At 41.8% G+C, this 62,277-nt stretch overlaps 1 protein-coding gene and 1 long non-coding RNA gene across 2 annotated transcripts; both read right to left on the bottom strand.

The window, feature by feature from the left end:
• Window positions 1-12,550: 12,550 nt before the first annotated feature.
• LOC124749167 (dipeptidyl peptidase 1-like) lies at window positions 12,551-47,401 on the bottom strand. The gene is made up of 7 exons (XM_047248966.1): window positions 47,396-47,401; window positions 35,513-35,655; window positions 33,050-33,175; window positions 27,558-27,744; window positions 20,966-21,077; window positions 15,589-15,743; window positions 12,551-12,733 (listed from the first exon to the last, which is right to left on the bottom strand). Exons 1-7 carry the CDS (start codon window positions 47,399-47,401, stop codon window positions 12,551-12,553), a joined length of 912 nt encoding a protein of 303 aa, XP_047104922.1.
• Window positions 47,402-49,487: 2,086 nt separating this feature from the next.
• LOC124711293 lies at window positions 49,488-52,422 on the bottom strand. Its single transcript, XR_007005453.1, has 3 exons — window positions 52,320-52,422; window positions 49,705-49,856; window positions 49,488-49,623 (listed from the first exon to the last, which is right to left on the bottom strand). It is a non-coding gene; the product is annotated as an uncharacterized LOC124711293 (long non-coding RNA).
• Window positions 52,423-62,277: the final 9,855 nt, after the last annotated feature.

Below are 62,277 nucleotides of genomic sequence, written 5' to 3'. Positions count from 1 at the left end.
CCAAGGTAGAGTTTAGCAAGCACAAAAGACAAGCAGTAGAAACTTTCGCGATGTGTGGGAGAGCATTACCTTGCTGAAATGTAAGTTCAGAATGACTTGCCATTAAGGGCAACAAAATGGAACACAGAATATCTTCGATGTACCGCTGTGCTCTTTCAAATTCTGAAGGTGCCAGGGGTAAAATACAGGGAGCGAAAGGCTATTTACAATTTGTACAGAAACCAGAGTGCGGTTATAAGAGTCGAGGGACATGAAAGGGAAGCAGCGGTTGGGAAGGGAGTGAGACAGGGCTGTAGCCTCTCCCCGATGCTATTCAATCTGTATATTGAGCAAGCAGTAAAGGAAACAAAAGAAAAGTTCGGAATAGGTATTAAAATCCATGGAGAAGAATTAAAAACTTTGAGGTTCGCCGATGACATTGTAATTCTGTCAGAAACAGCAAAGGACTTGGAAGAGCACTTGAACGGAATGGACAGTGTCTTGAAAGGAGGGTGTAAGATGAACATCAACAAAAGCAAAACGAGGATAATGCAATGTACTCGAATGAAGTCGGGTGATGCTGACTGAATTAGATTAGGAAATGAGACACTTAAAGTAGTAAAGGAGTTTTGCTATTTGGGGAGCAAAATAACTGATGATGGTCGAAGTAGAGAGGATATAAAATGTAGACTGGCAAAGGGAAGGAAAGCGTTTCTGAAGAAGAGAAATTTGTTAACATCGAGTATTGATTTAAGTGTCAGGAAGTCGTTTCTGAAAGTATTTGTATGGAGTGTAGCCATGTATGGAAGCGAAACATGGACGATAAATAGTTTAGACAAGAAGAGAATAGAAGCTTTCGAAATGTGGTTCTACAGAAGAGTGCAGAAGATTAGATGGGTAGATCACATAACTAAAGAGGAGGTATTGAACAGAATTGCAGAGAAGAGAAGTTTGTGGCACAACTTGACTAGAAGAAGGGATCGGTTGGTAGGACATGTTCTGAGGCATCAAGGGATCACCAGTTTAGTATTGGAGGGCAGCGTGGAGGGTAAAAATCGTAGAGGGAGACCAAGAGATGAATACACTAAGCAGATTCATAAGGATGTAGGTTGCAGTAGGTACTGGGAGATGAAGAAGCTTGCACAGGATAGAGTAGCATGGAGAGCTGCATCAAATCAGTCTCAGGACTGAAGACCACAACAACACCACCGCTGTGCTGTAAGGGTGCAGCAGATGAATAGCCGGCTGCAGTGACCGAACGGTTCTAGGCGCTTCAGTCTGGAACCGCGGGATTTCTACGTTCGCAGGTTCGAATCCTGCCTCGGGCATGGATGTGTGTGATGTCCTTAGGTTAGTTAGGTTTAAGTAGTTCTAAGTTATAGGGGACTGATGACCTCAGATGTTGAGTCCCATAGTGCTCAGAGCAAGTAAGAGCAGATGAATACCAAAGGGATCCTGCTATGGTAATAAGAGGTATCGCACACCATCACTCCTGGTTTGCGGGCTTCAGTCAAGTCGGCATCCCACGCATCTACAGACGCGTCTTCGCTGGTCGTCGGAGCTAAGTTTGAAGCGGCACTCATCAATGAAGATATTTCTACTCCACTCAATGAGATAGCAGGCCGAATATGACAGACACCAATGGAAACATGCTTGTTGGTGTACAGAGGTCAATGATAGTAGGCGATCGGCCCTGGTAGCTGAGTGGTCAGCGTGGCGGAATGTCATACCTAACTGCCTGGGTTCGATTCCCGGCTGGGTCGGAGATTTTCTCCGCTCAGGGACTGGGTGTTATGTTGTCCTTATCACCCTAATTTCATCCCATCGACACGCAAGTCGCCGAAGTGGCGTCAACTCTAAAGACTTGCATCAGGCGAACGGTCTACCCGACGGGAGGCACTAGCTACATGGCATTTACGTTTCCAGTGATAACTGACGCAAGGGACGCCATGAACTCAGCTCTGTCGTGTGAGCCGCTTATTGAGGGTCCCTGTGGTCACTGAAGCACCAGCTGCATGTTGGATTGATGATCATTATAAATGTGGGGCTGTGACTGCCCCTCTGACGACTGTTCGTCGTCACGTTCTGTCGTCTCTCTGGATCGACCGTTTCCTTCTCGACGCTGCGTTCGGCCGTGGTTCACTCAATTCTCTCAACATTGTCGACTAGTGGCATCGCCCCTACTCAAACGTCGAGCGATTAGTCGATTACTCCAACTAGCTGCTTTGAGCCCAACTTCACGTCCTATCACAAATGCTCACATCTGCGTACATTGTTCAGTTGCCTGTCTGCGAGGCCTCGTTACTTACCGACCGAATACACGGAATAAATTTGTCCAAGGCCTTATGCCCCGGTATGGTATACTATCCGTGCCAGTTACGGGGTGCAATGGTGCTGGAGCGTGACACATTGATCCATCAGCCGCTAAAGTTTACAATTTTGCATTTTTCGTCTGTACCTGTATAGATATCAATTTGTGACCGATTTGCATAACTCCTTCGTGCGCGTCGATTTTTTTTTTGTCTTAGCGTGTACTTAAAGCGCTCAGCATATGAAGCAATTATCCAAAACACACACAACACCGGTGTAGTACGAGAATTTTTAGAGTATTTATTATTTACCTCACAAACCGGTTTCCGACTGTTACGCTATTCTGTTCATCACATTAAATGCAGACTCATCAGCAATAGAAACTGGCACACTTCTCATATGACGTAGTACCTCCTTAGTATTGATGAGATATCGAATTTTCCTTGTACAGAATGCACAAGACACCGAAAGTATTCGGAAGCCGTCCTGATCTGTGTAACTCAAGCCAAAACTCATGGAGATCGGGCAGAGCTTTTTGGCATCCCAGATATAATCGACAGCATTGAGGTCGGGTGATTTTCTGGGGGCAAGATGGGTGGAGGAGGGACACATAAGAACGGTAATACTCTTGGAGGGTAAGTCAAATTATTCTGCCAGTGTCACAGCTCTGGGGCAATGGGGTGATCGTCGTTTCGTCTGAAGTGAGAGGTTGAGAGGAGCGGTGTGCCTGCCAGTCACTAGCTATGATTTACAAGAGATTATAAACGAATGTACAGAGACATCAGCTAACTATTATCATAAGAGGAACTAATATTATTGAATTAATTTTTGAGAAACTCAAGGCTACTCAAGGTATGTTTGCGCATTGCTAGTTGTAAGATTATTGTAAAAAGTAAGTCCCATTTTAAAGTTTGTAAAATCATTTCATTCAGAATATAATTAATTTTTGCCAGCAATATTGCATTACTGATTATAATCCATCTCAGAAACCATCAACGTAAAACTTTGCAAAATTTTATTGTTGTCAAGAAAAAGTTTAACTATGAATTACCAAACTTCAATCAAATTAATTAAAGAATAACCTCAGCTTTGCTATTAAAGAATAACGTCAGCTTTGGTAATAAATACAGCCACTTATTATGACAGCCCACCAGCAGCTAATAGAGTATAGTAAAACAGAGTAAGTACATTCATGTCGCAGTTCGATGTAGCAGTCAGATGGCGATCCAGTAACAGTAAGAAAGGTAAGGAACAGTTTTGGGTTATTGCAGGTAACGCCTGAGGGCCACGACGACGACACATTCTGTTTCGTCGAAATAATCAGAAAATAACTTTTAATAAGCAGCATTTAAATTTGTATGTGAAGATTGAGAAAGAGAATTAATTGCAAAGCGAAGATTTCATGTGCTATTATTAAGCAAGAGGTAGAAATCCTAAGGGAAGGTTTCATAGGTTATTGTAGAAGGGAAGGTTGCGTAACACAAAAGAGATATAGAGGAGACGGGAAGGTTTCAAAGTTTGCGTAGGAAATCCTACCTCAATCGCTTGTCCCCTCTCCTACCGAGTCATTTACCAAGTCGTCTGCGTAAGCCAACTTATTTCGCGCGCACTCTATATGTGGTTTTTTTTCACATATGGGTCGTATGGTAACTCACTAGAATCAGGCAAAGGGAGATTGTAAGGGGTGACCAGAAAGTATCCGTTTGACGGCGCTGGTGCAGCGTATAAGCAACGTAGCGCGAGTCCGATGCCGTTGTACACGCACTGTCATGTAGGCAAGGTATTAGTGTGGCACTCATCTTTCCGACGGGCATGCGGTAAATGCGGAAATGTGAACTCTGGCGACGTTACAGCCAAAATATCAACATTGAACTGGCGGTTGGTTTCTTGCACTGTGTGCAGTCTGCCCGCTGTTATTGCTGGCTATACTCGACAATCTACATCTACGTTTACATGGATACTCTGAAAATCACAATTAAGTCCCTCGCAGGGGATTCATCAAACCACCTTCACAATTCTCTATTATTCCAATTTCGTATAGTGCGCGGAAAGAAAGAACACCTATATCTTCCCGTGCGAGCTCTGATTTCACTTATTTTATCGGGTGATCGTTTCTCCCAATGTAGGTCGGCGTCAACAAAATATTTTTGCATTCGGAGGAGAAAGATGGTGATTGGAATTTCGTGAGAAGATTCCGTCGCAACGAAAAACGCCTTTCTTCTAACGATTTCCAACCCAAATCCTGTATAATTTCTGTGACACTCTCCCATATTTCGCGATAATACAAAACGTGCGGCCTTTCTTTGAACTTTTTCAATGTACTATCTGGTAAGGATCCAACACCGCGCAGCAGTATTCTAAAAGAGGACGGACAAGCATAGTGTAGGCAGTCTCCTTAGTAGGTCTGTTACATTTTCCAAGTGTCCTGCCAAAAAAAACGCAGTCTTTGGTTAGCCTTCACCACAACATTCTCTGCGTGTACCTTCCAACTTAAGTTGCTCGTAATCGTAATTCATAGGTATTTAGTTGAATTTACGGACTTTACATTTGACTGAATTATAGCTTAACCGAAGTTTAACGTGTTTCTTTTAGCACTCATGTTGATGACCTCACACTTTTCGTTATTAAGGGTCAACTGCCTATTTTCGTACCATTGAGATATCTTTTCTAAATCGTTTTGAAATTTGTTTTGATCTTCTGATGACTTTATTAGTCGATAAATGACGGCGTCCTCTGCAAACAACCTAAGACGGCTGCTCAGATTGTCTCCCAAATCGTTTATATAGATAAGAAACAGCAAAGGGCCTATAACAATAACTTGAGGAGTGTCAGAAATCACTTCTGTTTTACTCGATGACTTTCCGTCAGTTATTACGACAGGAAATCACAATTCCAGTCACATACCTGAGACGATATTCCGTCAGCACGCAATTTCACTACAAACCGCTTATGTGGTACAGTGTCAAAAGCCTGCCGGAAATCGAGAAATATGGAATCGATCTGAAATCCCTTGTCAATAGCATTCCACACTTCATGCAAGTAAAGAGTTAATTATGTTTCACAAGAACGATGTTTTCTAAACCCATGTTGACTGTGTGTCAATAGACTTTTGTCTTCGTGGCAATTCATAATGTTCGAACGCAATGTATGTTCCAAAATCCTACTGCATATTGACGTTAATGATATGGGCATATAATGAAATGGAATATTGGTGTGACCTGTGCAACTTTCCAGTCTTTGGATACGGATCTTTCGTCGAGCGAACGGTTGTATATGATTAAGTATGGAGCTAAAGCATCAGCATACTCTGAAAGGAATCCCCACAATCATCCCGTTGTTACTAGAGCCAGTTAACTACAGCAGCGGCAGTTACACTTGTCTAATATCGTGTAAGGCCCCCGCGAGCACGCACAAGTGCCGCAACATGACGTGGCATACTCGACTAATGTCTGAAGAAGTGCTGGAGGGAACTGACACTATGAATCACGAAGGGTTGTCCATGAATGCGTAAGAGTACGAGAGTGTGGAGATCTCTTCTGAGCCGGCCGGTGTGGTCGAGCGGTTCTAGGCGCTTCACTCTGGAACCGCGCGGCCGCTACGGTCGCAGGTTCGAATCCTGCCTCGGGCATGGATGTGTGTGATGTCCTTAGGTTAGTTAGGTTTAAGAAGTTCTAAGTTCTAGGGGACCGATGACCTCAGATGTTAAGTGCTCAGAGCCATTTGAACCATTTTTGATCCCTTCTGAACAGCACCTTGCAAGGCATCCCAGTTATGCTGAATAACGTTCATGTCTGTGGAGTTTGATGGCCAGCGGGAAGGTTTAAACTCAGAAGAGTGCTCCTAGAGCCACTCTGTAACGATTCTGGACGTGTGAGAGTCGTGTCCATACGTATCAGGGGTCCCATATGATTCCATCTGCACACGCGCCCCTCCACTACAGAGCCTCAACCAGCTTGAACAGTCCGCTGCTGACATACAGGGTCCATGGGTTCATGAGGTTGTCTCCATATCCATCCGCTCGATAAAATTTGAAACGAGACTCATCCGACCAGGCAACATGTTTCCAGTCTTCAACAGCCTAATGTCGGTGTTGACGGTCCCAGGCCAGGCGTAAAGCTTTGTGTCGTGCAGTCATCAAGGGTACATGAGTGGGACTTCGGCTCCGAAAGTATATATCAACGATGTTTCGTTGAACAGTTCGGACGCTGACAATTGTTGATGGCATAGCATCGAAATTTGCAGAAATTTGCGTTAGGACTGCACTTTTGTCACGTTGAACGATTCTCTTCAGTTGTTGTTCCCGTGCAGGATCCTTCCCGGCTGCAGCGATGTCGATTTGATGTCTTACCGGATTTGTGGTATTCACAGTACACTCGTGAAATCGATGAAACGGAAATATGGCCACTTCATCGTTACCTCGAAGATGCAGTGTCCGATCACTCGTGAGCCGACCACAACACCACGTTCAAACTCACTTAAATCTGGTTTTATAGATTAGATTAGATTTACTTTCATTGCAATAGATCCGTAGTGAGGAGGTCCTCCAGGATGTAAAACATCTCCAGTAATACATGACAAATATTTACAACTAAAACAAAGAAGCTAACGTACCTTCCACACGTCCTATGTTGATTGATCGTCATTTTTAGATGAACACTATATGAAAGGATCATTTTTTCACTAAGATCGTATTAATTCACTGAATTTAAAATAAAAAATGTTTTCATAATTTGTAAGGTAATGAACATATAAAAGAACTACTACAATATATACTTACAATGAACACATTACTGCACTGAAATGGTGCAGAAGTTAGATTGTACTTTATATACACACATCAAAAAAAGTTTTGCATTACTTCGGTTCCGAGAGTTCCGGATCCTGTACAGAAAATTGGAATAGAGGTCAACATAAACATCATTTCCGCCCATTTTATTGCTCATGAAAACTACACATTGCCTGTTGTACCACCACACAGCGAGACTTTCAGTGGTGGTGGTACAGATTTCTGTACACACCCGTAGGTCTAACATCCAGCAGCACGTCCTCTTGCATTGATGCATGCCTGTATTCGTCGTGGCATACTATCCACAAGTTCATCAAGGCACTGTTGGTGCAGATTGTCCCACTCCTCAACGGCGATTCGGCGTAGATCTCTGAGTGGTTGGGGGGTCACGTCGTCTATAAACAGCCCTTTACGATCTATTCCAGGCATGTTCGATAGGGTTCATGTCTGGAGAACATGCTGGCCACTCTAGTCGAGTGATGTCGTTATCCTGAAGGAAGTCATTCACAAGATGTGGACGATAGGGGCGCGGATTGTCGCCCATGAAGACGAAAGCCTCGTCAATATGCTGCCGATATGGTTGCACTGTCGGTCAGAGTATGTCATTCACGCATCGTACAGCCGTTACGGCGCCTTCCATGACCACCAGCGGCGTACTTCGGCTCCACACAATGCCACCCCAAAACAGCAGGGAACCTCCAACTTGCTGCAGTCGCTGGACGGTGTGTCTAAGGCCGTGTCCTAAGTGAGAGACAGAAGCGAGCGACAGCTTCAGGCGACAAAACACAACCGCAGGTGTATTTACAGAGGTGTCCTACGTGAGCGACATCTGTGTCGCTGCCTGTCTCCGGCTGCAACTGGCGACGTTTGAATTCAAACGTGTTTGAATCTTGTCACTGCAGCACGCGCGACACAGAGCAACAGCCACGTGTCTTCTTGGCAAAGCAGTGAAGCGGACGCGACGGCAGCTATGAATTACTTAACACCCGATTTTAAGAAAACTATGCAATGAAAAAATTTGATTCTTCCGCAACCTATAGCTTGATAGCCTTAAATGATAAAGGTCAGAATTTATTTTCGTTATTCGTCATAGTTACTGTGCTGCATGAAATTAAGTACATGACTGCACGAAACTTTTAAGAATTTGCAGAGGTAAAATCATATTGGGTAGACTTTTCGTATAGTTCATTTAAGGTCAATACATTATTGTGTATGAAATGTAACCAATATATCTAAATTGTATTTAAAGTTGAGACCGGAATGATATCTCTTTTCATTCTTGAGATATTGGTTGTTATATCCGCGGACGGGTCGCTCGTGGTACGTCCGAATCTGTCCTGCGTTGCAGGAATCAAGTGGTCGTAAAAATCGTATCTCATAAAAGGTTCAAGATATCGAAACGACGAATTTTGAAAATGACAGCACGCAGAAAGGACTATATTATCATATGATTAACAGTCGATACGTTTTTGAAAACGCGTGAGCAGACCGAAAATAAGACTCCCTGTAACTTACACCATGAGGTTTTGCCCAAATTTTCGTAGCCAAACAAAGGGAGAGAAACAGGTAAACGGGGTATCAAAGTGACCAGCATGAGGTCTAGTTTGGCATGAAAATATCGAACTGTTTGAAAGTAATCAGGGTAATGAACGAAAACTTAATAAATACGCTGCGGAAAAATTGAAATATTTCACGAAAAGCTGTTGTAAATGAAGTGTCAAAAATGTCATCTGTTCAAGACCTAGCTATTTTACACATAAAAAGATACATTGGTGAGGTATTTAAATGTCAAAAAGGCTTCCTTAGAATCAAGTACGTTAGTAAGGCAACCGAGGAGTCAGAAAAATCATGCTTTCTGAAAAAAACTTGAAATTCAAAAATGGAAGAAATCAATCAAATATTATATAAAATGATTTGTATAAAAGAAATAAGGTGATCAGAGAAACGTTCTACTTGCCTTTGAATGATACTCGAAATCATGAACAGAAAATGAGCTGCATCAAACGTTTCCCTAAAATTTTTTATTTCATACTTCTAGACAGATCATTACACAAAACGTTTGACTTTCTTTTCAAAAAATTTTAAGCTTTACTTTTAGAGAATATATAGAGCAATCAAAACGCTTGGCCTTAACACTGACTGCTGATGAATTACGTTTGCAACATCAACTATCTGTAAAATTTCATGGTTCATTGTAATTTATTAGTAATTAAATATGTGTGATATACTGGGATAGGTGTGAAGATCGAGGTCTTTGGCAAGACCTTAAAAATTTATTTAGCGATGCAGTGTAAACAGTATACACAAAACTTAGTATAAAGGAACGTAACTGAGTCAGTAAAAATATATGAACTGTCGGGAATCGAACACAGGAACTTTTCTTCACACAAAATTGTAAATCGAATCGATACCCCTGCACCACACGTAGCCCTTAATCATTTATAACAAATTGTGTGCTTATATTTCTATTTAGCATAGTTAGTCGTGTAATAGTCATTCTTCCGCATTTATTGGCTGTTATAAGTTCTTGATCACGTAAAAAAAAAAAAAAAACCATTCGTATTTAATTTATTGATGAGATAGTCGAATGCTCTTCCGATCATTCACTTGTTTTCGAAGAATTTTTCTGGTAAGCTTCTTAGTTGACAATACTTATGAAATTCTCAATGGAGAAAAATTAATTTCATGCACAGCATTCCTTTTCACTTTATTTTCTTAAGTAAACCCAATTCTGTAGCCTTACTCTCCAGCTACAGTATTCTACAGGTTAAAAGAGTCTGTTTTATAGAAACAGCTGGTTGGCTCTAAGCAGCAATCTTCTAGCGCGACATGGTCGCTAACACGCAGGACACCCAAGGTTGTCGCCCGATGCTGCTGCTTGTCTCTGGAGTGTCGCGTGTCCAGAAGTCGCTAGCTGTTGCTCGCTTCTGTCGCTCACGTAGGACACGGCCTAAGGCGTTCAGCCTGACCAGGTTTTGTATATGAATGCGTGGTGACATGTCCAAGGGAACAAACATCAAACATTCATGTATAGTTGATTCGTCTCGATGGCCAATGAACCCACAACCTTGAGTGTGGATGCACATTTACATTCGGCCTCCAGCGGGAATCTAAAATTAGCGAGCGTGGAGGACTAGTTAGAGACTGCAGATAGATGGACCTGAGTCAGTTGGGGGAATGGGTTGAGGCAGTCTGCGCATTTGCGATAAACTCTGTGTCGGGGTGGCGCAGTGATTAACGCAACTGCCCAGTAGGCAGGAGATCCCGGGTTCGAGTCCAGGTCCACAACACATATTCACTCGTGACCGTTGATTCCACATGAAGTACCCTTCCTTTCCTTTCTTCCCCCTGAACCTTCAATGTTTTTTTATTGACGCCAGCGTTGCTTTTACCCTCTGCTTTGACTGACTGTCCGATACCAAAGCCGCTGCTTGTCGCAGTACCTCCAGTGAATTTCGTTATCATCGCTGCAGACTCAGGGGGCCACCATTCGTTAGGTATTTGCCCCGCCCAGGTATGCATTAGTGTGGCACGTCACGCACCATCAATCGTCGCTTCATAATGCCCAAACCCACTCTTCCACAAATAAAGGACGCCGTTATTTGCACCATTGTAAACGACGATACTCATTCGTTACTGTGGTCACTGGTCTTTCGGTGACAGCGCGACTGTGAATGATTCTGTCGGTCGTGATGCATCGTTCTGTCACTGCGAGTTGCAGCTGAAGTTCAATAAATACGAGAATGTCAGGTGTTGGTTTTGCACATCTCTTTCAGAGTTATACGGTTCCCGTCAGTTAATTTCTATGATCTACCAGAATGATGATTTTTGCTTAAAGCTTTCTTATCGAATCCACTTAGAGTAATTTCAGGAATAATGGAAACGGCAACATATATACCTGAGGAATATCTCGCCAGAAAGCCCAAGCTTGTGGACCCCTCAAGACACGTATTGTCCATCACTCAGTTTTCACCGTCTAGTCATACCGATAGAAACACCTATCTGACGTAGAATGTGGGATGACCCGTAGCTGCATAGTGTATGGTGATTCCATTGGTCCATAGTTTCTTTTCTGCAAATATCTTAAGAGAGAAAATAGCCTATGATTGACACAAAAAGCGAGATAAGGTTACAAAATTGATAAGAACACATATATATTTGAATAAATGATGGAAATTGTTAATATATTTTTGACAGGTCTGATTTCAGATTTCTTTGTGTTTTCATGATGATTATGAAATAATTATTGATGGAGCAGTCTACATGTGTAGACAATCATTCATGAACTCCTTTAAGGAACCAGTTCAGCGTCTTCTTAGATATTGTGAGAAAATCACTGAAACCGTTATTCTGAGAGCATGATTTGTTACTCCGAAAGATTGATTGTCACGTTGTGCGTTTGATTGTGATGCCGCTTTGTAGACTGAGTTCAGTCTGGTGTATTGCACTCCTGGCCACTAAAGTTACAACACCCTGAAGGCAGCATGCAACAAGCATCAAATCGGCGTGAAGTGTAGTACATTATTGAGTGTGCAAATAACTAGTATTCCAGCCCAACCGCACGAAATATGTAGTAACAACTCCATCTGCATTCTATATTCAAGGAAAGAAAACGCAGCGTGTTTCTCATTCAAAAATCTCATTTGAATGTCGTTTGTTTGTGAGAATATTGTGTGTTCTCGCATGAGGGAGAACAGTGTCTGGCAGCGGATGTCGGACAGTAGTAGCGGAATACCCTATCGTAACAGCGGTTTATCGTTGCACAGTATTGGTGCTCCTGTTGGTCATAATACGACGACTGAAAATATGGGATTGATGGGTTGAGGATGTTCATGCTCAACGCCATGCAGGATTTCATCGCAGTTGCCCCGTCCAAGTACGTGCGACTAGCGCCCGAGTGGACAGACGCAACGTTTGCTCGGCTGTGCAGGATCGTTTAGCTCCGTCAATGTCTTTAGTCAGGAAATGGGCCTCAGCTCACCAGTCACTGAGACTGATAGCCTGCGACGCAGTAATAAGTAGCAAGGAAGAAAATAAGCAGCAAGCTCAGTGCCCAGCCATTGTTTCTACCAGGGCTGCAGCTATTTGCACGTTTCATACACTGTATATTCCCAAATCAGCTACAAATTTTGTCATGTGACCATCCTGCTGATCTGTACACACACGATAAGTAAAATTTCTACATTTTATCCTTCCTGGTGCTGCTGTTTAATAGATAGAAGTACAGATTATAGGTCGGACTTGTAAATGTTTTTCACCAGTTAGCGGTTACGAAAGTTAGACTAAGCAATATTACTGATGGTGGAACCAAATTTATTTCAGTTTTAGATTTGACAGGTACACCAACACTTCATCAGGTGACAGCTTTCACGGTACGACAGTGTGAGGTACGGCGCAGTCGTCACCGTACGCCCCTGGAGGTATGCAGCCCGCGCCGCACTGCTCCGCTAGCGCTAACTGATGTTCTGGGCACTTCTAGGGGATGGGCGTGGCCTCGACGGTGTTGCTCTCGATGCCGCACTCGTTGACGCCGCGCAGCATCAGGAAGTAGCCGCTGTCGCCCCACTCGGCGCCCCAGCTGTTCTTCACGATCCAGTACTTCTCGCCAGAAGCGTCGTCTACTCCGTAGCCCACAATCAGAACAGCGTGGCTGGTTGGCTGGAGAACAGGAGTTAGGCGTTATACACCAGCCCTCTAAGAATTACTTATATATCGAAGATATTACTACCATATTCCAATTCCTGCAATCTTTATTATTCAATACTGAGTGTTTCCGGTCCTCGAAGTAAAAAATAACTAAATTAATTTATGACTTCCAGTCACACACCTGATTAGCAGAAAGTTGGATTTGAATCGGACAGCAGCTGTTTCTAAATAGCGCTAGTAGATCCACCTAAAGTGTCACTGTATTGTAAACTATGGAGGAACAAAGCAACTCAGGCGTCAGAACGGCGACAACTTACCTGTTTCTTGAGTTTTTTGGTCCACGAACTGAACATTGTAGTGTTGTGTTTTTTTTTTTTTTTTTTGCAAGTAAGTAATATTTTATTTTTATATGGTACAACTGCTATTATTCTCTGTATTGTAGGCTCCGCCAAAGTTATGCAGTAATAAAATAGGGAATGTAAACTACTACAGCAATTTCAGATTGTAGCGGACAAAACAGGCACTATAAAACTTAATTTTTTTTTTTTTTTGCTTTAACAGACAAGTATGGGGAAATCACGACTTAAATGGAAGATTAGGATATAACGTCCTGTCGACATAGAGATCTTCAGAGGAGGAGCACAAGCTAGGGATGTTGCAAAGAACAAGGAAACCGGCCACACCCTTTCACAGGAACAGTCCTGGCATTTGTCTGGAGCGATTAAGGGAAGTAATGGAAAATTGAAATCTGGCTGGCTGGACGCGGGTTTGAGCCGTCTTCTTCCAGAATGCTAGCTCAGTGTGCTTACCACTGCGTCATTCTTATGGGTATGACAGAAATGAAATTAAAAAATAAAATAAAAGAAAAAGCATGAAGCCATAGAAAAAACTAGTGAGATATATTCATTTGTAAGAAGAACAGTAGGTGATAGAATGCTCGTGGGGAAAGAAAGGTGTTTCCATGGAAACAGTTTTAGGAAATAACTTGCTTTTGCGAGAACGTTTAGTGATGAATAAGGAACGGTGTTGTAAGGTCAATAAATTCTTTGATCAAGACTGGATTGAACACCACATTTGTGAGCGTTCAGCCCATGTTAGCTGTACCTGCATAAATCTGAACAGGCGTTATAATACGTATCATAAACGTTTCAGTACCGTTAAACTACTATCTGGACTTTTCTGCTCAAAATTTAATAACTTTATAATGTATTTATGCTTGTTTGAATCAGCTTCTGGTAACTTAGTACAAAGATGTATAACTTTTACTCATTATAGTTTAATGGTTATAATTATCTAATTAAAACTTATTTCCACCAAAATTACTTTTTGTGTATTACAATTTCATGTCCGATACAATACTCAAGTTTAAACAACGAAAATGGAAAGGATGGGAAAAAATACAAAACATCGACGGACGTATGTTCTTTTGACATTAAGTTATATAAATTTACGAGGATAATCCCAAAAGTAAGGTCTCCTATTATTTTATAAGTACAGTACTCTGTTTGTGTGGCAGTTGGTCACACTGTTATGAAGAGTGCTTCACGCGCTGTCTGTAAATATGCGCAAGCCGCGCTGAGGCGCTCAGTCTTTGGCTAGGCAGCCGTTGAGAGTGGAGCTCCCGTTGGATGTTATCGCCAAGTGCGAATTGCGCGCAGTTATTCTGTTTTTGAATGCAAAGGGCACAGCGCTGATTGAAATCCATCGCTAATTGACGGAAGTGTATGGTTAGTCGTGCATGGATGTCAAAAATGTTCGTAAGTGGTGTAAAGAGTTTGCAGCTGGTCGGACCGAAATTCACGACGAACAAAGGAGCGGGAGATCGCATGGTGGTGAGTTGGTATGACAGGGGCATACAAAAACTGCCACAAAAATGCATCGACAGAAATGCTGATCATGTCGAAAAATAGCTAAATGTTCAAGCTGTAAACTGATGTAAACCATTGTAGAAATAATCAGGTCTATGTACTTATAAAAAAATAGGAGACCTTACTTTTGGTATTACCCTCGTATTACGTAGCGTATTATAGTACTGTTTTGTGTAAAGAATGTACCTATACAACCCTGAGAAAAAATTATAATTTCAACCATTCCGTACTTTTTGTCGACAAGCATTTATGTTAACGTTCATGAAGACAAGAGTGACTAACGACACAGATTAACGTTTTTTTGAGAGAAAGCACAAATAAGTTTACAACTGATGCCCACTCTGACGCGAAACTCATTACTTGCCTGACCGGCGTGCAGTTTCCTCGCGCTGCATTTATTTACTGTCAGCCCCAGCTGGTGGACGAGTTAACTCGGGTTCCAAAGTCTGTTGTGAGCTACGTTTTTAATAACGTCATGTTTATGTGATTGGTACACCATCATCCGGTTTTGAACAGGTCTTGAGGAAAGTTAGTGGACCATCGAATAAAATGTATGGGGCTCCATTTAAAAAAAGACGAACTGATGTTCATATCTTTGTAACGAACAAAGTTATAAGAAAGGCGCCTAGGCAAGATAAGTGAGTCAGTTCGTATATAATGAGGTGACGCAGCGGGTAAGACGCTGGGCTCACATGGGGAGGAATAGAGTTCGCGTCTGTCTCCATCGTGCAGATACAGGTTTCCAGTGGTTTGAAATCGATTCCACGGCTCCCGTGGAAAGGACATGGCCAATTTCCTTCACTTTCCTCGTCCTACCCCAGCGTATGCTTAATGTATGATGACCTTGCAGTCGACGGTACGACGACTCTTAATCTTGCTTCGTTATTGTAACATCATGGGGTTGACGCAGTGGATCAATGTAGGAAGACACGGCGCCTGCCAAAACAGAGAACTCACAGAGTGCAGCTGCGCAGTGTAGGCCTACAGCGGGCTACGTACCACGCGGGGGTTGAAGTCGACCCTGGTCTCGACGTGCTTGTACACGCCACCCGCGTACTGCCGGAAGTCGTCGTACACCATGAAGCCGGCCGCCACGGGCCCGTTCTGCACCAGCGCCTCCTGGATCAGCACCTCGTTGCCGCCGCCGTAGTAGCCTGTGAAGCACAATAAATCGTATACCACAACAACTCTCGAACCTGTTACCGTTAGCGGGCAGTGGCCTCTGTGTGTGCCAGGTCGATTGTTATTTGTAGTTCACAGTTGCTGTTTGAGTTTACACATTGTCATTATGTCATTTGGAGATAGCGAGTGGAGGTGCGGACGCCAGAAAATGAAGTGCCAAGTGGAGAAATCGGAACATTTCCGGCATATTCTTCTGTTGATTTCAATAGAGGGGTGACAACAGTGAATGCAGAGTTAAACATTTGCGCCGTGTATGGAGATAATGCCATTGGACAGAGCACGCCAAGAAAATGGTTTTCTCGTTTTGAGGAAGATCGTTTTGACATCAGTATCAGTGACTCTCCACGTTCATGAAGACCTAAGCGGTTTGATGGAGATCATTTAAAAGCATTAACCCCACATCTGCGTACTCGAGAACTGAGAAAGGTGATGGACTGTGATCAGTCCACCATCGTGAATTCTTGCATGCAATGGGGAAGGTTCAAGAATCGGCAGTGTGGGTACTGCATGCTCTAAGCCAAAACCACAAAAACGGGTGGGTGGTCATAGATGCATATCTGTTTGCTGGTCATCAATTGGATCGTGAATAACACCGACCGTACATATCCCGCATCGTTGCGGGTGATGAGAAATGGCGTCTTTATGCTGACATAAGGAAACGAAAGGAATGGTTAAGCCCAAACAAAACAGCAGCTCCCCGTACAACGACCTGCGCGCGTCCACATAAGATAGTATTACGCATCTGGTGGAACAGCGGCGGTGTGCTGTACTACGAATTGCTTGCTCGAGGAGTAACCATCACTGCTGACGTTTGTTGTCAAAAACTGAGACATCTTGCAGACGCAGTCCAAGAACAACGACCAGAAAGACTGCGTGAAGTGACGCTACTCCACGATAACGCCCGCCCGAGTTCTGCTAGACAAACAAAAAACACTATACAGGAGTTGGGATAGAAAGTCATTCCGCACCCACCTTAGTCACCTTGTGTTGTGCTGTCAGATTTTCACACTTTCCGCTCTCTCTCGAACAACCTTAAACAAACGTCCTTTCCGGATGAAAACGCGGTCCGAACATGGCTCGACAAGTTCTTCGCCTCAAAACCACTTGGTTTCTATTTCTGCGGAATGGAAAAGTTGCCGCAGCATTGGTGGGAAAGTGTTGTGAAGGAGAACATTTTACTTCCAACTTAAGTCTCTGTTATGCATATATGTTGTATTTATTAAACCTATGGGAAAACGCTACGAACTTATGCACCAACCCAAAATATACATAATATATTCAACCTTTTGAATATAGTTAGACAACCTGGAAATAGTGGACAAAATCGGGAAAGTATAAGATTAGATATCATAGAAGAAATGGATATATTCGTGCATAATACAAAAAATGAAGATAATATTCTAAAGGAGATTCGTGTTTGGGGATGACATACCACCAGGCTTCTGAGTGGTTTGATGCGGCCTGCCGCGAATTTCTCTCCACTATTAAACTCTTCATGTCATAGTGGCACTCATATCCAACGTCCTCATTTATTTGTCTGCCATATTCCAATGTCTGTCTTCGCCTGCAGTTTTTTACCCCCCCCCCCCCCCCCACAACACTCTCCGTTATCATTGAATTTATTCCTTGATATCTTCACTCATTTGCATTTACAAGACTACCCTACAATTTACACTCAAGTGTTCACCGACTTCAGATTATTCCTCCACCGTACCACTCGTGAACAGCGTGTGGGAGAAACGCACTCTTAAATCTTTCCGTGCGAAGTCTGATTTTTCTTATTAAGATGATGTAGGTGAGAGCCAACCAAATATTTTAGTATTCAGAGAGAAAATTTCTGATTGAAATTTCCTGTTTTAATGATAGCCATCCCGATTCGCATATCATATCCGTGGCACTCTCTCTCCAACTCCCTTCTTCGAACTTTTTCGACGTTCTCCGTCAGTCCTATCTGTTAAAGATCCCATAGCACACAGCAGTACTCGAGAGGAGGACAGATATGCGTAATGTAAGCAGACTCTTTATTAAACCTGTTGCATTTTCAATCTCCTATCATCCTGTCCCTTTCTCTTTTTTCCCCATATGTTTCTCTGCTCACCGATACTGCAAAGAACCCCTGATGTCTTACCTTATCTGTTCACCTATTTTTCAACATGCTCGCGTAACACCACATCTCAAAGACTTCGATTCTCTTCTTTTCCGGTTTTCCCATAGTGCATGCTCGAAAAGCATATACTTGGAAATTTATTTCTCAGATTATGCCCTGTTTTTGACAGTAGCATGCTTCTTTCGCCTAGGAAGCCCTCATTGCCTGTGCGAGTCTGCTTCTTACATCCTCGTTGCTTCATCCGCCTTGCACATTTTGCTTCTAACGCAGCAGAATCAATTCACTTAATCTATTTCGTGGGCCCCAATTTCGATGTTAAGCTTCTCGCTAATCTATTTCCATCTTTTTCTCATCACTTTCGTCCTGTTTCAGTTTATTCTCGGTCCTGAGTATGTGCTCATGAGGCTGCACATTCCGTTCCATAGCACCTGTAAATCTTCCTCAGTTTCAGTAAGAATAGCAATATCATCAGTGGATCTTATCATCGATATCCTTTCACCATGAACTTTAATCGCAGTCCTGAACTCTTCTTTTGTGTCCATCAGTGTCTCTTCGAAGTACACGTGGAACAAGCGGAGCGAAATACAACATGCCTGTTTCACCTTGTTTCATTGAGGTATTTCGTTCTTGATATTCCATTATTATTTTTCCCTCTTTGTTCCTGTACATATTGCATATTATGCGTCTTTCCTTATGGTTTACACCTATTTCCCTGATAATTTCCAACATTTTGCATAATTTTACATCGTCGAATGGTTTTTATAGGTTAACAAACCCTATGAACGCATCTTGATTTTTCTTAAATCTTACTTCCGTCTTCAAGCGCAACGTCGAAATATCCTTTCTGTTGTCTTAAGCTTTCTTAAAGTGAAACTAATCTTCTAACTAATCCTGAATTTTGTTAATGAGATGATTGATTTAAAAAAGAGACCTATAATTCTTTAATATGCTTAAGGTAGTTCTAAAGCAGTACTTAGGACGCGCTAGTGTGAAACTAATGACTGCCTAACTGTTAGTATCGCAAAAAAAAGGGAACGCGTTGTGCAGTGAAATACATCCAGTGCAAGTGTCAGCACTATAGCGTAACGTTAGTAGTACTCCTAAGACACCAGAAGGAAATACAATCCGAATAAAGCTCTGCAACAACGAAATCGTAAGTGAACAGATGGCATGTTAGTGTATCACACCAGTCTTGCACCATAGTAAGTGAAGCATAACTATCTGAATGCATCACAAACAAGCTGTGTTTCATAACTCAACAGTCGACAGATATCTTGCTTGCTGCTGAGCTTCACACAGCAAAATAATGAAAACAGGTACGACCGCCCCCCCCCCCCCCCCCCCGCCCGTCCCACCACTCCCCTCCCCCAACCCCGACTTTCGGGATATTTTAAGACAACGTTTAAAATGGGAATGCATGAAAATAAGCGACAGCATTCTGATGCCAACTACGATATGAACTATAGCTATGTGATTTTGTTAAGAACTATAGTCATGGGATTTTGTTAACAGTGTATAAACCGCTGAGTGAGAGTTGTGTGTTTCAATTCCCTTAACAGCCAATTATAGCCATCAAGTTACAGACAATTTATAAGGGTAGTCAAATGAAAACCGAACGCTTTCAACGATGGGATCATGGAATGTTTCCATTCAAAAGTAATTACAATGTGAAACTTCCTGGCAGATTAAAACTGTGTGCCGGACCGAGACTCGAACTCGGAGCCTTTGCCTTTCGCGGGCAAGTGCTCTATCAGGTTCGCAGGAGAGCTTCTGTGAAGTTTGGAAAGTAGGAGACGAGGTACTGGCGGAATTAGAGCTGTGAGGACGGGGCGTGAGTCGTTCTTGGGTAGTTCAGTTGGTAGAGCACTTGCCCGCGAAAGGCAAAGGTCCCGAGTTCGAGTCTCGGTCCGGCACACAGTTTTAATCTGCCAAGAAGTTTCATATCAACGCACACTCCGCTGTAGAGTGAAAATTTCATTCTAATTACAATGTGCGTTAAGACATTTATCCCTCTGGGAAACAAGACAATCAGTTCCTGTTTCTTAGAACGCGGCCAGCCGGTGACGGATCCACAATCGCACTCACTCTTGCACTTTCTCGTCCGCCTGAAACCAATGTCCACACAGGTCTCCAAAGATGTGAAAATTCACAGAATGCCACGTGAGTAGCGCAGTGCATACACGACCTCAGTAAGTCGGACAATCTGCCCGATACGAAAGCGCTGGTATCGCACGCTTCTTACGCGTTGTGAGCTATACTACCGTGCCTACGTCCAGTAGAGCGTTTGGTTATTCCCAGCCACATGAGACACGTTACTGGTCCATTCAATCTGTCGGTAGCAGCGCTCTGCTTCCAACACAGCACTCTTGACAACTTGAAGTCTGCTGGGGACACTTTCAACGAGGTACCTGAATGACTGTGGAAGAATAGCTGCCCATTCTTTCCCGAGAACAAAGACTAGAGAAGGTATTTTTGTTAGTCGTTCTAACTCATATCAAAGGTATCTCATTGGGTTCAGGTCGAGCTCTGGGCAGGCAAGTCACTTTCAGGAATATTATTGTCAACAAACCATTCTGTCACAGGAGCTGTTTTATGAGAGAGTAAACAAACAATCGTCTTCCCTGGCTGTCATTTAGCATTCAGTACGGAAATATGTGCATTATGAGGTGCCACTCGACCATTGCACCCTATTCTTTTTAACTGCCTGTGTGCTGTTGCTGTGCTAGCTGAACCGCTGGTAGCACTTTGGAACACAGGAGTGGTTCCTTCCGCTGATTTCATGCAATTTCTTACAACCACCGACCACAGTGCTTAATGGTTCCTGTCCGCCAGTACATGAGGTCTGCTTGGTCCTAGTTTAGCTGTAGTTGTTTCTTCGGGCTTCCACTTCACAATCACGTCATGAACAGTCGACCTGGGCAGATTTTGATGGGCTGAAATGTCCCGGTTGGATTACATTGCCCAATGACGGGTACTTTTGATCAGCTAATGTAATCAGGAGTGTGAATGCTGAAGCTCGTCAAAATGGAGAGCTCAAGACACGTGACAGAGTTGATAGTATCGTCGGCAGTCAGAATTGAGACTCACCGCCCACGTAGCTGTAGTCAGACACGAAGTACCGCTTGCAGGTCTGGTTGGTGGTGCACGCCCCGTCCACGCCCAGGTACGGGTTGCATTCCTCCTCCACGAAGCCGTAGTCCTGCACCAACAATACAACAATCATGTCGAGAACAAGCCTTCTTTTTATGTGACATGAAAGCAACCTATAGTAAACTGCGATATGATATGCTATAGAACGACTAGCTACTGAAGAATATTTCTGTATAACAGACACACATCATTTCTCTTTGTCGATGGCACAAGTGATATTGAGAAAGGCTGGCAACGTGATATGAGTAATGTAGCCGAAAGGGTAGTCAGCAACATCAACACGTGACTTTCAGAGAACAGAATAACATTTAACAGCATCAAAACAGAGTGCATTCTATTTCTAGCACACTCTCCTTGTGTGGTGACGGAATGGGTCTGAGATGGAAGAGCGTCGGGCTGCAGATGCACTTTTAATACTGTTAGTGGTAGAGAAAAAACATAAACGAATGTGTTCGCGTTGCATGCAAGCATCTCACTGTAGAGCTTGTGGTGGAAAATCGACAGCAATACCGAAATTTTACGTGGATGACAGCAATGGAGATGGAAGAAGTACTGTTTATAATGGGACTCAAAATGGCCAGTCTAGATACTGTTGTACGCAAATCCAATAGTGTTAAAGACAGACCGTTTGTGCATGAAACGCCTTAGCTACTGTTATTCACTTTAGTATCTGGTATAGTAACAATAACGATGAAGTAATATTACACCAATTGCATCTTGACAACCATAGATGTTCAAAAGCCACATGAGGTGGATACCTGATAACTGAAGCATTTCCGGGCATACTTTTATTTAAACTTTATTTTTACTTATACTGACTTAAGGAAATATTCGTAAATTCCATAAGGTCTGTTTTTCAACACTCGATATGATAATATAATCGATGCATACCATGTAAAATTATAGATGCATCTTTAATACCTGAAGTTAACTAGGAATTTTCCGAGTTCCAAAACAATTACTTTTAAACATAACTTCACTTGTTTTTCTGTCTTGATTAATCTAAGTTACAAAACTACTTTGCCTGATTCCTTGAATTGTGGATATTTTGGTAAACTTCTTCTGTGGAAGAGTTGGAAATTTGTGCCATTTCAGGCAGCAAACTTTGCTTCTTATCTCAGTTCCTGGAGCCCAGTAACTACACATTCCATAACGCTGGACTCTCCTCTTACAAACTAGCTAAATGCGCAAATTCGTCCTGAGTCCACTTCCTGGCAGCCTTCTTCAGTGGTTCTTTTTTTTTGCCGAAACATCGCTGGCACTCACTATCAGTGCGTATCCATCGCGACAGTAGTCTCAACATTTCCGATAACGTCAGGAAATGTTTAGAGGAGAATGTGTTGCGTCGTTGATGTGGCGTAGTGTACGGTGCAATGGATTACTAGTCTTCTTTTTCATGTTAACATCGGATAGAGTCTCTCCAGTCCCAATACTTTCTACTTTCATTTGTTAATTCTATACAATATCTCCAAGTCGTTTTTATATGTTATTGCTGCGTTGAAAAGTCTAGAAATTTCGAAACTGGCTAACTGCTCGTGCTGTTACTTTATGTGGTAAAACGGACGATTTCTTACCATGGCCACATATTACGGCTCAAAACAAGCCATTTTATGGGTAGTTTTATTTAATGTGTGCATGAGTAGGGCAAAATATATTAGCAAGATGTGGTCGCGTACAACCTGCGAAATACAGCGTTAATCTGGGACACAGTATGGCGGCACACTACTCGTTGGCTGCTGTCAGCCCTCCCGACAATGCCGGTATAGTTTTGCTTGACTGAGAGCTATGGCGAGCAGGTCTCTGCAGATGGAGATTGCCGTCTACTCGCAGTGCGCGACTATCTGAGATCTTTCCCCACACTCCCCCCTTTGGTTTTTACCTGCTCCGCAAATTTTCGGCTCGCCTGTTTTTAGGAATGGGGGACTGATGACCTTAGCTGTTTAGTCCCCCTTACACATCCCAACAACCACCACCACCACTGCTACCTGGCTGACTCTCGGCACTGTTTACACGACATGTATTACTGGCAAAAGCTCTCTGACAGTGAAAAACCTTCACGTCTATACTTCACTTTGGTGGTGTCGTGCCGACAGCTCTGCAACTTACAGTTTGTAGGGTCTCTGCAGCCATCGCTTACTCTTGGCCATCCAGCAACTGATCACCACGCCGTCCACAACTGTTCCCTGTGGCTCCCTTTCTGACGAGCCCAAGACTCCCATGCCGCTGTCCACTTCCGAGCACAGCCTGAGCTGGCAACCTCGGTCGCCACTTCGAGATCTTCACACCCCGCGCTGAATGTTGACGTCACTCACCGGCGATCCGAACGCGCACACGGTGCTGTGTCCCGGAACATGTACCGCGTTCCAAGCGGAGCGGTTGACTGCTGCACCCTCGTCTCACGCTGTTCCACCGCGGATAGTAGTGGCGCCAGGAGCGCCTAAACGCCGCTGACTGTGCCTCTGTCCCAGCGCAATCACGATAACGGCACTAACGTGAGCGGCTGTATGGGGCAGGAGACTAGACGTGTCGCGAATTACAAGTCATGGTACACAATACTGACTCATCCATCATTCGTTCAGACCATGAGGTGGAGAGAGATATGCTCTTGGACCAGACTTCCTTAAAGGTTCTACAGGAAGGTGTGCAGTATTCCGCAGGTCCCACTTGCAGCAGGCTGTCAGCAACACTGAGAAAACCAATGGTATATCCCAGCACTTACACCGTTGTTCGACAGCTGGCGTTCTCGTATCATATTCAAAAGACTCGTCAATCTTTGAACCTCGATTTGTCGACAACAGTTGAGAAATGTATTGCTATGGAGCAGCATTTGTTACATTTGAAATGGTGAGCAATTGGGTTAATGCTTCCCTTGTCACAGTTTGAGCCAGTGGTATGGATGTAGCAGATGAAGAAAATTATTACAAAAGTCTTCAGTTAACCGCTTCTGGGTATGTGATGGCATCGTCATATTGTTTTACAGACCAGCGTTTCGACCACGCTTGCAAATGCTCTTCTCAGGGTGGTGTATTCACTTGGTCGTGTACTAGCAAGGCAGCCACTTACCGTGAAGAGGAGGGTACGGGCAGGTGGTTGAAATTATTCCGAAGCAGTCTGCCGACATGAATCACGATGGTGGATATAGGCTCCTAACATTTCGGGTATCTTGCTACACACCACACATCCCTCCTCTTGCACGTTTCCCTCTACAGCCTCATGAATCTGATAGTCGAATGGTGCGACACGTGGAAACGTCAAGTAGATTCGCAGGACAGCCAAGCCACAGCCACGTGGGGTAGCCGTGCGGTCTCAGGCGTCTTGTCACGGTTCGCGCGGCTCCCCCGTCGGAGGTTTGACTCCTCCCTCGAGCATGGGTGTGTGTGTTGTCCTTAGCGTAAGTTAGTTTAAGTTAGATGAAGTAGTGCGTAAGCCTAGGGGCGATGACCTCAGTAGTCTGGTTCCATAGTACTTAACATAAATTTCCGAATTTCCCAGACACTACACGTCGCCGTACTGCTCACCATTTCTGTCGTCTAAATTTCCACCTGTTCATCTACAGCCAGCCCATCCTTCTCAGTAAAACAGTAATGTATTCAGGTCTAGCCCTAGGCAGCAAACTAACATGGAAGGCACACCTCTCAATCCGGCACTAGGCATAAAATCGTCTAAAATTTCTAACAGGTCGCACCTGGTGTCTACATCCTTCTCCCATTATCCTCATCTATAAATCCCTCATCCACGTCATCCAAACATATTCCAATACTGCCTAGTCTCAGAGTCCCTTAAATTCTACAAATCCCTCGCAATCCTGTGAAAATATGCACTCTGCCTCGCTTCCTGCAGCCGCCTATCTTTCCAATACACATTCTGTACCAACTCATGCACTTGCCACACGTTCATCTCTTCTTGGAGCACCTCCATACCAAATGAATTAACCACAATTTTCAGCTCCTCACCCAGTACAATATTAACAAATAATAAATTGTGGTGTGATGCTGGTAGCCCTCCATGTGCTTTCCCTTATCCATTCTATCCCGTCGGAACTTCAACCAGCTTCCACTATCTTACAATTAAATCCGTCCTGAAATATACTCTTCCGTCCAGCCCTTTTCATAATGCTCCATCCCACATGATCCATCTACTTTCCCCCCACCCGTTACATTCCCCTCAGTGGCACTTGTCTCTACCTGTGGTCCCAATATGCTCCATAATCATACTCATTGTTGCACTTCCTTCAACAAAATGATCATTTTCATGCGCCACCAGCACCATTATATTCCAATAGCATTACACCGTCATCAGTTGTTTATAGTGAAACTGAAATGAGAAATCATCTAAAAGTTTTAAAAGTGACAAAAATTGTCAAACATAGTGTATTTTATCAACATAATTCCCTTCACACGCACAATATATATACTATGCTTGACAATTTTTCTCACTTTTAAAACTTTATATATGTATATAAGTTTTTTTTTGCATCACCTCGGTTCCGAGACTTCCGTAACCTGTACAGAAAATTGGAATAGAGATCAACATAAACATAATTTCCGCCCTTTCTATTGCTCATGAAAACCACACATTGCATGTTGTACCATCATACAGTCAGACTTTCAGAGGTGGTGGTTCAGACTGCTGTGCACACCGGAACCTCTAATATCCAGTAGCACGTCCTCTTGGATTTCTGTATGCCTGTATTTGTCGCGGCATACTATCCGCAAGTTCATCAGGGAACGATTGGTCTAGAGTGTCTCACTCCTCAACAGAGATTCGGCGAAGATCCCTCAGAGTGGTTGGTGGGTCACGTCGTCCATAAACAGTCCTTTTCAATGTATCCCAGACATGTTCGATTGGGTTTATGTCTAGAGAACACGCTCGGCACTCTAGTCGAGCGATGTCATTGTCCTGAAGGAAGTCATTCACAAGATGTGCACGATGTGGCCGCGAATTGTCGTCCATGAAGACGAATGTCTCGCCAATATGCTGCTGATATGGTTGCACTCTAGATTGGAGGATGGCATTCATGTATCGTTCAGCCGTTATGACGCCTTCCATGACCACCAGCGGCTTACGTCGGCCCCTCCTTATGCCATCCCAAAGCAATAGGTAACCTCCGCCTTGCTGCACTCGCTGTACAGTGTGTTCAAGGCGTTGAGCCTGACCGGGTTGCCTCCAAACACGTCTACGACGATTGGTTGTAGGCATATGCGACACTCATCGGTGAAGAGAACATGATGACAATCCTGAACGGTCCATTCAGCATGTTGTTGCGCCCATCTATACCGCGTTGCGTGGTGTCGTGGTTGCAAAGATGGACCTCGACATGGACGTCGGGAGTGAAGTTGCGTATCATGCAGCCTATTGCCCACAGTTTGAGTCTTAACACGACGTCCTGTGGCTGCACGAAAAGCATTGTTCAACATGGTAGCGTTGCTGTCAGGGTTCCTCCGAGCCATAATCCGTAGGTAGCGGTCATCCACTGCAGTAGTAGTCCTTGGGCGGCCTGAGCGAGATATGTCATCGACAGTTCCTGTCTTTCTGTATCTTCTCTATGTCCGAACAACATCGATTTGGTTTACTCCGAGATGCCAACACATCCCTAATTGAGAGCCCTTCCTGGCACAAAGCACCAATGCGGACGCGATCGAATCGCGGTATTAACCGTCTAAGCAGGGTTGAACTCGAGCCGTGTACCTCGTTCCTGTGGAATGACTGGAACTGATCGGCTGTCGGACCACCTCCGTCTAATAGGCGCTGCTCATGCATGATTGTTTACATCTTTGGGCTGGTTTAGTGACATCTCTAAACAGTCAAAGGGACTGTGTCTGTTATACAACATCCACAGTCAACGTCTATATACACACATTTTGTTAAATGTGTATGGCCTTGGTTTTCTAGATGGTAGAGCGTGGTTTAATCATGGGTGGAGGTGGGATTTCTCTTCGTTTCACTCCCTCTATGATAGACCCATGTCCATGGAGCCTGTTATCAAATGTTTCCTAGAGGTAACAGCCGGCTAGGGCCCGCCATCCCTCCCTCACTTGTGCCGCGACAAAGAGAGGCTGCACTCTACTTGCACTAAGGGCGGTAGACCGGTCACTGGCTTGTGTCACAGGCTTTTCCATCTTTGCAGTATTTATTAAATGCATAAAACCTGTGGCTGAAGAGTGATTTTATCCTCTGGGGAACTGAATTCGCGACAAAGAAAACTATCACAACCAGGAAAATTTTTCCTGAAGTTGACAATGACCACGCAGGCCTGTGCTCGTTTATTACAATAATGTATTTCCTTGTAACTTTTATTCTCGTCAGCAGACTATTGTCAAAATTATACTTTTCTGATTTTTTGGTTACACCACCAGTGTTCCTGGTAATAAATTCATAGATTTGCTCTTTCCCACAGTTCATGAAGGTCTGTAACGGCTATGCGGAAACAAACAGTAGACGAAACGAAATGTGTGTTTCACATGTGACGCCACTACTTGTTCAAAGGTAAGAATGCAGCGTTGAGTGGCGTCGCCAGGTCGCACAGTACCTTTCCGTAGCGGCCTCCAGCGAGGTATGCGAAGCCCCCGGAGCAGCCCTGGTCGAGCACGCTGCAGCCCATCAGGTCCTGCACCGACAGCACCGGCTGCAGCGTGTTGTTGGTCTTGATACGCAGCCGAGATTCCAGCATGGCGGCTGACGCGAACGCGAAGCAGCTCCCGCAGTTCGCCTGGTCCCTAGACACACGGTACACCCGCTGTACAAAGTGCGTTACTTAGCTTTAATACGTTAATAGACTGAAACCACTATTACACATGAAAATCTTCGTGTATCAAGCGCCAGAACCTTGCTATCAACACGTGAAATGACGGTCTGTACTTGCCATCGTCCCTTTACAAGACAAGAACAAAAAAGTATTCAAAATATTATTAAATTATCATGTAGAGGAATGAAAGGTTATTGCGTGATAGTGGGAATGCTATGCGTGTTCTGGACCACTTTTCGTGAATCATCATTCTTATAATTGATGTCATCGTTATTACCATTAATGTATCATCATTAGCAATGACATCATCAGTGGCATCATCATCCTTATCAGCAGGAAGCTACGCCCCCTTCCCTTCCCCATATCTCTAGCCAGCTAGAGTGCAATATTGAAACGAAACAACCAATGAAACATGCAAGATGGTACATTACCAAGTACCACTGAGTTATGTACCAGCCTCACAGTTATACGTTGTGAACCGAATTAATATTAATGGCGTTATTGCGCGATTCAGTTGACTAAATCCACACATGTTGGAGATTCAGAAGTCCCACGCAAGCCCAGAAGCACGTAAACGCATGTGGATAACGGCATACCAATTTAGTTGTCCATAAAATACTCACGTGGCATCCGAGCCTACTCTTCCCATTTTATGTTATAAGATTTTGTGGTGTGGGTCCCTTGGCTCCAACCTGTTGCTAGCAGATGCGGCTCTGGTTTGTAACGCCTCATACGCGATCAAATTTGTCTGACAGATTCGCTCTTTGCTATCTAAGGTTTGTCAAACAAGTCCGTTTACATGCCAACAGAGTTTGTCAGTTAAACCTCACTTATGAAGCAGACGCTGTTCGTGTCGTGAAGCACTTTAATACTAGTTGCAATGGCTGCCAATGCAGACAAAGCATTTTCTGCGTTAATTTTAGCGCTGTGTGTAGAGAAGAAAAAGAGGCTAATAAAGGAAATGGTTGAAGGAAAAATACACCCACGGAAATCTGTTGAAAGAAATGTTACACTCAGAACCTGATGATTGCATAAACTTTCTCCAAACGGACAATCCGACTTTTAATAACCCAGTTACTTCGCCTTTACATTGAAAACGAAGATACAAGTATGTGAATGATTATTCTCTCCCACTCGATCCTCTAATCAAAGTTCATTAAAATACCTACCATGGGAACATATACATCGTCGTGGAAGAACCGGAGGGTGGCAAGTACCACTTTCGTACTTGCCAGCGCTGTTTTGTGTTTAGCCCCGATTTGTTTCAATTCTTGTGGAAAGTGAAAATATATTAAGATGAATTGTAGTAAAACTCATTTTCATTAAACACACAAGGCTAAACGTGAACACAAACAAAGTCCACCATTTTTATCAAAATTATCGATAGTTAAAATTTCTCTCAGACGTGTCAAACACGCTGCGTAACAAACAAGCAAAACAGTGTCGTATAGCGTCAAATATTTGACAAACATTGTAAAATTTGACAGATTGTTTCATCGTGTAGGGGCCTGTAGGTGTGAGAATACTGAGTCTGCGGACAGCCTGGCACTTGGGACACAGTAAGCTGCCTGTGTACAAGGCGTTCGCTCCTTTTTGCACTGTGTGAGGCGCTTACTCCCGGCTTGTGTTAAGGCTGCTTTAAACAACTAACTTTGTTTGTCAAATTCGCTGTTCGCTGGCCACGGCTTTGTCAAACAAGCGGTACCAATACAGTTTGTCAAATTTAACATCACTTTTGAAACAGCTGTCATAAAGTATTTTGACAGTGGTCGGAATGGCTGTTGCATTGATTTTGGCACTGTGAGTGAAAAAGAAAAAGGAGACAAGACGCTGGTCCAGAAAATGATTGAAACGGAGAGATAAATGTGCCCAGGATAATCTAGGTTCCTTAAGATACCATAACATGGGAAAATACACATCGTCTGTGGAGGAACCAGAGAGCTTCGATTTTTATTTTATTGAATTTGCGCTTGTATGGTGAACGTAGAATATTGATTTTTTTCGCAAAGTATTCCTGTATAATACGTGGCTGAGGAAGACACAACACTGCAACCATTTCGGTAACAGCCAGTGCTCTTTTGTTTATAGCCACATACTCTTTTGATCGTAGTTTCTACAATTGGGGCAACATACGATATAATAAGAAGAACTCTTTCTCGCTAAACATGTACGGCGAAATATCAACACAAACAGCGTCCGCCGTCAAGTCGGCTGTCAATCAAAACACGTCGAACACGCTCTATGTTTGACAGAAACTCTAAATTCAGATATGTACGACAAATACTCATACCAACAATTTATGTAGTACATGAAATGAAATGATCGTGTGGCATTGTTGGGCCGGAGGCCCTATCCGGGAAGTTCGGCCGCCGAGTGCAAGTCTTATTTCAGTTGACGCCGCATTGGGTGAATTTCGTGCTGGTGATGAGGATGAAATGATGATGAGGACAACACAACACCCATTCCAAGAGTGGAGAAAATCTCCAACCCGGCCGAGAATCGAATCCGGGCCCACTGCATAGGAGGCGAGCACGTTACTACTCAGTAAAGTAGGCGGACTATATAGTGCATGGATAAGAGTCATTAAAGTGTCGAATTCTCCAAAGCCGCATACTGCCAACCTCAATAACTAGTGAAGTTCAACACATTGTTTGATCATTTATAGGAGCCTTAAATGTGACCATCTGAGGTGGGATCCTCACCCTCCTCCCTCCCCACCTGAGCAGCTGGCGAGATGAGCCTGCCTCATCATTCCTGTCCTTGTCTCAGTTCCCGTTAGGTCATTGATGGATTACTCTGTTGGTGACTACCGTTTTAAAGACAGTTCTTTTTCTGTGTATTCCTAAAAATGTATTTGTGTGCATGTTGCCACGTACTGTTTTGTCTAAATTTAATAGACCCTTTTCCCATGACTATATGCCATTGTTAATCTAGATTACACAGTTCTGTCCATTCCAACGATCTTTGCTCTCGCTACCAAAGGCGATAATAAATTCCGTTCTTCTGCTTTACGTCGCGGTCACTGACAGCCATTGTCATCAGTGCTACAGGATATGCCCCTCTGAAGCAGATAACGCCATTTTGTAAAGACAAATTACTCGCGTCGCTTGTAAATTAATTTCATACACATAAAAGACTAATAATTCTGAGAAAACGCACTAAAATCAGTTGTGTGCAACAAATAGTCATAAGAATAATGTGTGCAGCACATGAACAGCAGTCGTTAGAGAGCAGATGCTCCAAATTTTTGGATGTACGAAATAATGAAAACTTGAATTGGAAGAAATATATTAGTGAGCTGTTCAAATAATTTAGTTCAGATACTTTTGTTCTTCTTTTAATTGCTAGTCTTGGAAACAGACAGGGCGAAGTCCTAACATGTTTTGTATATTTGCACCCAACAGAGAATCACGGAATAATTTTCTGACGCAACTCATTACTTAAAATGAATATACTGCTTGGACAAAACCGAGCAGTAAGAAAGACATGTAGCGGACACCCGCAATCATCTTGTAGGTACTGCTCTGACATTTCAAATGCATCTTCAGAACGAAATTCATCATAAATGATCCATCGCAATTTGAGAAAAATAATGATGTCCATACCTACAACACTAGAACAAAAGTTAAGCAGGATTACTAATTTTAAAGTTGTCAGTTGTTCAGAAAGGAGTTCAGTATGTATCAACAAAAAATGTTAATCATTCCTCCAAAAACACGAAATGTGTGATAGGTAATAAAGGAAGTTTCCAATACAACCTAAACTCATTTCTTCTGTAGAATTCCTTCTATTCCACAGACGAATTTTTATTTAAAAATTGGTTGTCTATAAAAAAAGAAGTACTTTTATATGTAGTTACAATGTTATATACAGGTCAGTGTGCCATTTAGAAAACTGCTCATGGCTAATATGTAGACATCCACTGAAACTAATCACGTATTAATTACTTGAAAACTTACTCTTTCCACAAGATTTCGATAAAACGTCATTAAAATAATCTGTGGAACATGTAAGTAAGTAATACCTCCCAGAAGCCGCCCTCTTTTGTTTCCTCACAAAACCTTACTCTGAGAAGAAGCGCCAAAGTTGCGAATACCACATCTTGAAGTCCCTTCGACGGAACATGAAAAGAACAATCAAGTGGAATGAAAAAAATAACGTTCATTGTCGTTTCCAACGACACGGGTGTGGTTCACAAGGAATTCACGACGGAAAAACAGTTATTCAGCTCTTATAAACTATGTGCATATGCTTTAGAGACGATGAATAGAATCAGCTACATCATCTTTCGCGTCTGGGAGTCCTTGGACAACCACAACTTGGCATTGTTATTCGAAACCTCCTACAGTCAAAATGTGGTTCCGGCAGATCTTCTTCATCTTGAGAATCAAGTCCCGCGTGGGAGAACACCGTTTTGGAAGCATCGAAACTATCTAAAACGACGTGACAGATAAACGGTCTAATCGCTGTCCCTGTCAACGTCTTCCAGAATATATTTATGGCAGAGCTGCTGAAAAAAAAAAAACATACGTAGATACCATGGGGATTTATATGAAGAATTTAAACGTTTGTAACAATATTGTGAATGGAAATATGTTTACTGATGTAACTGGATCACTGTCCGCCTCCGTAGCTGAGAGATCTGACTACCATTTGTCTGAATTCATTTCCTGGTACTGTTATAAGGGTTTCGTTAGTGGGATAAGGCGGCTGAAGTGGCCGTGCGGTTAAAGGCGCTGCAGTCTGGAACCGCAAGACCGCTACGGTCGCAGGTTCGAATCCTGCCTCGGGCATGGTTGTTTGTGATGTCCTTAGGTTAGTTAGGTTTAACTAGTTCTAAGTTCTAGGGGACTAATGACCTCAGCAGTTGAGTCCCATAGTGCTCAGAGCCATTTGAACCATTTTTTTAGTGGGATAACTGGACGCACTCATACTCGTGATGTCAACTGAGCAGCTGCTTGAGTGAGAAGCAGAAGGTCTGGCAAGCCGACAACGGTAAAACTGCAAGGAGAGCAATATGCTGAGCGCACACCTTTCACATCACATCCGAGTGAGCCAATGTCAGAGGATGACACGACTGCCGGTCGACATCGAGAGACGCGTGAGGACCGAAGCGCAGAGCTGGTGCTCACGCAAGTTCAGTACTTCCTCGACACACCTTGAACTTCGGGCTACTGTAACTAAACGACTCTAGATGGTGTCAGTGGCATTTATTATGGGATTTAGGTACCATGCGTGCGATAGTGTAGAGTGCTGCTACTTGCAACTTAAGTTACCTCACAGGAGACACGTAGTTGACGCCATCGACGTTCCTCCAGTCCCACTGCTTGGGCAGGTACGAGGCTCGCTGCTTCAGTTCCATCGTCAGTGGAGCGGCTTGTGGCCACTCCGTCACCACCGATCTGCAAACAAGAAAGCCATCATTCATTAAACTGTGGAAACACAAAGAAAAATATAGCGGTAATACGGAAAAATGTAACACAACTGACACTGAAGTTACGTTTCTTGTAATTATAGTTGTGTTGCACAAAACCACACTCCAGTTCACTTACTTTGGCTGCACTTGACAATATGGGCAAGGTGAAAAGACAGGTGGCATTGATACCAACCAATCTTTTTGTTTCCTCTATATAGTAAACCAAGTGTCATTCCTTTACTAATTTTTTGTTTAACTTCTCACTCATCCCTTGGTACTGAATTATGATCAGACAAAATTTTATACGTAAAATCATCCAAAAACTATCATTTGCACTGAAAATAGTTTTCAGCTGAAGGAATAAAATAAAAACAAAATTGTAGACTAGAAAATAAATATTGTAAAATCATAGAAGAAGTAAAAAGAAAGAGACATAGTAGAAGAAACCTTCACCAATACAATTTTAGTGTGATACTTTCTACTCTTCAGCCATTGTTAAATATATTTTCTCAAACAAACTTATTTCATATATGGATGTTCTTGGGTGAAACCGTAATTTGGCGGCGTAATGAAAATTTCCTCTTTCACGTACAAGTAACGGAATGGTCCCATCCTGTGCTGACGCTGCTTACGTAGCTAACATAAATACTGACGATAAAGGGGGAGAAGCTGTTGCAGGTAGACTATGAATGTTGCAGAAGATGAGAGGACAAAAGGTATCTACAAATATATGGCACATGGAGGTCTGGATAGATAGGTGTGAGAATATGGGACATAGATTAAGTTAAAACCAATGGTTATGAACAGGCAGTGTGGGTTTCGGAGTATAATGTTAGTCGGACAGTGTAGATGGGTAAAACGCTGTTTGTAGCAAGTTTCTAGATGATTGTAAGAATTTGGCTGGCAGAATAGATACTGAAATATACTTAGAATAGTATAAGAGGCGTATGAGAGGAAAAAGAAAACGTTCTCAACAGTACAGAAAAGGAAAAACGTTAAGAATGTTTGCAAAGATTATCTCAGCACCTTTCTAGAACGTTGTAGCGCATGTGTATGAAACATACACTGCGCCTTCATCAGTATTACCTTTAGCAGGCATTATTCCCACAAATACAACCACTGAGAACATTCGTTGTTCCTACAGCTCGCTACAATAATGCCGCATACTATAGTTCATAACATTTGAGTGGCCTCAAATTAATTTATACTCCAGTGGGATAGCGAAATCGTGAAAGGAAAGATGTATCTAAACATGAAATAGACTTATTTTCAGTCTGTCGTTTGCTGAACTTTTAGCTTACAACTGAAGAGTTTTGGACAGTGTCATCCTTCTTCAGATCACCTCTCAATGTTGAAGAGTAACCAATCCTAGTTCCACTGTCACTGAAATTGATAGTTTCTTAAGAATGGCTACTCTGTAACAAGTGATCTGAAGATCGAAGACACTGTCCGAAACCGATCAGTTTGAAACATAAAAACAGCGACTGACCAATTGAAAATGTCTTTTTCTTATAAAAATAAGTATCGCGAATAACTCCCTGCCGAGAAGTATGTCCAGTCGTGATATATAATCTTCGTTTAATGAGGACTGCAAAATTTAGAATAATGCGTGACCGTCACTTTCCAACCACAAAAATGAAAATAAAACGTGTCTACTTAGTACCCTATACTTTCAAACACTATCTCTTGTTAAATGATGCCGTTCAAACCATAGTGCGGGAAAGATGTGGTTTAGGCGCTAGATGGTTCTGTGATGTGTTGCAGATGGTTTTACTATCGATTTCAGCCCATTTATTCACTTTCAGAACCAATTTGTTTATTTCAACATTTTTGTGACTCAGTATTGTCCATCTTTCCACATTTTCGTGATGACTGTACTGTGGAGACTTCAGTTTTCCAAGACGAAAACAGCTCCTCATTTACAGATTGTACGCGTACCATCCTAGTTTGGCGAACATTCAGGCAACAAATCGATCCTAGCCCGTTAAATAATCAAACAGTAATCGTATAGAAAATGGCAGGTGGTATATGTAACAGCGGGTGAAAAGCAGGAATCAACAGTTTTCTTGCTCTGAGGGATCTAATCAACGATAGGTTGAATATGATATATATCTGTAGAAACTTTATAAGTCTCTTCTGCACCATATCATGGCTAGTAGTGGTGTTACACGGTGTTAGCTTGATGTCCGATGCTCTTCTTGTGGTAACAATAACGACTAAGATCTAAGTGTGTTCCAATGTCTAACTTTCATACTTGAGAACTGTTTAAAAAATCCGCCCATCAGAAAAAAAGTGATGTTATTAAACAAGACGATCGTCTTACCTCTTTCCACCAGCCATACTCAAGAGTTCGTCGTATGTTTTCCCCTCAAACTGCTTATACGCCTTTGCTCTCCACAGTTTCTGCTTCTGATTTATTTCAGTGACCATCGCCTCCTGCACATCGGCGGTGAATGTCTCCGTAAGCTGCAAGAGAGTGTTAATATAAAAAAAACTTTAAAATGTATTGTTTTATGTTGATAACCAGTTGAATTGAAGATAGTTGCTACATTATGGGGGAAAGACCCACGAGGTCTCATTGCCGAAACCTCAAACATAAAAGCTCGGATACTGAAAATTTAAAGAGAAAACGTGAATTATCATTGATCTTCATTGAGAATGGGACCACAGATGCTATGAATTGTCCAAATGATTTCGTTCCGGCTATCATTATTCATTTATTGGTTGTACGACTGCACAACCACTGCACAACCTCTGTGGTATCGATGATTGTTTTGTAAAATACTTGATTATGGTCTAAGACCGGAAATACACAATCGTACAACCAATAGTGTAAATACGGCCAGCTGCAAACTATATTTGTTCGATTTTCATTATTCAAGTACTCCATGTTCTGCTTGTATCCCACCGTCCTCGATGTATTATCAGAGCTATAACGAATAGTAGTCCATTAAACCCATAACATATCTATCGTGTCTGTATTGTCGCTGTGAAGAGTGTAGTCTCTAGGTTAAGTAATATTACAAAGAGGCCATTTGAATTTGTTTCACAGAAAACAATCCCGGGACTCTCGAAGAGTCAATGTCAAAGTTTCGGAGACGATTACGTGACACAGTAAAAGTTCTATGTAGGTCATTACAAAGCTGACTAGATTAACGTCTTCACAGCACGCCAAAAATACAGCGTAAATGCACGAAGAAATCCGATGACGCCTGCAACTCAATTCTTCACGTATTTTTATGGTATAGGCAATCAATAAATGATGTCACATTTAAACAAAATGCAGAAAGTTGTGCTTTATAATTCACCCAATTTAAGCCGGGTAGATTTTTCTGACTGGTGAGAAATTACTTACGGGGTTCCTCAAGCTTAAATCTTAGGTCCGCTTTTGTTTTCTGCATGCATAAACGACAAGAAGCAGAATTAGTTCTTTTTGCAGGTGAATCAAGTACTGTAGTCACTCCAAAAATACATACAGCAGCTGGAGGAATGGTTTTCTGAAAATCGTGTCCCTATCAGTTTCAAATCGACAGAACATATTCAGTTCTGTACATTTAATGGTACTTCATCAGTGATATGTGTAACACATGGCGAGTAAATAGTTGCTAGGATGGAAGCTTGAAAATTTTAGATATCAATTTGCCGAGGGTTTAAAATGTGAAAAACACATTTTTGTACTCATAAAACCACTCTGTTCAGCCACATTTGTACATCGAATCATTACAAATATTGGGGAGAGAGAAATCATTTAATTAACATGTTTTGCTTATTTCCACTCAGTAACGTTCTATGCAGTAATGTTCCTAGGAAAATCATCATTCAGAGGGAAAGTTTTCGTTTCTCAACAACGTACTGTAAGAAAATTCTGTGGTGCTCAGCCGAGATTATCTTATTGATATTTGTTTCATGGATTAGCCAACTTAACTATTACTTCAAAGTATACTTATTTCCTTATGAAGTTTGTTATAAATAACACAGAGCAGTTCAAAATGAGTAATGATGTATATAATTACATTACTAGAAGTCAAAATCACATTCATTCAGCAGTGCAGACACGGGACCGTTTATAGTAGTGACAGCAGATTCAAAATTGGATCCAATAAGAATGGAGGCATATGCTCCTTCGTATCAGTTTTCGGGTTGTACCTCAAGGCGCAACCACTTGAAGGAAAAAGATAGCTGGTACGATCACGTGAATATAGTGGAAAGAAACCAAATTGGTTGTTGTGGAGCTCTGTGTCATGTGGGATAGCTTCACATCTTTTGAGGAAGAAGAGGTACAATGCCTGTCGTGTTGAGTATTCATGCGCCGACTAAACGAACCTGTGACGAAGCGCGAAGTTCTTCTTTAGAACTTCTCTATCTCTTCCGTTAATCTAGCTTGTTAAAATCTCTGAGTACAGAGCACTCAAGAAATGGGTGAATTACGTTCCTGTGACAGACATCTTTGGTGCGTGAAGTACAGGGTTGTCTTAAGTATCTCCGGCATTTCAGGCTAGGGGAAAGAAAAGTGCCACTTATCAGAAAATCAAAGACAATATTGTAGAAAACAGAAGCACCTGTATGAGTATCGGTAGCTCAGATGAGACGCCAGTACTAAGCAAAGAAGCGAAAGTGAAAGGCGGAAGAAATTATAGAGGCTCTGTGTAAGGGAAACAAACTTGAAGACAATGTTATCAAAGGATAAGAGGAATTAGATGAACGAGAAAAATCTGACAGAGCACGGAAAGACCTCGGTCGAAACAAGTCCCCTGGCTTAGACCACGCCGGCCGCTGTGGCCGAGCGGTTCTAGGCGCTTCAGTCCGGAACTGCGCTCCTGCTACGGTCGCAGGTTCGAATCCTGCCTCGGACATGGATGTGTGTGCTGTCCTTAGGTTAGTTAGGTTTAAGTTGTTCTAAGTCTAGGGGACTGATAACATCAGACGTTAAGTCCCATTGTGCTTAGAGACATTTGAAACATTTGAGCTTAGACCACATTCTCTCACAATTATGAAGATCCTTTGGAGAGCCAGCTGGTGTGCAAGGTATGAAATAAGCCAAATAGCCTCACGCTTCAAGAAACACGAAATGATTCAGATTTCAATTCAAGGAGCTCACAGGTGTGAATATTACCAAACTATCAGTGTAGCAGGTCACTGTTGGAAAATACTGACACGAATTATTTACAGTAGAATAGAAATACTAGTAGAAGCTCACCTCGTGGAAAATCAGATCTGTTACTGAAAAAAACATAGGAACACAAGAGGCAATATTGCCGTTAAGGATTATCTTAGAAGATAAACGGAAGAAATGCAAACCTACGTTCATAGCACTGCGAACTTAGAAAAAAAATTTAATTAGGTTGACTGGAATACCCGCCTTAAAATTATTGATGCATCAGGGTAAAATACGGGGAGCGAAAGCTAAAGTAGAAGAGTTACAGAAACGAGAGTGCAATTATGAAAGTCAGAGGACATGAAAGAGAAAAGTAGTTGAGAAGGCAGTAAGACACCTTATCTCTGATGCTATTTAAGGGATATAAAGGAGAAATCAACAAAGTAAATTAAAGATCAGGGAGAAGAAAAAAATTATGTTTGGCGATGATATTGTCATTCTGTCAGAGAAGTCAGAGGACTTGGAACAGCAGCTGAACGGAATGTGCAGGTTCTTGAAAAGAAGTTATGACCTGAACGGCAACATGAATAAAGGAAATGTAATGCGGTGCTGTCGAATCAAATTAGATGATGACGAGAGATTTAGATTAAGAAATGAAATACTGCAAGTAGTAGCTGAGTTTTGTTACTTAGGCAGCAAGATAAGTGACAATGGCCAAAGATAAGAAGACATGAAATGCAGCCTGGCAAGAGCAAGGGAAACATTTCTGAAAAAGAGAAACTTGTTAATATAAAATATAATTTTAAATGTTAGGAAGTTTCAACTTAAAGTTTTTGTTTGGAGAGTAGCCATGTACTGAAGTGAAACGTGGATGATGAACAGTACGGAGAAGAAGAGATTAGAAGCTGCAGAAATTTCATGCTACAGGAGACTGCTGAAGATTAGATGGCTACATAGTGTAGTTAATAAAGAAGTACTGAATAGAATTGGGGAAAAAAGAAATTTATGGTAAAACTAGATTCAAGTGAGGTATTGGTTGATCATCTTCAAATATGTCTGCATTTTCTAGGCATTTCCCAATGATGTCACTTCCTTGTACACAATTACGCACTCTTAGGAGAGCTTTTATAGAGGTGTGGACGTTATATGTGCACATATTATCTATAGCAGTCATGACACTTTCTCGAACTTGTAACGGTTCTACTAAATCGGCCGTCCATGTACTATTTTATTCTTCCCTTTAAAGCAGTAATGCTAGGTCAGTGCCGTAAGATGTTTGCTGAGTGATGGAATTAGGTGTGCAAGTGAGGAACAATCATTGTATCAGTTGCCTTAGAAAATTGTTTCATGTTGAGTTACTAGCCACTACGCGGTGCTTCAACCCGCGGGGTTATGGAGTACATGGTTGGAGGTGGCGTTAGCGGTGACGCCGAGACGATAATGAATCGGGCAGCACAGAACTTGGAAAAGCTGTCGACGAGATAAAGAAAATATGAATTATGTTGTAATCCATCAGTCGGTGGCTTGTATTCTTTTGAGACTGACGTTAATCTCTTATTGCGCCAGGCCAGACTTATTGACGTTGATACTGAACTAACCATTGTGTGATTTACATGAACGAAGCTCAGAATTTAAGAGGCCGAGTGATTGTAATTCATAGTTTCAAAAAACAATCAGGATTCGATTGTTTAGAAGTTCACTGTTTTCGTCTATGTAATGAGAGTATCTGAGTGAAGGGATAGTCATTTAATTTCGAGTTTATTACATTAAGCTTCAATTTATTTATTTCAAGCGGTGAAATATGTTATATGGAGAGAATTATTCTTTGATTTTAGTGTTTTTTCCGTGGAATGATTAAATGCCTGGAGCGGCGGGACCATGGGTGGGCCGGAGCTTTACTATTGTAGGAATTGTTAATTTATTTACTTATTTATACTGATCAAATTAGAGCTGTCAGGCCCTCTCTTACATTGTACGAGAGTTTCGCACATACAGCCCTTTTTTTATAACACAGTTACCTAATAAACAACGATAATTTTAATATGGCAGATAGTAATGACATTGTATTAATATTATTAAATAGGGACAATGATTGTTCGCGTTCATGACATTCCATAAGTCACACGTATCCTTTGGTTGGCGCTAAAGAAGTCACAAGGCAAATATCTAAGGCCAATAAGCAGAGGCAGCCAGATAATCTCAAATGTCTCCTAGTTAAAATAAATTTGTCACGAGACACAGACTCATACGGTTTTCCTCAGGACACTCCAGCTATAAACTTTGGACCTGTCATATAGATCCGTTAAATCAATTTTGAAGGCATAAGTAAATCAAAATGCCAAGTCTTACAGAAAATTTTATCAAAATATAACGTCATTGTGATTGCTGTTCAGGAAACACATACTGAAAATGAAGATCAAATGAATCAGAGAGGAAACATTCCTATCATTGACTTACTAGGACTAACGTACTATAGTGAGACAACATACGTACGATCGTCACTCAAAAAAGCACATCTATGTACTGTATATGACCTCAATGACATCTAAAAAGTTATATAAAAAATGGGAGAACTAAGTAATTAATATACACAAACCTCCAGCTATCTCTTAGTCTCCACAGGGCATCCCGGTATCACAAAACCCCACCTTATATTTAGGACATTTTTAGAGCCACTATACTCAATAGAACTACAAGAAAAATGATGTCGTTGTAAACTGAGCAGAAGACAATAGCTGATATTTGGTGTTTGAAGCAAAGGATAAAGGAACATTTGTATCAACAGCTTGTAGGCAGGAATATAATCTCAATCTATACTTTGTAACAACTGAAAATAAATTCTCTCTCCAAAATACGCAGTTTTATTACAAGACTTCCCGCACGGCCGACACCGACCAATCTTACGTGAAATACGGACAAATATCCCACTCGTGTCATCCCTTGCACGACATAGATGGAACATTAGAAAAGCAAAGTGGGATGTACTACCTAAAAATCTGGACAAATGTCTTGCCTGGATTCTCCCAAATGCAAAAAAAACAATGAGAGGCTTGTCGGAGCTAAGTGCTGAATAGAAGGCAATTCCTAGTTGGCTACCGTTAGCAATATATTCCAGGTTGGAATGAAACTGGCCGGCTAGAGTGGCCGAGCGGTTCTAGGCGCTACAGTCTGGAACCGCGTGACTGCTACGGTCGCAGGTTCGAATCTTGCCTTGGGCATGGATGTGTGTGATGTCCTTAGGTTGGTTAGGTTTAAGTAGTTCTAAGTTCTATGGGACTGATGACCTCAGGAGTAAAGTCCCATAGTGCTCAGAGCCATTTGAACCATTTGGAATGAAACTAATGAGAAACAATAAGGCGAATTTCTAGAAAGCGGGGACCCGGAAATGCCTAATAACCTGCTTAGAACCTCGATTGAACCAGACGTACTAGATGGATAGAGACTGTTGTGTCACTCAGTTTTCAAACATCAAGTAAAGAAGCATGGTCATTACTAAGAAAGTTGGGTGGAAACAAAGTAAGGGACAACACTCACATATAAGCTAATAGGATTGCATCACATTTACTGCCCACATAAAGGGCACCAAGGGGTAAAACGCTAACGAGATATACGACTCAAACGTACATTGCTCAAAAAGAACATCATCGAACAACCTGACTTCTCAAGAACTTTCTCTGTATCTGAAATTTCTGCTGCTCTTAAAACTATAAAACCTGGAAAGTCACCGGGAAATGACGGAAACCACCCAGAATTTCTTCTGCATAGTGGAGACTAGGTGAAAAGGCGGCTGGTGTGTTTCTTTGCTGACGTTATGACCTCTGGTATATTAATTACTTAGTTCTCCAATTTTTGATATAGCTTTTTAGATGTCATTGAGGTCATATACAGTACATAGATGTGCTTTTTTGAGTGACGATCGTACGTATGTTGTCTCACTATAGTACGTTAGTCCTAGTAAGTCAAAGACAGGAATGTTTCCTCTCTGATTCATTTGCTCTGGCTCAGCCCTACAAAAAATGAAGCAATCAAAAATCATAGCAGTTCTGAAGCCCCACAAGGGTTCATACCAGCCTAAGAACTATTATCCAGTCGCGCTATTGAGCACTACTTACAAGTTCCCTGAAAGAATTCTATACAGTCGGATTAGTCCAGCAATCTTTCAGAACCTTCGTCTTGAGCAAGCTGGATTCAGACCAGGACGGAGCTGCGCTGGTCAAGTCTTATCTTTAACAACGTTTATTGAAGCATGATACCAAATGAAGCAGAAAACATCAGTTGCTTTCATTGTTCTAAGTGAAATTTATGACACGGTTTGGAGGCATGGATTGCTTTATAAATTATTAGAACTTGTCCCACGCAGAGGTACAAAAAAAAAAAATTCTAATTGACGACATGTTATCTGGAAGGACATTTACAGGAAGGGACAGTCTAAAAGTATTGAATATTTGCTTGACCCATGGATATGTCCTTGCTCTCTTCGTGTTATTTTATATGTATCTAATATTCATCCAACACAATCCAGAAAGTTTGGTTATGCGTACGACTGAGCAATAGCTGCCCAATAGAAAACTTTTGAAACAACTGAAGAAATCCTAATTTCTGATACAGACAGCTCATGCCAAGACTTCCGCAAATGGAGGTTACAATCAAATTCTACTAAAAAAGAAGTTTCTTGTTTTCACCTGTCCAATGGAGTGGCACATAGAGATTGTGTCACGTTAATTAGGACACTTTCTTTTAAGGAGCACTTGACACGAACATCTGCTAAGCTCAAAAGCAGAAACAACAGTCTCCCTCAATTCTGTGTTACTAGTTGGTATCGTTAGGAGATACTCTTCAGGTATCAACACTCGAGTTGGTACACTCAGCAGCAGAGCAATGTGCGCCTGTATGGCTTGAGAGCCCACACATAAAAAGATACACATACAACGTAACGAGCCCATGGGCACTGTTAATGGATTAATACGATCCACTCCTACATATCTGTTACCTATCTTGAGCCACATTTCACCTGATAACAGACGGAAGAGCGCGATACTGCGTGAATTCCAGAGGATTGCTGACAACACCGACCTTCCAGTGTTGAACGATGTGTTCCTAGCGGAACGAAAAAGACTAAGATCAAGATATCCCAGTCTCTGAATTGAAAACTGAATTCAATACCATCAATGAATGGAAACGCTGTTGGTAACAAAACTGTCCTCCACAATACCTGCAATTACCTTGCATCCAGAACAAAGTCCCTAGACTCGATCAACCTTGGACTATTTGGACTACCTTGAATCAAATCCGAACGGTCCGTGGAAGATATGCAGACGCTCTCTACAAATGGCGCAAATCTTCATCTCCATCGTGCCACTGTGGTACGGAACGATACACAGTTGCTCATTCGGAATGATAATGCCCCGCACGTTCGTGCAAGGGCCCTTCGAAGATTTCCCTAGAGCGGCGAGTGGTGTGATAAAATATGTAAAAGACCTTGATATCTATATGTACCTGTTATCATTTGTGTTATTTTATGTTGGAGACTTGTGCTTAAATGTTGACATGTAGTAGTTTTGTAATCATTGTATACGTATTGCCATTTGATAAGTGAATAAAACTATAAAAAAATTATTTGAACATGTGGAGAGAATGTGTGAATAAATAGCACCGACTAAGAACTAATAAACTTAATGCTGGCTGTTCTACTACTACTGCTTCTATTGATGCCACCATAATAATAGTCATAATAATAATAATAGTGATACAGGCAGATATAAAAGTGCTGATGGGTGTACAAAAGCTATATCTGGCATAGCAAGATCTGAGGGAAAGAAGTTACGTGTGTTTAAGCAGCCAAATGCGAATTTACGGTCCAAATAAGACTTTATGTTCTGAATCCATTTAAAAAGGGAAATAGATAGGTCAAAGTTAGATATAGTGATAATTAGTGAAGTTCGGTGGCAGGAGGAACAAGACTTTTGGTCAGGTGAATACTGGATTATAAATACAAAATCAAATAGGAGTAATGCAGGAGTAGGTTTAATAATGAATAAAAAATAGGAGTGCGGGTAAACTACTACAAACAGAATACTGAACGCATTACTGTGGCGCAGATAGACACGAAGCCCACGCCTACTACAGTAGTACAAGTTTATATGCCAACTAGCTCTGCAGATGATGAAGAAATTGATGAAATGTATGATGAGATAAAGATATCATTCAGTTAGTGAAGGAAGACGAAAATTAAATAGTCATGGGTGACTGGAATTCGACAGTAGGAAAAGGAAGAGAAGGAAACGTAGTAGGTGCATATGGATTGGGGCTAAGAAATGAAAGAGGAAGCCGCCTGGCAGAATTTTGCACGGAGCATAACTTAATCATAGCTAACACTTGGTTCAAGAATCATGAAAGAAGGTTGTATACATGAATGAAGCCAGGAAATACTAGAAGGTATCAGACAGATTATATAATAGTAAGACAGAGATTTAGGAACCAGATTTAAAATTGTAAGACATTTCCAGGGACAGATGTGGACTCTGAACACAATCTATTGGTTATGAACTGTAGATTAAAACTGAAGAAACTGCAAAAAGGTGGGAATTTAAGGAGATGGGACCTGGATAAACTCACTAACCCAGAGGTTGTACAGAGCTTCAGGCAGAGCATAGGGGAACAATTGATAGGCATTGGGGAAAGAAATACAGTAGAAGAAGAATGGCTAGCTTTGAGGAATGAAATAGTGAAGGCAGCAGAGGATCAAGTAGGTAAAAAGAAGAAATCCTTGGGTAACAGAAGAAATTTGAATTTAATTGATGAAAAGAGAAAATATAAAAATGCAATAAATGAAGCAGGCAAAAAGGAATACAAACGTCTCAAAAATGAGATCGACACGAAGTACAAAGTGGCCAAGCATGGATGGCCAGAGGACAAATGTAAGGATGTAGAGACTTATCTCACTAGAGGTAAGATAGATAATGCCTACAGGAAAATTAAAGAGACCTTTGGAGAAAAGAGAACCACTTATATGAATATCAAGAACTCAGATGGAAACGCAGTTCTAAGCACAGAAGGGAAAGTAGAAAGGTGGACGGAGTATATAGAGGGTCTATACAAGGGCGACGTACTCGAGGACAATATTATGGAAATGGAAGAGGATGTAGATGAAGATGAAATGGGAGCTACGATACGGCGCGAAGAGTTTGACAGAGCACTGAAAGACCTGAGTTGAAACAAGGCCCCGGGAGTAGACAACATTCCATTAGAACTACTGATAGCCTTGGGAGAGCCAGCCATGACCAAGCTCTTCCATCTGGTGGGAAAGATGTATAACACAGGCGAAATACCCCCAGACTTCAAGAATATAATTCCAATCCCAAAGAAAGCAGGTATTGACAGATGTGAAAATTACCGAACTATCAGCTTAATACGTCACGGCTGCAAAATACTAACGCGAATTCTTTACAGACGAATGGAAAAACTGGTAGAAGCCGACCTCGGGGAAGATCAGTTTGGATTCCGTAGAGATACTGGAACACGTGAGACAATACTGACCCTACGACTTATCTTACAAGGTAGATTAAGGAAAGGCAAATATACGTTTCTGGCATTTGTAGACTTAGGGAAAGCTTTTGACACTGTTGACTTGAATACTCTGTTTCAAATTCTGAAGGTGGCAGGGGTAAAATGCAGAGAGCGAAAGACCATTTACAATTTGTACTGAAACCAGTTGGCAGTTATAAGAGTCGAGGTGCATGAAAGGGAAGCAATGGTTGGGAAGGGAATGAGACAGGGTTGTAGCCTATCTCCGATGTTATTCAGTCTGTATACTGAGCAAGCAGTAAAGGAAACAAAAGAAATTATGAGTAGGAATTAAAGTCCATGGAGAAGAAATAAAGACTTTGAGGTTTGCCGATGACATTCTAATTCTGTCAGAGACAGCAAAGGACCTGGAAGAGCAGCTGAATGGAATGGACTGTGTCTTGAAAGGAGGATATAAGATGAACATCAACAAAATAAATCGAGGATAATGGAATGTAATAGAATTAAATCGGGTGATGCTGAGGGAATTAGATTAGGAAATGAGACACTTAAAGCAGTAGATGAGTTTTGCTATTTGGGGAGCAAAATAACAGATGATGGTCGAAGTAGAAAGGATATAAAATGTAGACTGGCAATGGCAAGGAAAGCGTTTCTAAAGAAGAGAAATTTGTTAACATCGAGTATAGGTTGAAGTGTCAGGAAGTCGTTTCTGAAAGTATTTGTATGGACTGTGGCCCTGTATGTAAGTGAAACATGGACAATAACTAGTTTAGACAAGAAGAGAATAGAAGCTTTCGAAATGTGGTGCTACAGAAGAATGGTGAAGATTAGATGGGTAGATCACTTAACTAATGAGGAGGTACTGAATAGAATTGGGGAGAAGAGAAGTTTGTGGCACAACTTGACTAGAAGAAGGGATCGGTTGGCAGGACATGTTTTGAGGCATCAAGGGATCACCAATTTAGTACTGGATGGCAGTATGGAGGGAGAATAAGAAATGAATACACTAAGCAGATTCAGAAGGATGTAGGTTGCAGTAGGTACTGAGAGATGAAGAAGCTTGCACAGGACAGAGTAGCATGGATAGCTGAACCAAACCAGTCTCAGGACTGAAGACCACAACAACAACAACAAGTAGGAATAACTTTCCACCTTTCTTATTAAATTTTTGTCTACCACCGGTGATCTGCTATTATATGTTGGGTGAAATATAGCTGGCCCGGAAAATATTTCGTGCACCATAAGACAGCAATCCATCTTACAGCATCCACCGTGGGTGCAGCTGGTGCATCAAATGATTTCCGGGCTAATTTTGTTTCGCTAATTCTGTATAATGACCGGAATCGAAAACTTTTGGCATGTGCGTTGCTAGAAGATCCAAAGCGTTTCCTCTGCGAGTGGGTAGTCTCACAAACAGCTACAAATTCAGTATAATACCGGCAGGTTCTTTAACGCTACTTTCTGTTGTGTGTGAGTCTAACCAATCAGATCACCCGATCCGAATCCTAGGCAGAATGTCTGGGATGAATCGATGTGACGAGATACAGTCTCTTAACCGCCACAAGGACTCTTCTGGCAACAGTATACCTCCATTGCAGTAATCGGAGGGCAAAACAGCTCTTGAATCACTCCAAATAGGGAACGCCACATGTGGGCCCACGCGTTAAATGTATCATCTACTAACATTTTTGCTACGTTATTTTACGAGGGTCGTGTGTGTGAAATCTTATGGGACTTAACTGCTGAAGTCATCAGTCTCTAAGCTTACGCACTACTTAACCTAAATTATCCCAAGGACAAACACACACACCCATGCCCGAGGGAGGACTCGAGCCTCCGCCGGGATCAGCCACACAGTATGACTGCAGCGCCCAAGACCGCTGGGCTAATCCCGCTCGACGTTCATTAAGTAATGCCCCACATTTTCTAAAAAAAGTCATTAATATACATAGACAAAGGTCCTTGTTGGTGCTTCAAATTTGATGTTTGTTTGTGCGCAGATGAAGTTTCGAGCCATTGTGGCAGATGGCAGAGCCGTAGTACAGCGTCAAAACGGCGTTTACGTACGACTCACGTTACAAGCTGGGTGGAGTTTGTGAAATCTTGTGTTCAGAAAAAGAAAGCGTGGTGAACATCCATAAGCGTTTGTGTACAGTGTGTGGTGACGTTTTAGTTGATAGGAGTACAGCTGGGTGATGGGTAAAGAAAGTTACGTCCTCAGGAAGTGCAGAAACAAAGCTCCGTGATGAGCCACGCTCGCGACGTCGTGTCACAGCCACTGCACCAGACTTTCTGAATCGTGCTAAATGCCGTTATTCGTGCCGACCGGCGCATCACAACTCGACAATTGGCTCTATAGTTGTCCGTCAGCATTGTAAGTGTGTCTGTAATGATCGAGACTCTCGGATATTCAAAGAGGTGCCCACGATGTGTTCCACGAATGCTCACAGCGGTCCACAAGATTCAAAGGAGGGCCATTTCATCTGAATTGTTGGATGTTAAATATTCTCTACGGGGAACACACTTTGAAGGTGACGAGAGTGTCAGTCATGGAGTGAAAATATGGCTACGCTTACAGGACAAGAGCTTTTACCAGCAGGGAATACATTCACTTCGACAACCGTTGGCGCACGGCCATAGAACGTGATGGAGACTACGTAGAAAAATAGGACATGGACAAGACATGTTGATGTACATTGACACCAAATTAGGATTCTTAACAATAAATATGTTCTAAGGAAAAAAATATGGGGCATTACTTATTGAATGACCCTAGTAGATGCATACATTAACCTCTGTTTCAACACTCCTGTAACTGCAGATTTTGAACAGTGTTGTTTCCAAACATCTTGTAGTTGAGCTTTACTTAGTCCTGTAGCATATCTGAAACCATATTTAGGAAATACGTTCTCATTTTCTGCTCATACCTAGCTTTGTGGCTATTGCACAACACGAACCATGTACAGGGCGATTCAGCTGCTCTAACGCTAGACTTTATGCCGCCCGCAAAGCCTTCAAATACCACGTGCATGACTTTCATATTCTCTCACTCGTTATGTTCAAGCAATAAGCGCTACAGAAAAAAATAAACGGGACCTTTTTGTAGAAAATGCAATGTAGTTAAATTTTATACTGGGATACATTTTTGCTGTAGGCCATTGTTTTAGAGTTATTCAGGAAAGATGCATTTGCAGTACACTTTTTTACATTTCCTTGTATAACTCGAATTCGAATACTATGGCCTCTGGCAAAGACGCATCTCAGTACAAAATCTGACTACATTAAATTTCCCACAAAAGGGCGAGCTCATTTTTTTCCGTAGGACTAATAACTTGCACGTAGCGAGCGAGAGAATTTGAAAATCTTGCATGTGGTGTTTGAAGGTGTTGCACGATGCATAAGACCCAGCGGTATGAGCAGCTGAATCGCATTGTATGAAATCGCTCTACGGTGTTGTGCAATAATAATTAGACTTTTTCGTGTCATCGTCTTTTGAATCCATGGGAGGTTCCTCACTAGAAAATTGGGATCTCAATCATGGCACGTCAATGATACACTAGTTGTAAAAGTTAAAAAGAAGGCTTAAAACTCTGCTCTTCACAAGCAGAGAATAATAAAGAAGAGATATGTACGGTACAAAAGGGTAAAGGAATAGTGTTTACCTTGTGCGTGGGAAGCTCGGGTTTTGCAGATGAGAGCCGCCTCCTGGTGGAGCCGTCCTTGATGCCATAATAACACGACCAGTGTCGCACGGTGACGTCATGTGACCAGCCGGGCAGTGTCTGGTCACACAGGCTGTAGGTATCGTTACCCACCTGAAAGAAAATATCACAGCGCTAAGTTATCAACGACATCGCTACGTCGAAAGGAAAGTAAAAACATTTATGGTCACCTACCGTTTCGTAGGCAGAGAATGCAAAGTATGTTCTGCCGTTTACGGTCACTTCGAAGCCCTGGTTTGATATCAGCGTCCAGGTGCCGACGTTGTCGTATTGGTCCACCGCAACGTTGGGGTAGGACAACGTGACACGCACTTGCTGAACGACATCTGCCGACAACAAACGAACGGGTCCCCTATTAAATATCACCCTGCTGTTTCCAACATTCTGGAGGAGGCTTCACAAGACACGACTGACTTCAGCCTTCACAGCTCAAGGAATTAGATATAAACTGAATAATAAACATCCCTTTATTACTTCAGATTTGTAAGAAAAGTGTAGTGAATAGTATTTTAATGCTGTAATGTACCTATTATTAGAAAATGTAAGTTATGTTTTTGCTATATTGCCTTAACGGGTCGTAATTTATGCATGCCGATCCGATTTACTAAAGATGAAATTTCTTGTTACAACTGTTTAATTCGTTCAAAACAGACAATTGCACACTTTAACATGTCTTTTGATAAAACAGCAAAGTAATATTGCTGCTTATGGACTCCAACGTATTAATCCGCTATATTATTTCAGTTAACTGCAAAAATATGGCTAATGCGTTGAGTGGACAATGAAGAACTCTTTCTTTTGTATAATGAAAATACAAAGTGTTTTGGGAAATTAATATCTGTAGACCACTTATACGATATTAATTCTTATTCTGTGAAGTTGTAATTACATTATCTATGAGAAAAGCGACATTAGATTGTTTCTTTCTACACTTTCTGCCAGCGGAACGATACAGATGTAAGTTTACTTTTGTGGTGTCTGTTGTGGACATGTCCAAAAGAACAGACACCACACTTACGCGTCCTGACGGCGAAATATTGATACCTTCAGTGCTGATGTACTCTCCGTTCGATCTCTTGCGGGAATCAGGTAAGGCTGCGAATAATGAGCATAAGGGACAGGGACACGCGACATGCGAGAATTTGGTTCAAAATGGTTCAAATGGCTCTGAGCACTATGCGACTTAACTTCTGAGGTCATCAGTCGCCTAGAACTTAGAATTAATTAAACCTAACTAACCTAAGAACATCACACACATCCATGCCCGAATTTGGTTCAGACGGAAAGCTTGCTCAGATGGGCGAACTGTTTAAGGCGACCACTGTCGATATGCGGGAAATCCAGCATCTAGTCCCGGTACGGCACAAATTTTCTCTTCTCGCCAGTGGCTTCATTTCTACGTCAGATTGCAGCTGATGTTGGAATTTCTCTTTCGCCACAGATGAAAGTGTAATCGTCATGACGTTTGGCCAATAACGTTTGAACCATTATATTATAACTTTGTTTTATTTTGTAAAATGAAGAAGTCCCAGTTTTCCTGTTTTAACTACATAAGACACCTAGTTTCTGGCCGTTTATATTGGGCTGAAGCGACTTGCTTGGTGACGCAACGAGCGAGCGCCATAAGCGCTTCATAATTTGTTTTTTATGTTTGAAAGTCGAACCTGTATCATAATTCGAAGTCGGCTTTTTTCCTACAACATAATCTCTTTTGTATGACGGTCAACAACGTACACGGTTATTCCTCACCAAGAGCGCCTTTAACCAAGAATGATCATTTTGGCCTGAATTTAATATTCATTCTAGCTACTACAGCCGAAGAACTTGATTTTATTCGGACTGAAAATAATCAGTATTTAAAACAATCTGAAGTAAAAATGAGAATAATAGCACCTTCAGACCTTCCACTTATTTACCGCCTTTGAAGACGATCCTATTGCTTGAGACTTTATGACGTACCCAAAAGGAACCACTTCAGCACTTTTCAGTAACAAAGTTTCTCTTTTTCATTTATGTTGGACAGCTATTGATGTTCGCAGCAGTACGAACGTGTATGGCACATTTTATGTGAGGTCTGATTGAAAATACCGAAAATCTGAATTATTGTTAAGTTACCAAATTGCTTTGAATCTACACCAAATGAAGAACTTCGAGCCCTTTTTCCACAAAGGGGAAACGGCACGATCTTCAGGTAATGCATCAGATCTTTTACTGACACACACGGACGATGCTTTGTTAAAAAGACAGAACACATCTGTGTGTATGAATATCAATTAATGTGCAGCGTTTCCTTGCCAACTACACAGTTTATCTAACAAGACTAGAAACAACCCCAAGGCTGTGGCTAAGCCATGTCTCCGCAATATCCTTTCTTCCAGGGGTGCTAGTTCTGCAATGTTCGCAGGAGAGCTTCTGTGAAGTTTGGAAGGTAGGAGACGAGGTACTGGCGGAATTAAAGCTGTGAGGACGGAGCATGAGTCGTGCTTGGGTAGCTCAGTCGGTTGAGCACTTGCCCGCGAAAGGCAAAGGTCCCGAGTTCAAGTCTCGGTCCGGCACACAGTTTTAATCTGCCAGGAAGTTTCATATCAGCGTACACTCCGCTGTAGAGTGAGAATTTCATTCAAGACTTTCGTCAGTTGCAAAAGCCCTAACACATTTCTCTTACTTTCAGACAAATGTAGTAAGGAGACGCAACTAAATGTAGCAGAGAGGAAAGCGATTCAGCAGTGCAAAACGAAAAGAAATAGAAAATAAATGATTACTGGATTCGTCGAGGGAAGATTTCTTACCAAAATCTTCGCAGAGGGCGGAGCTGTCGAGGTTCCGCTGTCCCTCGTGGAAGGTCCAGGAGCCCACTATGTCGCTGTACAGGCAGCTGGCGGGCGTGTCCGCTGACACCGCAGCCAGCAGCAGCGCCAGAGCTGCCGCAAACAACGCACTCACTCCAGCGGTCATCGCGACAGACGTCTCTGGAAACAGAAAAGCGCATTGACTGAGTCAGCGAATAAGCACTGCCTGATAATCAGGTGTAGCGATTACAGCCTCCTAACGATTGCCATGCTCACAAATGGAAACCTGCGATTGGAAAGAGCGTACTACACAGCTGTTGAAACACTTAATCTTGTTCACAATGCGTATGTTTTTAGAAGTAAGTTGTAGTGTCTCGTTACAGGGCGTGACAGATGAACTAAATTAAATTCTGCAACTGATTGGTAATCGGCGAAAGAGGGAGCGAAGACCAGAGGCGTTTTAGCAGTGGTAAGTCTGACGCGATGGCCAAGTACGAGCGGCGTTAGATAACTAATGGAACGTATTTTTTTTCTTGATCAGTTGCGCCTGCAAAAGAGCAGAAATTGTTGTTGAATATCATGGAATTTTCCTGCTTCAGCTCCTATAGTTTCAAGAAGTTTCGGCAGGTGATGGTCCTATACGTAGCCTTCAACGTGGTGCCTGTAAAAGAGATGCGTTCCAAGGACAGCTCTAGAGCTGACATTGAGTTGCTTTCGGCGGAAAACTAGAGCATCGCAGATGTTCATATGCGCTTGCAGAATGTCCGTGGAGACCCGACAGTGAACAAAAGCATGCCGAGCCGATGGAGAAGGCGTCTGTCATCATCGCAATAAGACTGCGCAAACCTGTCCAGTCTCCCGCGCGCCGGCCGACCGAACGCAGCTGTGAGTCTTGCAATGTTGGAACGTGCGGACACTCTCATTCGAACTGATTGACGGATCACAAACACTTCACTGCACAACTGGACGTCTCTCTTATTGGATTGACACACAAATTGTAATGAGTTAAGAAGTAATTTTTGCTTCAAAATTGTTTATTTGGACAGTAAACGATCATAAACATTAAATTGAATTTAGTGTAAGTTACATATGCTAGTATTAGGTTTCCACGTTGGGAGAAACTTGACTCAAATAAGCAAACATTAATGACACAGCTGTTAACTTAAAGTCTTGAACAGATTAGGCCGAGGTCAATTCATTAGTTTAACCTTTAATAAACCACCGTCGCAAAATACTAACACGAATTCTTTACAGAGGAATTGAAAAACTGGTAGAAGTCGACCTTGGGGAAGATAAATTTGGATTCCGTAGCAATGTAGGAACACGTGAGGCAATACTGACCCTATGACTTATCGTAGAAGATAGGTTAATGAAAGGCAAATCTACGGTTCTAGCTTTTGTAGACTTAGAGAAAGTTTTTGACAATGTTGACTGGAATACTCTCTTTCAAATTCTGAATGTGGCAGGGGTCAAACACAGGGAGCGAAAGGCTATTTACAATTTGTACAGAAGCCAGACGGCAGTTATAACAGTCATGGGGCACGAAAGGGAAGCAGTAGTTGGGAAGGGAGTGAGACAGGGTTGTAGCCTATCCCCGATGTTATTCAATCTGTAAATTAAGCAAGCAGTAAAAGAAACAAAAGAAAAATTTGAAGTAGGAATCAAAATCCATGGAGAAGAAATAAGAACTTTGAGGTCTTCCGAAGATACTGTAATTCTCTCAGAGACAGTAAAGGACCTGGGAGAGCAGTTGAAGGGAATGGAGAGTGTCTTAAAGGAGGATATAAGATGAACGTCAACAAAAGAGAAAGGACGATAATGGAATGTAGTCTAATTAAATCAGATGATGCTGAGGAGATTAGACTAGGAAATGAGACACTTAAAGTAGGAGATGAATTTTACTATCTGGCAGCTAAATGATGGCCGAAGTAGAGAGGAAATTAAATGTAGACTGGCTATGGCAAGGAAAGAAGAAGAGAAATTTTTTATCATCGTGCATAGACTTAAATATCAGGAAGTCCTTCCTGAAAGTGTTTGTATGGAGTGTAGCAATGTATGAAAGTGAAACATGAGGATAAACAGCTTAGACAAGAAGAGAACAGAAGCTTTAGAAACGTGGTGCTACAAAGAATGCTGAAGATTATATAGGTAGATCACTTAACTAACGCCGTGGTATTCAACAGAATTGAGGAGAAAAGGAATTTGTGGCACAACTTTACTAGATGAAGGGATCGGTTGGTAGGACACGCTCTGAGGCATCAAGGGGTCACCAATTCAGTATTGGAGGGAAGCGCGGAGGATAAAAATCGTAGAGGGAGACCAAGAGATGAATACACTAAGCAGATTCAGAAGGATGTGGGCTGCAGTAGGTACTGGGAGATGAAGAAGCTTGCACAGGATAGAGTAGCATGGAGAGCTGCATCAAACCAGTCTCAGGACTGAAGACCATAACAGCAACATCAACAACAACATCTGATATTCTGATGATGGGCTATGTCCGAAACACATAAACATAAAAGAGCTTTTAGCGACTGGAGTATTGTTATTACGGCCAGATGGTGGTGATCTGTTCAGTTACTAGTATGATGGTCGCACGGCTTCTACGCAGCTTTATGCCACAACATAAACGTTTGGGGAGAGTCTACAGTGACAGCCGCCCCAGCCATCACGGCAATCTGTAGAGCATTATATGGACTCGCCGAAACAGCAAAACTTGAAATATTTATTCCACGGTTCCGAATATTATCACCGAGAGTGATACTCGCGAATAGTACTAAATAATGATTCACAAGTTCTCAGAATAAGTTGAGTTCAGTTAATATTAAAGCAAGATTGAGAGAATTGGGAAGATGGTTCGATGAACTCTCCTCCAGGCACTTAAGTGTGATTTGCAGAGTATCCATGTAGATGCAGATGTATAAGACAAAGTGCTAGGTCTACAATCTTGCTTCCGCCGTTTTTTGTGGAAGTTCGAGGCTCTATTGTGTAAAGCTTACAAAACATTTATGATTCAAAGTATAGACCACTGCTAGCCACTACTTTTCGCACCTTTCGGCCAGTATTCGAATATCGCGGCGGAAGAACTGGGCCCCTTTTGAGGAGATCCATGAATCGATCAAATTTCGCACTTCTTCATATTACCAGATGTGCTGGTCAGCCTGGCCGTGTCCCATTGATCGAAAAAGATGGCAGGGAAGATCATGGCGGTGGCCAGCTTGTATTGATCTTTTTATGCGGGAACATTAATACTTTGTTTCTCCATCGTTACAGCTATGTAATTAAGGCTTCTACCTGCTTGCCTGTTACTAAAAATATTTAGTTCAGTATATCACCTGGGCCAATCTAACCCTCCTATGGTGCAATTTGTCGCAACAGTTGAGCAAATTTCCCGATATTATCTTGTCATTAATTTAGTTATATTTTTATTTAATTGGAAATGTATCGATTTTAATACTCAAAGTTTATTTTAATACAAATTGCTACAACTTTATGACAAAATCTATTATCATGAATTGTGTTATCGTAGTTACAATATCAGATTGATAGAAAAGGGTCTTCATAATTTCTATATCTTCAACCGAATGTCTGATAGGACCTTCACAGTTCAAACATTCATAAAGAAGTGCTTTCACGTCATTTTTAACACAACGGATGTGGCTACCGCTTACAACTTGTGCATTGAATCCATTCCTCGTCTGGATTTTTGTGAGAATGTGGTTAAGACATCTAAGCCGAACAGCATCCTCACCTCAATCTTCTTCATCCTGAAGAACCTTCTCAGAAATTTCTTTTTTCTTTCTGTTTGTTATTCAAAAAAATTTAGCTTGACCAGAGCGCTTTTTTATTGTTTTTTCAAAGGTTTTTACACACTAAATCCGTATTCCTCTTTAAATTGTGTTCCTTTCTCCTTGTAGAGGATTGAACTCTATGACTGATACTCTTTTAGTTGCTTCAGAAACATCGCCTATTTCAGTTTTCGTTTTATAATTTCGATTGATCCTGAAAACAAAACAGTACAACGACGATGAGTAAAAGCATGATTACATGCGAAAGGCTTAACGTTCAGTTGACAGGAGGTATTTAGAGGACTACATTCGAAGATACAGGTAGATTTGGCACTTGAAAATATATGTTCTTCAGTGACCAGTAAGTAGTAAGTTCAAATATATATTACAGTCATTTTACTTGAACACTTGAATAAAAATTACAGGTTTTGAAAAAAAAGAAGAAAATAATATCAAACATCGCATAAGTATTATCGGTTTGAAATCAGTGCAATACACAATTTTCTCGCGTAAAAATTGCATTGGATTTGATGTAGTCTTCGATTACTTTCTACTTATTAAGGTTAATAAGATTATTTACTTACAAAAAGAAGAGGGACAGGTTGACCATGTGGGCAGAGATGCGCTTACTTAAATGGGCCACTGTGCCCCACCGCTGTATTAGAATTATGTTAGATAGCGAAAATGTTTCAAACATTTATTGGCGTCTACAGTATGAAAATAGGAAGGAAAAACACATGCCCTTCCTCGCTCGACAATCTAAATGCACTGGCGAGTTTGCGGAAAGAGAACTGCATTGTTGCCATCAGTCTCCATAGTGGGTGCCATATTTAACGGCAGTTTAAGAAAATGACACCAATTGACCATCGTGCCCTTATGGCTAATGTGCCTCGGTCTCCTCAGGTCATATTCCATTGATTGAAAAAGGTGCTAGTGAAAGGGAGTATTGTTTGGAGAATACGGCGGGTGGGGTAGGTCTTTCCGTTTCAACGTTTCCCAGTATGTTTAACGGGTTTCGCGACATGGAATTGACCACTGTCATGCTGTAAAATCATTAGCGCTGTATTGTAGCCGTTTATCTTTCAGTGCTCGGCTCAAATACAACATTGCTTACGATTACGATCTCCTGTGATTATTTCCGTTGGCTTCAGTAGCTTCTTCCACCACAACGCCAATCCTCAACATCAAAATCACCGTTCTTGAAGTGATGAAATCATTCTCTTCATTGTTTCACTAGCAGGTGCTCCACCGTAGCTCTTACCCAGCATTTTATGAGCCTGAGCCACAGATTTCTTCATGTTAAAGCAGAAAATTAAAACTTCCCGCAAATGACAAGAATTGGGTTCGTAAGTTGACAGACTTAATTGAAAATAGCTTTATGATGCAATCCCAAATCGATTAATAACTTGATGGCGTTATGTTTGAAAATGACTAAGGTAATTGTATGGCACTTACGCCCTATCATCATCACCACCACTTGCCACTACTGTCATGTATTGCAAAACGGTGGAAGCAAAGTTGTAGACCTAATAAATATTCTCTATTCTGCTAAAATGATACAAATGGACACATACATTCTAGCGTAGGGTAGAAGGTTAATAAAACAGAGATATTTACTCAGTGAACCCAAGGCAATCAGTTGTGAGGCACAATGCCGGTCCTCAACATCACAAGTCTGTGATGATGTTAGAGTTCTTTTTGCGCTCTCAGTGCCGTGTTTGGCGAGTTGACTATCAGAATCTTTACCTGCTCATTGGTTGTCCACAGCTAATCTTTGAAATGCAAGTTCGGAAAAGAGTGGCTCACGTATATTCAGCATTGGCATTCAGGCATAACCCGTAATTTAAAGCCCCACTTATTTAGTGCAATTCAGAATATACTGTAAGATTTTCTATGTGTCATCAGTCATCTGATTGGTTTGATGCGCCTCGCACGACTTCCTCTTCTGTCCTAACCGACCCATTTCTCTCAGAATAGCATTTTCAACCAATGCCCACAGTCATTTGTTGGTTATATTCCAAGCTCTGTCTTACCATACAGTTTTTATACTCTACAGTTCCTTTTAGCAGGGTGGAAGTTGTTCCCTGATGTCTTAGCATATGTCCTGTCATCCTGTCCCTGTTGTCAGTGTTATCCACGTGTTCTCTCCCGCGCTGATACTGCAGATAACCTCCTCATTCCTCATCAGTCCACCTAATTTTCAACATCCTTCTATGAGACATCACAAACGCTACGATTCTCCTCTTTCCCTACGGTCATGAACCACACCTTTACAATCCTGTGCTGCGCACGTACATTCTCAGAAACGTCCTCCTCAAATTACGGCCGCTGTTTGATACTAGTAGACATAATTTGGGCATAAATGTCATCTTTACGTGTGGTAGTCTGCTTTTTATGTCACACTTGCTTCGACCGTCTCATGTGATTTCGTTTTCAATGTAACACAATTTTTTCACCTCATCTACCACCAATTTAGCTCTTAAGTTTATCGTTCATTTCTTTCCGCTACCGCTCAATACTTTCGTCTTTCTTCGACAGACCCTCAATCCATATTCAGTACTGATTACAGCATTCCATTTATCAAGTCCTGTGATTCTTCTTCATTTTCTCTGAGGCTACAAATGTCACCAGGGAATCATATTATTGATATCATTTCACACTGAGATTTAATCCCACTCCTGAACCTCCTTAAGACGCCGAAGTGAAAATATGTACCATCGATATACAGTCATGAGCGATTAAAAACATTTCCCCGAAATTAAAGTATGATTTTACGTGGACCTTTTAAAAATGGAGGTGGCCTCCTTCCTCTTCGCTGTGGTGCAAATGGCAGGCATCATTACCCCCAAGGTTGACTCCAGGTGAAACGAGCTTCAAATACCTGTGGCTTTAGTTGGACTATCTGAGAGGGTGGTCTGACGGAGACGACTTTTGCTACACGTCTAGCACTGTGCTCCCACTCTGATGGCTTTTTATCTGTTCTATTCCTTTAACAAATTAATACTTTGTGCAGATTCATGTTCTTAAAAATGTTAGTATGTTACTTCCTTTTATAAATAAATTAAGTCTTATCTGTTAGCAATAAACAATAGTTTAAATGATTAGCACAAAAACTGAAGATCTGATTTTTGAATTTGCCTCCCACCGTTTCCACCAACGGCTTGTTTCATCTTGGTTTGAGCGAAGCGCATCCCCCCATTTCTGCTTGTTGAGCATAAAAGAAACAAATATTTGTGTCTTTTTAGCGGCTCCAACAGATGAATATTGAAACAAACACCGTCCGAACATGTCTTGAAGTCCCAACGGTCCGACCAACCGTCGTGCCATCCTAAACCCTTAGGCGTCAGCGGATGCGGATACGGAGGGGCACGTGTTCAATATTTCATGTTGCGCAATAATACTGAACTCATACAGAGAGTAATAGCCCACAAATAATTTAAAAAATAATTAAGATGAAACCCGTAGTCAGCCATTTGTAGTCAACCATTTCTAGCATATATTAAGTGTCGGACAATCAACTACAAAAAAAGGTCTGATATACGTTTATTTCGTTCAACCACAGCTTATAATTATTGATTCTCATTATATCACCTTATCTTTCTGATTAAGGGAAAGTAGAACAATTACACCGTCTTGATCGTTCAGACTTTCGAACAAGACTAAATATTGCACAATTTTATTGAGCATTCAAGGAATAAATTTAATAATATTGCACAATATTGTTGTGCAATAACACTGACCGCCTAGAAGCTGCTTCAGCGATATCCTACAATAGAAGTAACGTTACATTTTCTCTAGGAAAAACCTGGCGATTTACTTCCCAGTCCGAGTTTATGCTCTGTCTCTGATGATTTAGGTGTCGACAGGATGTTGAACTCTAATCTTGCAGTTTTGAACGCTTATTAGGAGCACCGTGGTGAGCCTGGTATCCCATGTTGTTGGGCGACGTAGTGGGCAGACGCCAGATATGATAGTTTATGGGCACAATTCGATACAGCATGCATATTGAGGGTAATCTAAGAAGCAACCGTTAAACTAGCCGAAAACATTGCTCCTCTTTTCAGCACGACAGAGGTACCAGTGCTACAGTGACTTGAGCTCGCCCAGTCAACATGTGTGGGATATGGTTGTTAGGTTACATATTTCTCGCGATTCTCCATCAGCATCAATCGATGCTTCCTGGAATCTCTGTGTGGCGTATATTATACATGAACATACGCTTCCTCGCTTTGATCTATCGCCGCTATATTTAGGGGCAACGATAGGGGCTCGTGGGAGTTCCACTTCATGCTAAATTTCGAAAGTCAAAGAGTGTACAGAGTTCTGTAATCTAATCTACTTCACTCACATGTATCCTTCAGTGTGCTGCAATTTTCACAAGCGTTACCATAAGATGATGTGCACGAAATTTGAGCTACTGAAGCTCAGAGAAAGGAAGATACACTTTTAGATACACCGTAAATGAGCACTTTCGCTACACAATTTTCCAGTGTAATTTTTACAGGCAAGAAGTAGCTAGAGCAGGAAATCTACTGAATAATGAAGTGCACAACTAACCGACTACGAGTTGCTACCTCCGACTGAGGCACGTATGATAACGGCTGCAGCGACGGAAGTGGCTGTTGCAAAATAGGCAACACTTAACCTCATTGTAATCTCGTAGATAACTGCGTGGTGTTCTTATTAAAGAGCGGGAAATTACTCTTGTCTGAACTATACAGGAAAGTACTCCGTACTACGCATTATATAGCGGTAGACCTTGATATCAAAATGTTCTGAAACCATAAGATGACATACTTTTAGATACAGAACAAGACACTGAAATGTATTGATAATAGTATTCTTTGTTACTTATTTGTAAGAATTTACGAATGCAGTTTTTTTTACCAGTGACATACACTTCAAAAACAGGGAAACTACTACCATTACTGTTCCCTAATAATTTGTGGTTACCTTGCGGATCATAGTTTCGGCAGAATAATCTATAAGTTCCTTAGGGGGAATTTTCTATTTCTAAATGAAGAGAATCTCTATTTCTGGACGATAGTAAGAGATCCTGGCTAGCTGCAGTATGTTTTTGGAGTGAATCGCGGACAGACATAATGTGATATAATTACGATTTTGTTGTTACCTTTGTAAGCAACTGAAAATATGCAGTTTTGCAGTTTATACTTTGTCACACACTTGTTGCCATAATTTATGAAAAAGCCTCTTCGATGGCCTAAAATATACACGTATTTTCAAGTTGCACGTTCCGTTTACAGATTGTCTCATTGTAGTTTTGTGTCATAAACAGTTCCAGCTCACTATGGCTTAATAGATGTTTTACTACTAATAAAGTGTGTCGATTTTTCACTCCATGTGCACTTCATATACTGCTGAACAATCAGATCTTGTTATTTCTCACTTGCTCGGTCTCTGTTGTGGATTTCTTGAGTACGGTAGATATCTTTCATTGGGATAAGATTTTTGGTGTGATTGGCGATTTTCATATCTTGCTTTATATTTGTGTGGTGATGGTTATAATGTTTTCACTTTATAGTGCAAGATAAACATACTTAATAGGTAATAAAATATTTATTTAGCTATAATACGCCGGAGTTGTTTCTAATCTGCACTGAAGCACCAAAGAAACTGTTACAGGCGTGCGTATTCAAATACAGAAGCATATAAACAGGCAGAATACGGTGCTGCGATCGGCAACGCCTATATAAAACAACAAGTATGTACCGCAGTTGTTAGATCGGTTACTGATGTTACAATGGCAGGTTATCAAGATTTAAGAAGGCAGCTTGAACGGCGCACGAGAGATGGGACGCAGCATCTCCGAGGTACCGATGAAGCGGGGATTTTTTCGTGCCACCATTTCACGAGTGTGCCATGAATATCGGGAATCCGGTAAAACATCAAATCTCTCACGTCGCTGCGGCCGGAAAAAGATCCTGCAATAACGGGACCAATCACAACTGAAGAGAATCATTCAACGTGACAGAAGTGCAACCTTTCCGTAAATTGCTGAAGATTTTAATGCCGGGCCATCAACAAGTGTCAGCGTGGGCACCATTCAACGAAAAAGCATCGATACGGGCTTTTGCAGCTGAAGGCCCACTTTTGTGCCCTTGATGATTGCACGAAACAAAGCTTTACTCCTCACCTGGGCCAGTCAACATTGA

Source organism: Schistocerca piceifrons, chromosome 1 (assembly GCF_021461385.2).
Source record: "Schistocerca piceifrons isolate TAMUIC-IGC-003096 chromosome 1, iqSchPice1.1, whole genome shotgun sequence".
NCBI lineage: Eukaryota > Metazoa > Arthropoda > Insecta > Orthoptera > Acrididae > Schistocerca > Schistocerca piceifrons.
This window is presented reverse-complemented; position numbering and strand designations above follow the sequence as displayed.

Bases quoted from the DNA above. Each gene is read 5' to 3' on its own strand.
- LOC124749167 (XM_047248966.1), bottom strand. The intron at 27,745-33,049 runs GTAACTTAAGTT...CCGTGTGTCTAG, and splicing joins AACTACGTGTCTCCTGTGAG to GGACCAGGCGAACTGCGGGA. The intron at 12,734-15,588 runs GTACGTAGCCCG...CCTGTTCTCCAG, and splicing joins TCGACTTCAACCCCCGCGTG to CCAACCAGCCACGCTGTTCT.